The 71,127-nt window shown below is 36.7% G+C and overlaps 3 protein-coding genes across 4 annotated transcripts; 2 read left to right on the top strand and 1 right to left on the bottom strand.

Annotated features, from left to right (window-relative positions):
* Positions 1–11,296: 11,296 nt before the first annotated feature.
* Positions 11,297–15,985, top strand: ple (tyrosine hydroxylase ple). Its single transcript, XM_068287210.1, has 7 exons — positions 11,297–11,829; positions 13,053–13,164; positions 13,346–13,471; positions 13,593–13,670; positions 14,040–14,859; positions 15,128–15,254; positions 15,374–15,985. The coding sequence occupies exons 1-7, from the start codon at positions 11,761–11,763 to the stop codon at positions 15,770–15,772; spliced, it is 1,731 nt and encodes a 576-aa protein (XP_068143311.1). The 5' UTR covers positions 11,297–11,760; the 3' UTR covers positions 15,773–15,985.
* A 10,920-nt stretch (positions 15,986–26,905) lies between these two features.
* On the bottom strand, positions 26,906–31,053 carry LOC137574879 (ras-related and estrogen-regulated growth inhibitor). 2 transcript variants are annotated; one of them, XM_068287340.1, is made up of 4 exons: positions 31,005–31,053; positions 30,276–30,564; positions 27,468–27,598; positions 26,906–27,412 (listed from the first exon to the last, which is right to left on the bottom strand). In XM_068287340.1, exons 2-4 carry the CDS (start codon positions 30,361–30,363, stop codon positions 27,008–27,010), a joined length of 624 nt encoding a protein of 207 aa, XP_068143441.1. In that variant the 5' UTR covers positions 30,364–30,564; positions 31,005–31,053; the 3' UTR covers positions 26,906–27,007. The 2 variants fall into 2 exon arrangements, with proteins under 2 accessions (XP_068143441.1, XP_068143437.1); XM_068287336.1 differs by lacking the exon at positions 31,005–31,053 and having other exon boundaries at positions 30,276–30,659.
* Positions 31,054–36,722: 5,669 nt separating this feature from the next.
* Positions 36,723–54,657, top strand: SP1173. The gene is made up of 6 exons (XM_068287022.1): positions 36,723–37,022; positions 51,225–51,417; positions 51,482–52,459; positions 52,522–52,667; positions 52,818–53,601; positions 53,667–54,657. Exons 2-6 carry the CDS (start codon positions 51,336–51,338, stop codon positions 54,035–54,037), a joined length of 2,361 nt encoding a protein of 786 aa, XP_068143123.1. The 5' UTR covers positions 36,723–37,022; positions 51,225–51,335; the 3' UTR covers positions 54,038–54,657.
* Positions 54,658–71,127: the final 16,470 nt, after the last annotated feature.

Here is a 71,127-nt window from a genome sequence, read left to right as displayed (position 1 = left end):
CTCCATGTTATTGACACGCAAAAGTTAATGAAAATTGAATAATTCGATTAGGTTAAGAACAGAAAATGTAAAACAGTGAGGATAGCTCAAAAAAACAGCTGGGAGGCTCAAAAAACAGCTGTTCGTAGTTTGTTGGGGGCGTGACACACGGACAATTTTCACGTGGCAGCATTCTAAAATAGCCTCCGGCTAAGATTTATGTATGGCGATATTGCATTATTTACGAGTTCGACTAAAAGCAAAAACTATTAACCAACAAAAACAACAATCACGTAATAAAAAGTTAAAACTGCAACAACTACAACAACAATATTGTGCGTCGTCGTTACCAACGATTGACCAAAAAGGTCATACGATTTATGAAGTTGGTACTTGTTGTTGTTGCTGCTGTTGCCGTGCCATATACTATAAGGTGTTTGATTCTCTCGCTTTCAATATCAGTTCTGATCATAGAAATAAAAAATAATATAAGCTAAGTTTTTTTTTTTTTTGAAAAATTAACTAAAATTTCGAAAAATACTAAATTTTGTTTTTGAAAACCATCCAAAATTTATCCTTTCATCTTTTGTAAGAATTATAAAATCAAAAACGCATAAATATTTTGTTTTTCTATATGAAATATTATTTTAATGATTACTTAATTTCTGGTTAATCAATTGCAGTTTAATATCAAATACAAATATGTATTTCAAATCAGTTTTTAAAGAACTTTCCCTTAGATAGGAATACGGATTAAAGATTGACCATCGATTTAGAAAATTATGATTCGATATACAGTGGTAATTTTTGTTGGATTTTTATAAAACATATATCATTTGACGGGAAATTCAATTTACTTTCTTAGTTAGATCAAAAAAAAAAGTACTTTAGTTTAAATTGGTAACGTAAAACGGCGTCAAACCAAAAGACTTCAAGAATTACATACAAAAACCCAAAATTTCGATTGGCGCCAAAACAAATGCTGGGGCTAAAATGAACATTTTCGGTATGCAGTTTATCTTAATTTACCTAGATCTATAATTTCCTCAAAGAAGACACGTGTCTAACTATAATATTGAAGGAGGGAAAGCTGGCATGCCAATAATTACGTTACGATAACCAAAAAAGGGGCTAACCCGCTGTGATTTTTAGAAAATTAGTGATTGTATTCGAAAAATACTAAAGAAATATTTGAAGTTTGTTGATCGAGCAAATGATTTTAAAACGTTTTTAATATGAGTTCTCTAAATTTTCTAACTTGAATAGAAAACCATTTGGATATAAGCCAAGCTCTGCCAGTCTCTAAGCCTATTTATTTTGTATTCTTCTTTGAAACCGGAAAGGAATGTAAAATTTGAATTTTGTATATTCGATGGACAATGGAATAAGTATGTAGATCTATAATTTAAGGTTTATTAAATAATTTATGAGGTCTTAACTGAAAAATCCATAATGTTGTTAATTTTTTAATTCTTTTGGTGGTGTTTTTTCTCTTTTCAACAATAAAATGCTGCAATTAAGCAAATCTCTCACGACTAGATGATAGAACAACCGCCTTGTCATTAGAATTTGTACAAACACTACTTATAGTATATCCTTTTACATAGTTAAAAGTTAGTTAGTTAGAGCATTTCAGTAATCACCATAAATGGGGTTTTGTATAATTATCATTGTACTCGGTATTGTAATATTGACTTTTATTGATATTCGTGTTGTAAATCAAGGAAAATGTGCACATAACATGCAATAATCGTATCCATACATACCAACGTACATATAGACGGACGGTCGGACGGACGGACAGACACACTGTTTGGTGGTGGTGAATTGCGATTAGTCAGAGAGTCGATCAAACAAAATATGAATCTGAAATCCAAGTTCGAGTACACGAGTTCGAGTCTGAAATGAATGCGTGCTTTTACTTTCTAAATTTAAATTACACAAGAATTTTCCTGTATTTGTGTGTGTGTGTGTGAATGTGTGTGTGTGTGGTTAGACTTCCGTTTTGAGCAAAAACAAAATAAGTAATAATAATAATGTGATTCATGTTTTTTGTTGCCTTAAAGAAAGATATTGATATCGGTAACAAAAATAAAATTTGGCCGTTCATTGAACTTTTTGTTTTAACTGTGCGTATTTCTCATTTTTTTTTTTCTTTTTTTTTTTTTTTTGTTGTATTTTCAAATTTGTGGTGATTTTTGCGGCCTTAGTTGTCAATAATTTGTTGTTGTTGTTGCTTTTTTGTGGTTAAATAAGTTTTTATAACGGGTGCGGCGGTGGTTTGAACTTGGCCTTTGTTTATAATGGGTTTTCAATTTGTTTGATAGTTTGTTTAATCTTAATGTTTGTTTTTGTTTCTATTGTTGTATTTTGTGTCATAATGTTACATACATACATACCTGATGCCAAAATGCGCCTTGTCATCTCTACATACATCACCACCAAACCCCCCGCCAACTGCCTTAAACGCAGTAGCTCGCTCGCTCTATCTAACGCTCCATATTCTTAGATAATAATCAACAGCATCAATTGAACTAAACTAAACTATGCGCTGGCTTTTGATTAATGAGAAGAAGGCATTAGAAGAGGTATTTGATCATTAGATCTTTAGCCATTTCGTCACGTAGCCCACTCTGACTGACTGATTTACATTTACATAAATATTATAACATAATTCATTTTCATAATTCAGCTTTATCGTTCATAAAGATACCTAGGAATGTATACCCTTTAGTGAATTGTATCCAAATAGTTAGAAACATAGAGAACCATAGATAACTACTTTTTTTGGTTTGGAAATTGTCGTTTATGAAAAGTAATTTTAAGGTATTTGAAACTCATTGGATCAGCAGTAAGTTATGGACAAAAGAATTCCAAATCAGGAATACTCTCATTGGCAAGAGTATAAGTATATATATTAATATACTCTTTTTGATACATAATCAAAAGACTTAAGCAACAAACTTTATTGACTTCCTGCATTTTAAGCCCCCCCCACTCACACTCTCACACACACACACACACACAAGTTGAACGGAATTTTCAATGTGTACACGTGCCGAGATTGAAATGTTAAATTTAGAACTTTTGCAACAAAATGCAATTGTTGTTTTAATTATTACACAATTGCTTAATACTTCATAATGAGTAAGAGGCTTGTGAAAGGGGGGGGGGGGAAAACGATGAAAGGGGTTCAAATACAAAGAGTTTATATTCTGAATATAGAAAGTATTGTCTACTCGCTTGACCTTCGTTTGACACACATATTGACACAGAATTTCCATAAAATAACAAAAGTGAATCACAGTAGCCCCCGTTCCATAATGCTTATTATTATTATTATTATTATTATTCTTGTCATTATGATTATGCTAAAATTGGGAAATCAACAGGTGAGCTGAAACCAGTTCTTGTCGCTCTTCTTTTATTTTTGTGGTGATCCAAAATTATGTAGAACATTTCCTGGTACCTGAACAAATGCAAACCAGTATACATAGTCGCTACCATTGTTCTGCCTCCACGAGAAGGTGTGGTATTTCCGATAGAAAAGAGAAGCCCAAAAAACCAAGAAATTTACACTCGAAACAGATGCCGAATGTCGTTCAGAATGCAAAAAACAAAAACAAATCGAAAAAAAAAACCCCATGTAAGTGGGAAAATTTTCGTTTTATTTTTTGAAAGTATCAGAACTTGCTGCTGCGGCAACAGCAGCAAAAACAAACGGCCCTGACTCAGTTAGTCATACACACAGGTTGCAAATCTCGTCGTAGGCCAACCTCTTGACGCATTAGTGCGTCGGGGAAGACCAGAGAGACCAGCCATCAATTGCACACACACACACACACATACACACACACACAAAACACAAACATCTACATTTACAAATGGACTGCAAGAAGCGTTTATCTGGGGAATATCCAGACACATACACACACACAAATGAAGCTCATACTGATTTTGAATATGCGTTTTGTGATTTACTTACCCATACACACACACACACACACACAGAAATCACGCTCTTTTGATAACCATCAAAAACAGAAACAAATACTTCAAAAATGAAAAGCCTGTAACAGGTATCTCGGGTGTAGCTTTGATTTTTCTACAAGGGGAAAACCGATGACAATTGCTTACTAAATCAAAATGATTTGATTCATTAACAAAGGCTAAGACTAATGTTGCCAAAATCTCAGAAGAAAGCTTTTTCAAACACTGAAAGTTAGAATACTTTCTATATTTATGCCATGGCCACTAATGGGGATGGATTTCATTTTTAACTGGAATTATTAAACCCAACCATTTGCTTCCATTTGCTAGTGGAAAGTTTAAAGACATGAATCCAAATGGACGAATGTTGAGTTAAAAATTGATATACCTTTCCATTGAACCCCTTGAAAAACGTTGACCAGTCTGCTATTGAGTTTAAAATTGTCAGCTGTGTGTTTTTGTTTTCCCAATCTGTCATTTGCAGTCTGGGCTATTGATTTTTGAACAAGCCACAGACACACACACACAAACACATGAACACAGACAAAGACAAACGAACACAACACACCCCCTTATGGATTGGCTAATCGGGTCAATTGGTGGGAGAGAAAAACGGTTATCAAGTGGCCATGATGGGCTTTTGCGGCATCATCATGATAAACTCATCATTAACACCTGAATAGGGCCCAACCTCTTAAATAGGAATAAAATTTCATGAAATGCATTTGTCAACAAATTTATAGGAATTGCAAAAAATTAAAACTTGTAATTTTAATTTTAACTTTCTTTGTGTTAACTGGTTTAGTTTTGAGCCCTTTCCTTTTGCTTTGTGCAGCCGATTTGTGCGATTTTAACGACATTATATTATATAGTATATACATATATATATTTGAGAGCAGATTGTTAACACTTTTGTTGTACAATTTTTTGGGGGCTCGTTCGCATCGTCTGTAAAGGTGATTAAGAGACATTTATTTTTGGTCGACACGCCTCGGAAATGCGTTTCTGCAAAAAGAAAAAAACCTGCAAACCAAAGTACAGAGACGACGAATGAAAAGATGTTTAAGTAAGGCAAAGTCATAAAATAAAAGCTGAGCTAAATATATATAAGGTAATCATTTGCGCAAGAAGTATCCTGAACAGAGCTCAATGGAAGGTGGAAAGGTGGACGGACGACGGTGGACAGGTGTAAAGTCCCCACTTTAATGGAATGGAATGCGAGCAATCCATTATTATGACCGGGGGGAGTGTTTCTTAATGAAGAAGAACACGACGTCGACGACGACGACGACAATCTTTGGTTGAGGTTAAGGGGGTAGAACAGCCTGAATCCAATATATACATACATTGGTGACGTCACCTAACGACGGACGAATTATAGAGTTAGTGGGTCTCCACTGAGTCAACGTCATTAATTGATATGAATGTGCATCCATTTGCTATTATATGATTAACTACATTTTTCGATTTGGTGCTATAAAATTCCCCCCTTAATTACACACTTTTGTACGAATTTACAAGTATCTAATATTTCTACTTAAATCATGCCCCATTACTTGCCTCATGCTTATGCAAGTGGACCGCATGACTGCTAACGATCAATCGAGAAACGTTTGTTTTTTAGCCATTTAAAGCAAAGTCCACCATCAAAGAATGGATTAATCAGATGAATTAACACACAAGTGAAATATACTATCTGTATGTCCTGTTAAGGATACGTTGATATGAGTTTTTGCTCAATAATTAAACACATTTTACACCTAGTGTCACTTTAGCTGTCATCCCGGGCGTATACGTTATTATTTGTTTTATGAGGGAGCGGCAGATAGTCCACGTTCTGTAAGTCCGCCAGGGGGTAAAATGGCAACAAATCAGATGCAACAGGCAGAAGAGAACTTTTTTGGCCACAACACATATAAAATTATTATCCATTTGTATCCATTATAACCATAAAACTATAGCCACTCATGTATCTCATGTGATAAGTAAGCGAATCATGTTTGTTTTTTTCCCCTTTAATGACTAAAACTGATTTTCTCACTCAATATATAAAGTATGGTAATCAAATATGTATTTGTTATTAAATTTTATTGTGTGAAACGATATTTAAGATGGCCCTGAAACAAAAAATGGTCATAAATCGGCAGATCATTTCACTTTGTGTTTCAACGTTTGAATATTTGTTATAATTACAATTTTAGTCAAGTACTCTTAGTTTAATATGCATTCGATGAAGATCGGGTCAAAACAAATGACAGCCAGAAAAAGAGGTAACCAAACTAGATAGGTCACATAAGGATATGTAACTTTGATGAGAATCGAATGACTATGACAGAGATATGACTTTATAAGATAATCGTTTGTATTGGCCATTAAGAGCCCCGTCCTGTTTGTATATAAACTAAATATATTTCATCTATTTACATCATTAGAAATGCCAAAAGGGTAACAAATTTTACTATATTCTGATCGATACTATCATACATGGGACCATTGCATACAAAGCTCCTATCAATTTGTTTAATTGATTGTTATAGCTGATTCAAACAGATTCAAAAGCTGTAAGCTTGTCATCATTTTGTACGCACTGAAAGATATATATATTTCCATTGAAAAGAAATTTCCATAGACTTTAAGTATGTGGACCACATTGTAATTCCCCATAACTCAGATTAACGAATCGTTTATTCCCATTTCAGTCTTTGAAACCTCATGAGCGTGGCCTGATTCATCAGAAAATCAACGTCATTATAAAGGATCATCATCAGCATCATCCATAGTAAATCCCCCTGCAAATAATTTTGTTATGTTTCCACTGCAATGACGTTAAAAGATTTGTTTAACTGTTTCTCTTTTTTTTTGGGAGTTTTTATTCATTTGTTTTTTGTTTGAGCTCGTGTTTGTCTCACGTGACGCAGACGCAGACGCAGAAGAAGAAGGCAAAAAACAAAAAAAAAAAACACCAAAACCAAAATCAAAACAAAAACAAAATACAAACGAGACGACCGACCGGCTATTTTGCATATTCAAATGAACAATTTTTACGAGATATATGTATGAATACGAATATAAAAACAAAGCAAGACAAATTATCACCATCATCAGCATTATGATCAACACTAAGCCAAGATCCAAGTGCCAACAGCCAACAGCTAAGAGCCAAGTGAATCAGATGGCAAACTGAAAACGAGTTCAAACGAGCGGCGCGAGGCCCAAAGCGTCTTAGTTAGAAAGGAGGGTACGTAGGGGGAGTGGCACGTGATTGATACATCACCATGTAGTGTAAATCCCCCCCCTCACCGTCCTCACACACACACACACTATATTTGCACAGACAACTCATCGACAACGATTTGGGAAAGCAAAACCTCAATAATTAGCTTCGACACAAAATGATTGCCATTTTTGTAATTAATGCACATAATTGTTTCGATTATCCATAGTACATAGAATGGGAAAAATTGTATAAAACGAAAAATGTTTAAAATGAATTTGTAATTGTGTTTTATTAATTGCACTTAATTGAATTATGAATAATATTTTTCGATCGCCTGCCATTGCAATTCATAGGAAGTCCAGCAAATTGGCTACTAGAAATGTGTCAGAGCTGCAGATTTCCTTCTCCCATTGTCCATTGCAGGAAGTTCCCCAACTTCACCATGAACTAGGTTGACTTTGAGTACATCTATTCAGGGATTTGCCAGCATTGATTCCAACAGGAACTGAGCAATTTCTATAAGCGAATTTGTGTGCCCATTCTAAATATGATTAATTACCAAAATCACACAAAAAAAAACAAAAGATAAATAATAATAATAGAAGTAAAATAATTGGCAATTCGAAAGTTTGGATGCCCTTTCAAGTATCTATTTAATAGACTTCAAAACTGGCGAAATCAATGAGTATTTTCCATTCTCATTAAAATGAATATACCCTTTCGCAAGGGTATACAAAATATACATACATACGTAAAACTGTGTTACCTCCTCTCTTTTTGGACTACGTGACTGCCAATAAAAAAAGAATTCTCTTTAACTGTGTAAAGTTTTAATTATAGAATCTAATTTACTTATCTGAATGATTGATCATTAGGTCTAAAAATAAAAAAAAAACTAAATAATAGGAATTCCAAAATTCTTAAACGAAGAAATAAACGAAAAAAGTAATAGATAGACCAATTCCGTCTTATGTAACATAAGTAAAAAATTGCAAAAGCTTACCAAAAACCAATGACCTTCGGCCCCTGAAATAAGCCAAAATCAATTCTCAAAGGAACAATTAAACAAGATTAAAGGTTTGATCATGAAACTTCAATAAAACAAACAAACAAAACAAAACAAAATAAAATGAAACAAATGGACAAAACAAACAAGCAAACATACAAATACAATTGATTGACCAAGTTAGAAAGATCAGCAGCAGCAGCAGCAGCTGATGATGGATGGATGGATGGATGGATGGATAGCGGTGAGGAGAGTGGAAGTGGGAGAAGTTTTAGAGCTAGTATTGAAGTTAGCCAGCCGTTAAAGGTTCACGGCCAAGGACAAGGAAATCCCAATGAATGTGGTTACGTGCCAAATGGATGCCATGCCATGAATCACGATTTCAACTCCAATTCCAATCTGAATCTGAATCTGACTTGGGCACTGATTCCAATTCCACCGATTCCCATTCCCAAGTCTACAACTTTGTATTTAAAAAAAAAAATATAAAAACCTTGGGCGTGTGTATAATTGAATAACTTTAGAATTGCCATGCACAATTAAAAAATTTTAATATTTAATAAAAAATATATATAAGTATGTATGTATATATACAAAAAACATAACAATTATGCAGCCACAAAGAACAATGAATAGAAAACTCATGTCGGAAATTTGCCGAAAACAACAACAACAACAAACAAATGAAATAAAAAACAAAAACAATAACAACAAAAATTAAATAAAATAAAAACAAAATCGGAAGTAAAAGGTTTTTAGCTGCAAAGTTAGTCTTGGCCATTATATAGGCAAATGAGGTTATTATTCCGGCATTTAGAAAGTGCCAAATTGACTCAGGATGAAAACAAAAAGGATGACGATAACAGATTCCAACTCAATATGCATATATGGGAACTATGATCTCAACCTGAATATACTGTACAATTACTTATTGGGTTTTTTCCTTATTAGTAATTGATATGTGTGTTCCATCTGTCATTAAGTTTTTAATAACTTAATAATATTGCTTAGAATCTGATCTAAACAGTAAATGGATATTATGGCTCATTAAATGGTCGTTAGTGTAACAAATTTGAACATTCATTTTCGATTTCGATGTGTGTGTCTAAATGCTCTACAAGGATGACCAGACCAGATTTTTTGCAAGTACAAGTGCAACACATTATGTAGATCAATGGCAAATTGCGAAGCTTTCTGAATTTGGTTAGAAAAAACTCGCATCAAATTGTAACGAGACAACAACAAAATGTCACACTAACTTAGTGTGTGTGTGTGTGTGTGACAGCGAAGACCAATTTGAGTATTAAGCAGCAATGGTTAGCCTTGGCAATAGGCAACAGGCTAATGTCAACTAAAACTTAAACCAAGTCCAAGTGTGTAATATGTTTGTTACATTTTTTTTTTGTTTTTTTCGTGTTTTGTTTTGAATTTCTACAGGAATTAGTTGAGAGAGCCCCAACAGCTGGCACCTGGCAGCTGCCATATGCAAATCTGCCTATCTCTAGGTGTATGTACATATGGATATATAGACGATAGTGTCTGATAGATAGGTATGCGCATGCAATTTGCCAGATGTGTTTTGACGGCTTTTAATTATGCCATATTCATATGGTTATATGTAAGTATGTATACTTAGGTAGTTAGTTCATATCTAGTACCTGGCAACGAGACGCTAAGTTAAAATAAATATAAAAACTAATGTGCTACATTTACGCATGCAAATTAGTTTACACTAAATGTGCTTTTAAAAACTTAATTGATATGACCTGTCGCTATGGTCGATTGGACGCCTATTTAATAATTATAAATATTATCTATTAATAAGACCAAGACACACACACAGACACATACACATACACAAACTTCCTGTTGTTCTTGCTTACATTTACTTATATAAATATTATCTACTTATAGCCAATTGACTTTCACTTTGTTCTTCGTTCTTACCAACAAAGACCCTAAAGTGACACACTCAAACTCTGTTGACATCCGCATCGATATCCGCAAATATAGCATGACTTATGTAGATCTGATATATGTATCCCAAGTAGCTAAAACTAAGCATTTCCTATTTGCCATTCATAGAAAGGTTGGAAAAATCTAGTTAAAAATCAAATAATCCAATTGAATAAGTGAAAAAAAGATTTAATGAAACTAAATTCTTCAAAAATTTAATGTTTTTTTTATTTATCAAGACGAAATCTATGATCTTTATATCTTATATTTTGAGTTTAAATAACCAAAAACTGGTTTATAAATCATTTTCCATTCATAAACTATTCAAATAACCCAACATTGTTAAATATATTTCTCAGAAATCCAAAAAAAAACCAATAAAGAAATTTATTCGGATGGTCGATAGAAGTGTTTTGACAAAACTGTACTAAATGTTGCCAAAAAGATGAAAAATGTTACCAAGTTATATAAAATTAATGCCCAAACTTTCCTATTGATTCGACTCTGTTCGATATTAATAATATTTGAATTGAAACCTTTGACAAGTTAAAAAATGTCTTGAATTAGTAGATTTAGTGTAAATGGCATGCAATTCTGTTAGCCCATTTCAAAATGGGTTAGAAGGGAATGAAGTAATATGGGAAGATTCTGCCTTTATTATGGGTTTTACTCATTCTTCTTGGCTTTCTTTTCCAATGTTATTTATTTATATTTTATTTTATTTATCTTTATTTTTTTTTTTTTTGCAGCTGATTGACGCGCACGCGTTTATGGCTAACCCCGCTCCAAACAGCCATTGAGCCATGTTCTAGGAGTAACAGCAACAGCAGCAGCAACAACAACAGCAGCAGCAGCAGCAGGTTGCCGCACTTGAACTTGGTCGACTCGACCCACTGCCAAAGCAGCTTACTAAATGTGGTGAGAGGAAACCCCACAGTAAAAACCCAGCAACAACTTGGGGCTCTCTGATTAACTACGTCACAGCGCCGAGTCATGCGAAAACCTGTCGTCGACGTCGTCGTCGTCGTTTGGGGCGTTTCGGGCTCGTTTCGGGTCGCTGTCGTTGCTGGCGGGTCTCTACACGGCAGCTGCTGCTGGGGGTATTTAAGCGCGGGCTCCACAACCTGAAGCATGCATTGATTCGCTATCATTCGCTCCAAAAAGACTTGTGGTGTTTTAATATATCTCAAGTAGTTTGCTGACTCTGTTTTGTTGTAATACAAATTAGCTGATTGAAGAAGATTACTCATATCATCGCCAATACCGAGATCAGGATCTTAACGTTCGAAATCGAAAAGTTTTCAAGTCAGAAAGTTTCGAAATCGCGAAAGTGTGATACGAGAAAGAAAGTTCTTCAGCTAAATTCTAGACGCAAGCAAGTCAGTTCCAAAGGAGCAGCCAGTCAGTTCTCAGTTCCAATAAGCAGTGAAAGTGTTTACTTTGAAAAAAACCTTTTCGAGTGCTTATTGCAAATCAAACAAAATCGAAAAAAAAAACAAAATAACAAAAACACACAAATAAACAAATAGTATTCACAAGTGTTTGGCAACACTTTGCATAAATTTTTGTTAATACAACCAACTAATTAAAAACACAAAGAAAATCAAACAAAATGATGGCCGTTGCAGCTGCCCAAAAGAATCGCGAAATGTTCGCCATTAAGAAATCCTACAGTATTGAGGTGAGTATCATATGATCGATCCGATGATCATAAAAATATTGAAATATTGAGAGATGGGGAAATTATGTGAATATGTTTTCTTTTTTTTTTTTTTTTTTTGTTTTGTTTTTGTTTACATTGGTCTACGTGACCAAAAAAGGTGGTCAAGATACATTTATAAAAAAGATTCATTTAGTCAGTTTTCAAATGATGCCTTTCAAATGTTTTCAACATTTCTCGGTTGTTATTGTCATTCGGTTTGTTTTTTTGCAAGAACCGCCGCTTTCGGAATTTCCTCCACCCACCTCCAAAAAAAAAAACTGAAAATCGAACCGAAATGTTCGATGCCAACCCAACGACAACATAAATATATCGCGTATGAGAGCAAACTTGTCAACTTTAAGTTATTATTTAACAAACAAGTGAAAGTGGTTATGGGGGGCCCTTGCACTTATCCATCCGCCAGCATCAACGGCGGCAGACAGACACTCTTCATTGTTGACGGACGGTGGCGAGCCTCTCTCCGTCGCCGCCCTGTCCCTGCCTGTCCCTGGCACAGTCGCCACTGCTTCGCGCAATGAAAAATATGAAATCAATAAAGAAATGATTCAATATCTTTGACCATCTTTCATCAGCCAAAAAAACACACACAGACACACACACACACACACCGAAGAGCCGCAAAAGGGCCAGTGAAAACTGCAATCCGTTAAAATGCCGTGTTGCATTTCTTTCTCTAGTTCCAAGTCATGTTAATGCTTTTGTTTTTCTTCTTCTTCTATCAGAATTTCATTGATACCAAATTGTTTGTTATTTATTATTGTTAAAAAATTAACATTTAAATACATAAATAAATTGATTGACAAATGGACTGAGAGATGATGTTGAACGAAAGAAGAAAATGAAAAGATTTCATAGAGTTCATAGAGATTTCTCTATTTCTTTTCTTCTTTGTGTGTGTGTGTGTGTGTGTGTGTGTGTGTTGTATAAGCTCTAAAGTATTACGCAAGTGGGCGTGGCATATGTTAAAGAAAATTAAACATATTAAATCAGAAAGCCAGACAAAGAGTTTAATAATTGATATCAAAGAAAGAGTGTCAGACAAAAGCTAAATATGTTGAATGGTAAGAAAGAGAGCGACAGAGAGCAAGCTAGAGAGATAGATAGAGAGAGATAGAGAATGAGAAAGGTCAAGGCTATAAAACTAATTTCCGTTTGCATATCCTGTATTTTGTCATTTGCAGAATGGTTATCCATCCCGTCGTCGCAGCTTGGTCGATGATGCTCGCTTTGAGACTCTGGTGACCAAACAGACCAAACAAAGTGTCCTGGAGGAGGCACGCAACAAGGCAAATGGTAAGCATCTTTGCCACACATCAAGAATTCAAAAAACACATGTGAAAGATGGGAAAATCTTGAAAAGAAGTCCTGCATTTCTCTTTTTTTTTGTTTTTGAGTTTATGTTTCTTTATTTTTGATTTATTTTTTCTAACCCTTTTGTTTTTGTTGTTATTGTTGTCCTGGAAACTATATATAGATGCTTCCCTTGAGGAATGCATTCTACAGGCTAAGGGCGAGCACGTTCCCAACTGTGAGCAAAATGTCGAATTTAAGGACGAACAAGCCAATTTGGAGTTGCCAATGGAGAATGAATATGTTCAAGGTGCTTATAACTCCCACACGACTTTTTAGCCTTATGATTTCTGATTTGATTTTTATTTATATTATTATTATTTCCTTCTTTTTATATTCATTTCATTTCATTTCGTTCCGTTGATGCTCAGAATCTGAGCCAGAAACACAATCAGAGACAGAGCAAACGCAGGAAATGCAGGGCGAGGGCGGTTATGTGGCCATGAATGGTAAGTAGGCGTGGCAAGCCCACTTAAGTAGTACTTAACTTCTAAGAAAGAACGGGAGCAACAGAGAGAGCGAAAAGGCGACGAAGAGCTTTCGCCATGCGACATTTGATTTAAGTGCTTAATATGATAAAGTGCCAGAGCACTCAACGACAATAGATGGGTGGGAGAGGAGGAGGAGGAAGAACAAGACGGAAAGGGATGTGCCATGCCGCAAGGAAATGTGGCATTTCCCTTTTTCATTTTTCACGCTTGGCAACCCAAGTTGCCCCCTCAACCCCGTTCTCTGACTGCTGCTTATCGTTTACGTGACCCTAAGCCGATTGCTGATTGCTTCTACAATATTTCTTCTGCTCTTTATTCTTGTTGCAGATTATGGCCTAACTGAGGATGAGATCCTATTGGCCAATGCTGCCTCTGAATCCGCCGAGGCCGAGGCGGCCATGCAGAGTGCCGCTTTGGTGGTCCGCCTTAAGGAGGGCATCTCGTCGCTGGGACGCATTCTTAAGGCTATTGAGACCTTCCATGGCTCCGTTCAGCATGTTGAGTCGCGTCAATCTCGTGTCGAGGGTGTTGATCACGATGTCCTCATTAAGCTAGACATGACCCGTGGCAATCTATTGCAATTGATTCGCTCGCTGCGCCAATCGGGCTCATTCAGCAGCATGAATCTGCTTGCCGAGAACAACATTAGTGTCAAGGCACCATGGTTCCCCAAGCATGCCTCCGAGCTGGATAACTGCAACCATTTGATGACCAAATATGAGCCCGATTTGGACATGAACCATCCCGGATTCGCCGACAAGGTCTATCGCCAGCGTCGCAAGGAAATTGCTGAAATTGCTTTCGCCTACAAGTACGGTGATCCAATTCCATACATCAGCTACACCGATGTTGAGGTCAAGACCTGGCGCTCTGTCTTCAAGACCGTCCAAGATCTGGCCCCCAAGCATGCCTGCGCCGAGTATCGTGCCGCATTCCAGAAGCTCCAGGACGAGCAAATCTTTGTGGATCATCGTCTGCCCCAATTGCAGGAAATGTCTGACTTTTTGCGCAAAAACACTGGCTTCTCGCTGCGTCCTGCCGCCGGTCTGCTAACAGCTCGCGACTTCCTGGCCTCGCTCGCATTCCGCATCTTCCAGAGCACACAGTATGTGCGTCATGTCAACTCGCCTTATCACACTCCCGAACCGTAAGTGTTGAAACAAAAAACAAAAAACAAAAATTCAAAAGCAGAAAAGCTTTTTGTGCCCCATGAACCTAGCTTCACTCGCTTCCCTAATTGCATTTGAAGCTGCAAAAAGGAAAGAGATGCGGATGCTGGTCGGGCCTTGATGTAGTTACAATGGGGGGAGAACAAAGTTCAAGCAGGAAAATTGCTTTGAGCTCATTTGCCACGTTAATTGCTTTATATGCTAACAATGGACCGATTTTTTGCCTTCTTTTCCTCTATTTTGCAGCGATTCCATTCATGAACTGCTGGGACACATGCCTTTGCTGGCCGACCCCAGCTTTGCCCAGTTCTCCCAGGAAATTGGCCTGGCCTCGTTGGGTGCTTCGGATGAAGAAATTGAGAAATTGTCTACGGTAAGTTAATTAATAGTTAAATTACTATTCACCCACCACTTCCTCTATCCACTACTCCCCTACTCTGGAGTGTCTAACTTTTGCCTTTTTCACATTTTCTCTTCATTATCGAATTCCAGGTCTACTGGTTCACCGTTGAGTTCGGTCTCTGCAAGGAGCATGGCCAGATCAAGGCCTACGGTGCTGGTCTCTTGAGCTCATATGGCGAACTCTTGCATGCCATTAGCGACAAGTGTGAGCATCGCGCCTTCGAGCCAGCCTCCACTGCCGTGCAACCCTATCAGGATCAGGAATACCAACCAATCTACTACGTGGCCGAGAGCTTCGAGGATGCCAAGGACAAGTTCCGTCGCTGGGTCAGCACCATGTCCCGTCCATTTGAGGTCCGCTTCAATCCCCATACCGAGCGAGTTGAGGTTCTCGACTCTGTGGACAAATTGGAGACTTTGGTCCATCAAATGAATACAGAGATTTTGCATCTTACCAATGCTATACAAAAGCTTCGACGCCCCTTCTAAAGTGATGGAGCAACCAACCAACCAACCAACCAACGAGAAGGTATATTGAATCAGAGATAGAGAGAGAGAGAGAGAGAGAGGAAAGAGGAATAAGGTGCAACGGTCTCATTTCGATAGAAATTTATCATATTAAATTGACATACCGCCCCACATACATACATTACATAAAATTCATAATCCTAAACAAAATCCGCACACATTAAGTCCTCGAAATATCCCTATTATTGTATTATTACATGTATTATTATTTTTTATATATATATCATTTCTTTTATTTTTTTTTTTTTTCTGTTATTCAACCTTTTTCAACCCCTCCCCCGCCCCCCACATTCTCTTACCTACCCACCACCCCCCTCCATTAACTATTATTGGACCAAATTTAGTTAGAATTTTAAGTGATGATGATGATAAAGCAAACAGTCGAAGTAAAAAAAATGTAAAGCAAAAGTTAAGTGCTGGCAAAAATAATGTGAAAAAAACCGCTTATATACTCTGCCACAGATTGTTTTTTTTTTTTTTTTTTTTTTTTTTTGATAAATATTATTATTGTATTTGTATTCTTGAATTTTTTTTTCTAAATATTTACATTCGCACACATTTACATGTACACCAAACACTCACATAAACACACACATACTCAACAAAAAAAAAAAAAACAAAAAGGAAACGCACGGCACATCACATAAAGCTCTCAAGATTTTCTTCTACCATTGTCCAATAACTGTAAACGACAATTGAACTATTATTATTATTATTATTATTATTATTATTATTACCTATTGTCTATTATTATCTATTATTAGTATTGTATTGTATAGGTATGTAGAGTTTAAATTTTGATTATTTGTGTTTAAGTTTTGTGTATTAAATAAAATTATGAAATGCAATTGAACAAAAATCAAAAAAAAAAAAAAAAAAAAAAAAATTCTTACATTTTATTTGATTTTTTTAGGTTTTTTTTCCATTTTCATTTTCTTTTTTTTTTTATGAAACTTCTCTACACTACAAGTCTGATTGCGTTTAGGGAAAATAATTTCAGCTTAAAAACAAAATTATCTATATCTAGATTTACACACTAAATACATATATATATATTTTCGAAAACTTTTAAAGAAATCAAAATTTTACACACTTTTTTTTTTTAAATCAATGGATTAAACAACTTAAACTTAAAGCCAAGTCGATCTAGATCTGAGAGAGAGATTATACGAGCTTCAAAAATTTAGATCAAATGCATATGCGCTTGTAAGAGTGAGCAAGATGGAATGCTATAAACTAACAAGAATCGTTCATACAAACATTTGGACCTATAAAAGTATAATATGTATTTGTTTGTTTAACAGAAGTCGCAAGAAGACGACTTACTTAATATATATACTATACTGATAAATGAATATCCTGATTGAAACCGCTTGGACCATATAAACAACAATGAGAAAATCGAATAGTTTTTGTCTTATCAATAATTGTTGGCTTAAAGAAATTGAATTATCAAAATTATCTATTTATACAAAGCCAACACAATCAAATAAATACAAATATATAAATAAACATATGGACTATCTATGAAATATTGTGTAAAATTCAATTATATTCTTGTTGTTGTTCCATATTAAACAAATGTTAAACACTTTGATCTTACATATACTTGTGAACAGCATAATGATTCATACTTATATCTCTATAAATATACATATACTAAACGATCTATGTATTCATGTATGTATGTGTGTGTGTATATCTTATTGTTAATCATTAAGGCAATGCAGTTGGTTCCCCCTTTTGATCCGAGGTTATATCATTATTTTACTTTTCGTGTTCGTTGGAGTTCATGTTAAATGTTGCCTGCAAGAGAAACAACAACAACAACAGCAGCAACAACAACAATAATTATTATAACCATAACATTAACATTAACAATAACAATCACAACAATGTCGTTAACGACGATTTAAGAACTTGCAAATAATCACAGATGCATAAAATGTGAATGAATATTTAGAACAGCATAAAAAAAATGTTTGTGTCTAAATCTTATATATATATAGTATATAGTATATGACTTTTTTTCTGCAATAAATATATATTCAATATCGTTACAACACTCAACAAATTGGACATTGGACATTATTGGGTGTGTGAAACGATGTGGGAGATCCTTTGGCCCTGATTAAATACACGAGAAACGACTGGGAATTTGAAAGTTTTTATATTTTATCTAAATTTTTGTTGTTGCTTTTGTATTTTATGTCTATTCTATGGCAATTAGTATTTTGCTTTTTTTTAATTAGTAAGCTGGTTTAATTAGATTTAATTATATGGTAGCTGCCACAGTAATTAGATTCATAGAATCTGAAATAGAATTTGAAATTTCGGTTTAACTACCAGCAGAGATTTTAGTTTCAATATTAAGATGATTTTGATTAATAATATTTCGTTTGTGGATTTGATTGAATATTAAATGCGACAACTGATATACCTGACCTACCTCATTCAGCATATTCAATAATAATGATACCCTGCATCCAAAGTATCAAAACGTCCATTAAAGTCGCCCAAGTGTATGTAACCGAGTCGAGTCTATATAGCCATGTCTGTTCGTGTGAATATCTAGATCACGGAGACGGATTCTCTGTAGACTTGTGACTATGGACAGGTATTAGCTCTTGGCAATAAGTGTTAAATGAGATATTTCCAATCAGACCAAAGAAAACATTGAACTTGATTGTTTCTTAAGGCGATTATTTCCAAAAGTTTTAGTATACTTGCAGGTGGTCGGTCAAGGATAGCAAACTATAAACTATATTGAGGACTAGAGCGCTTTTGAAGAGAGATGGCAGGAAGAGCGAATCGGAATCGGAAGGAGCTTCTGTCAAGCGAGGTTTAGTTCTCTTATTTGGTGCATGGTATAGTGAAGTCGGCGAGACGACTTGGTTCATTCTATATTTACATATATGTAGACATTGTACACCTGAACGGATTTATCATATGCCAATCTAATACAAGTTCGAGAGCTAAGTAACTATGTTGTGATATAATAATTGTCTGACCGTGCACAGTGGGCAATTTTGCAAAATTCATATTCATTTTTGATATATTTTTGTCATTAGTTTTAACTATGGTTGGAAAAAAAGCAAATCTTTTTAACAATTTTATAAAGTTTATAATCCGAATAAGTCAGAGAAGTGCGTCCCACAAGCAAGCCATATTAACATATGATACGATTAATATAAAATTATCTTCTGTGGTGATAAAAGAGCAACTTTTCTGACCCTTGAAAGCTATATACATACTTAAGGATATTCTATGACTAAGCTAAGATCAATGATTCTATGAAATGATGGAACTCAAAAGGAAGAATTGACCACTGTGCGGCGACGATTGTGTGAAAATCGAGAATGTGTTAATTGTTCTCCAGCTCCAGCTCCAGCTGATCGGATGTAGGCGATATCAAAAGTTGGATCCGACTCGTGGGAACGCCTACTTATATTGCAGCTCAATTAAAATGAAATTAATATCAAAAACGCTCGGCAATATCAAATGCATATGCATTCAAATTTGCATCTAAATGCGAATCGTGAATTCCCTTTTCATCACAAGTCTTTTTAAATAAACAGTTAATTGATTTACTTCTATTGCCCAATTAATAATTATTATTTTGATTCGATTCCCATGTGGAATTTTGATGATAATTCTTTATTCTTTTTCATGAATTTTTAAATGATTTAGTTTGTTATTAACTTTTAAAGTTCTTCTTAGTCAAATGTCTTGCTTTAGTAAGTAGACCCATAGAATTGACAAGTATGTATGTATGTATGTATGTATTACATAAGTCAGTCTATCCTCAGTATAGAAACAATGTGTTCTTAACGAAGTTCAATAACAGCTGAGCTGAGGGGCTGGGCCAGAACATTTATCACATTTGCCGACACCGGCTTCAGCTCCGGTTTATATTTTGTCTTTTGGTCAATTGTTTGAATGATTTGGGTCAGGTCATTACTTGCCGCAGGCAACTTACTTTAGATGTATTTAGAGCCGGAACTGGAGCTGGAGCCAGAGTCAGAGTTGGAGCCATCAAGCAAAAATTCTTTTGATGGCTCACTAGTTTGTCAAGGCCATTGAGCATATGGGTTAGGGTTGCAGGAAATGCTCTGGGTTAAGCAGTGGTTCCAAGTCAAGTTTGTTGAACTGCTAGCAACTAATTGCCGGAAGCCCGAACCAATGCACTTTGCAATTAAACACTTTTCATTAATTGTTTTCTCGGCTCTTGTTTTTTTTCCCTTTTTGCACCATGTACACTATCCATATACACACACACACACGCACAGTAAACGAAAAAAAAAAAAAATATACAGCCGAGACATAAGCGAAACACGTTTCATTTTACAGCCGCCGCAGCATTTGAAATTTGGCTAATTAAAATAGAAATATAAAATAAAAGCCAAGGTTAGGCTTGAAGTTTTTGTTTTGGCGTTGGCTTTGACAGTAGCCAAAGAGAATTAACTAGAACATGTCTACTACATACTAGTATAAGGCCATTTGGTATTTGGCTTTGGTCTAATCGAATAGTCAAAGTCAATGACTTACAGCTGGTTGGCTTGCATGGCCAATTGGTTGCCGCTGCCGTTGCCGTTGCCATTTTTGTGCCAATTAATTGCAATTTAAACTTGTGTCTTGAACTTTTCATATTGAATAGAAATAGCAATTTGCTTAGCCACTCGGGCTAGGTGAGAATATAAGTACATACATATATACACAAATGTTTTATATATATATATAATATCTATACCGTTAGCCAGTTCAGTCCAATCTATACTAGATATTGAATGAAATTGCAGTCCGTCTACTTGACTTTAGAGTCTTTGGATCTTGGGGGCTGGAGCTGCGCACCTGTTACAAAATTCTAATTTTAATGATTGCGAATGCGATTATAATATGCAATCACTTAAACACTAATTAGAGCACAAACTGGTTAAGCTTTAATGGGATTGGTGGCTAGCGTTTGGTTAACAAGGGTGCTAGGGGTTGACAGAAGCCATTTACATCAACAGCTGATCTCATGAATATGCAAGAAATCTCCACAGATACTGTAACTACCAGTCGGAAATCAGAAGTTCAGAAAGTACATTATATATTTCAATTAGATTTTTGTCTATTTCTATTCTTCTATTTAAGATGGAATCTGCAGTGGCAAGCTTTGCTTTGTTCTCTTTTTGGAATTCCCAACTACTTTTAGCCTTGAAGATATGATATGGCCATTACAACTCCGGATTCTTTAGTGAAGTCTGCTGATCATAAAACTTGGTGGTTCTTGAAATAATTATGATTTCAAATCTTATAAATTAGTAAGATTTATTAACCTCAAGCCGGCTAAAGCCCAGTTTTTATTATTACCATCAATTTTGTGGTAAAAATCTGAAAAAGTTAACGTATAATATCAAGACTATAAACAATTCAATATATATGCGTTTGTTTTATTCATATTTTATTCATTGTTAATCAAAATTTCATTTTTTTAGAGCATAACTAGTGATTTGATTACAAAATCAGCTGTGTCTAAACTGAAATTATAGTATAAGTATTTGCTTTCAATTATATACAATTTGAATGCTAAGTTTATTGATACTTAAATATAATTCTTGAAATTTGAAAATGTCAAAGAATATCTAATAATATTCTTTTTAAGTTTTAATTATATTTTGTTATAGAAATAGATTTACTTTTGTTTGTATGCATATTCATTATTTTATAATTAGTAATGAAAAAGTAATTTAAATAGTTTAAAATTTGAAATTATTAAAGATTGTCGAATTGTTAATGCCAAATATGAATAAATTTGTTTTGTTTAACCTTTTCACCCATTTAATGCAGAATGGAATTGTCTCGTATATTTAACCTTGAATGAAAATGAACTAAATGCTGGACATGCGAGAATTTTTTGTTCTTTCTAGAAAGCTATTTAATGTTGATCGGTCCATAATTAAAAGTTATTACAGCACCAATTGGCCAAGAGCAATTACGACACATGCCGAGAGACTGTTGGCCAGCTGCCAGCCAACTAACTAACCAACTAAATAGCTTCTGATCAAACACCTGGCCCAGATTGGTAGCTAAGGGCTACAGAGATAACTACACCAGCGACAACCACTTTCAATCATAAATTAAAATTAGAATTTTAAATGTGCAACTAATTAAAATTATAAATAAATAGAAAACTTGTGAGATTTCATGCCCCAAGCTGTTACTGTTGGTGTTTGCTTGTTGCTGTGCAGTTAAACAATTGCAAGATTATTATGTACCTCTACATACACATAGATTTATTGTATATGCATATGTTATATGTATGTATGTGTGTATTTATAAAATTCCCATTGATATATGCCAAGTCCAAGTCTGGCTGCTCGCAGTCAGCTGGCCAAAGGGGCGTATGAGCAATCACATTGCACAATGGCCACAAAAAAAGCCCGACACGCGATCAAGCCACATCTTGTTTTCTTCGATCTGATTTTGCGCATCATTCATTCAATGATAGTGACTGAATGGCGGTGTCAATATTTTGATTTTAGTTAAACAAACAAAGAGTGGTGGACAGAAAGAGATGGGATGGGCAGGGGTGCCGGCAACCGTAACACAGGGCTCAGCGAAACGCGAGCTGATGCAATGTCAACAGTAAAAAAAGGCAACAAACAGCGTCTTCGACTTACGTCGAAACAAAGTCTGGTCTGATTCCATCGTAGTTAGCCTTTGTTTTGAATGTATTGCCAGAAAGTTAAACAGAAAGATATACATAGATACAGATTCATATACGAGAGTAGTTCCAGAAATTCCCCTCACACTTTATAGAACAGCTAAAAGAGTCTCCGTCAGAGCAGACCTTGCATCTAACAGTCCGGATTCCAGAAGGAGTTTAGAAAAGCTTTCTTCTTTCTGCAGAATATATTTCGACGACGGAGGCGGAGGAAAGTGCCTTGTCATTGGTAGATGAGATATTTGTGAAACTGCCCTCGCACGTTATATTTGGGGCGGAGAGAGAACACACAGACCAAAAGCGTTTCACTTCACTGCTGGCAGTACTATTGACATAAGCTAATTATTAAGTCGTGTGGGGGAAGTTTGTTTTGCCAGATTTGTATAGTGACAGAGAACCCAAAGGTTATAGCATCTTTTTATGAATGATCCAAATTTAAAGCGCAAATCCCCTATGTGAAATAGCTGATATTCTGGCATTAACTATACAAATTTTGGAAGCACAAAGAAAAATAGTCGATTTCCTAGCTGAAACTATTGAAGAATGGCAGCTGCAAATATTTAAATGTTTTGCATGTCCTTAAACATATTATTTTAATCAATCGAATCTCCTGTAGAAATGCATATTTTCAAGTATAATTAAAAACTGTTCTCGATACTACTGAATTCGTTCCAAAGACCATATAAGACAGCGTATACAAGAGCTGTCCACCTCCCACTCTACCGGCCGAGGGGTGCAACCGTATAAGGCACGCCACGAACCGCGCGGACAAATACACATAGGGAAAAACAGACAAACAGATCAGCTATCTATGAACTAAAGAAGATAGAAAAGATGCTTTAATTAGAGTAACATAAGACTTTAAGCGATTAACAGGTAATAGGCAGTCAATCAGATCAGAGGAGACATAATTAGTTGATAGAACATCGTCGTAAACCTCAAAGGATGTAAACTTTGTTTACGTCATTTAAGAGCTTGTGCATAAAATTAACACCAAGCGTAGCTCTACGGTTAAATAAGAAAATGAAGGTTTATCAAAAGAAGTCTCCTAGTTGACATGGCGATCACAGCTTAAACTACAAAGAGCATATAGCAAGAACTGCTTTTAAACGGATTCATGCCCAGTTAAGGTACCTAAGTCCAAAATACATACTCTATAGAGAACTTCAGTTGTGTATGGATCATCAAGGATTTGATCATCTTTTAATGAAACCGAGAACAACCATGGAAATACTTATGTCTGCTAAAAGTTAATTTATGATCCATGAGTAGAATGATAACATGGCGCAAGTGGCCATTGCTCTAAAATTGCTTTACTTAATTTTGATTTAAATGATATTTTAATTTATTTTTGATAATGGAACATAATAATATTAACAATAACAGTCGTGTCAATATTGCCAAGTCCGTCTGTATGAACACGTAGATTTCGGTGAATATAAAAGCTAGAGCTCCCAAATTTGGTACGTAGACTCTTGTAGTACACACGGAGATTAGGTTTATTTTCAATTTTTGCAACGTCTCCCTCCGGTCCCATTAAGAAAAAAATGATTTTCTTCTCAATCGATGGCTTACCATAAAGCAAATTATTATTATTATTATTATTATAAGTATAGGATATAGTTTTAAACTATCAACCTAACTATATTTTACAAGCACTGGCAACTAAGGCCTTCGGCTTAGACGAAAACTACATCCATACACTAGCCTGGGATTCGAACCCGGATCCTCGTTGTTCAGTTGCTCAAATGACTGGGTCACTTAGACAACTCGTCTACCGAGGACTGCAATAATGCAAATTATGGTACGCAGTATTTCATTTCAAATGTAGTTACTTTAAAAAAATACAACTACTTTTCTCCGAAAGCCTCACATGATGGACAACAACTAAGTAAACGGTCGCGTTCAGCACATCCAATTAAAATGCCATACTTAAGACCCTTATGCCATAGAGATCTTATTATTTATTTATACTGCCCAAAAGTATGCTAACTGGACATTTTGAGAAGGGTTTTTTAGAAGGCGAATTGCATTTTCTTTTTAGTTTTTTTAATGTGTTGATTGATTGACAAAACTCGCTAAATATATTGCCAGAAAACAATACGCAACGCAATATTTTAATAGAATTATGATCAAGAATAATGATAAGTAGTTGTTCCATAGAAATACAAAATAACGATAATGCGAAATTTTATAAGCATTATTTCGACAATTAATTCATTTTTGTTTTGACATTTACTACAATTTGAGTATACAAGAGTTCTGAAATAAGAAATTAGTGGGACTAAAAGAGAATTTTAATTTTGTAACGTGTACCATGAACTTTCGTTTGCATGTGTTGTGTCTAAATACCAATGGTTCTTGTCTAAATACTAAAATGAACATTAAGTTTAATTAATCGTAGCTTTTATGAAAGCTCTTTATCGAGTTTTATGTTTATTGAATTTCAAAACCAGAGGACCGGACGTTCTTACCTGAATAACGTTAAGTCGAATAACGCTTAAGTCGAATTTCAGGGAAAGAATAGCTAACACAAGCTGAAGTTTATCTATTTATAATCCGAACTTGTTAAAAAATATCTCACTCGACGGGAAATTGAATGCACTATCTCTCGTGATCAACTCGAAAATTTGTGGTAAACAGTTTATCTTAGTTTTAAATAGGCCTAAAACTTTTTATTTTGGTCCAAAGGTGTAAGTACAACAAAGTTTTAAGAATTTCAAAATGTGTTCGCTAATTAACATGAAATTATCAGTAAACTTGGTAATAGACATGGGAAGAAAATAATATATTTATCTAACAAATTCGATTAGAATTGGATAACTATATTATACAGTTGTTAAATACGTAAATGTTGCGGTTTTATTTTACGAGACGTTCCTTGGCAGAATGGTTTTTAGTTAATACTTTAGCTAGGGAAAGGCAAAAATTTGATTTGTAGCTCTCTCCCTGCTGTATACATACATATTATGGGAGTTGTTGTTGTTTTTGTAAAGCTCAAGATCTGCCAACAACAAAGCAACAGTGCTTTGGCTTCTTAATGTAATTTGGAGTTCCTTCAGCCTCCTTCTTTGGGGCTTCCGGCTCCATGTAACTACTACACTGGGTCCACTTCAGCACTTCGAAGTTATGCATTTGTTTTTTCGTAGAGGGTCTCCAATGGTTAGGGCTGTGAGCATGGTGCAGGTAGTGATGGCTCTCCATCTGGTGTTGCTTTATTGATAGCTGTTGCATGCCTTTGTCATACGGTTTGCCCATTCATTTCCGTCATTTGTTACCCAATAATCGCAAAGGCTCTTACTGGATTTTATGTTTGCCTAGAGGCTAGGTGGTTTGCCCGATCTGAGTTCATCGCTACACCCATTTAATTAATCCGTTTTGGATCCGTGTATATATTTGCAGCGAAGTGGTTCAAACTTTGACCAACTCCCCAGGCATTGGTATTTATTAGAATAGCTGAATTCCGGTCGCTTGGTGAGAATCACCATATGCAGAAGTCCCTGCAAATTGCTAGCAGAGGTCGATGACCAGAATGTCAGATAGCTAAGAAAATAGAACAGACCCTTGACGGTTTTTACTTTGCCTTTTCTTTCCTGCCGTGCAGCAGGTTGCAAATCGATGCAAAGAGGGTTTGGTGGGCTCCGGTTTTCCTCACATTGAGTTCGAATTGTAATAAGTTTGTTGGGCATTAGCTTTCAAAATCTGGCCGTTTCTGAAGTTTTCCCTAGGTTCGAGCAGAACGGAGTTTCCAGGAGTTTTTTTTCGATATATATATAATTACTATTTCAATTCTATCGCCCGCTTGTTGTTTCCGCTTTAACATTTGTTACTTAACTTTCAGACGCATTTCAGAGGAGTTTTTGGGAAACACTGACAGAAGTTGCTTCAGGGTTCCTAATCTGTGGTCTGCGAAGAATAATTTCCTAAGGAACCCTCCATTCTGCTTTATTAGAAAGTACTGCCGAAAAAAGAAAGTAATGCTTATTAAAAGAAAATGAGATGGAAATTATTAAATTAAGCAGCTTGAAAAGCATTTAAACCATTTGACTATTTATTGCTTCGATGTCCTCGATTTATAAAAACTATTAAGTTAAATTCTAAATACATTTTTGTATTTCTTAAAGAATGTCTTGAAGGCGTGTTTAAGAATTAGTAACACAATTTATTTAAGAAAACTTTTTGAAGGAAACAGGGATTGTGAAAAGACTCTTAGTTCTCCTTAGTATGACTTCTTAGTTACCGGATTTTCGATTGGATTTCAATGGACTAATAGATTGAATCATTTAAAAGAAACAACTTTTTAATTTCTTAGTCAAAGGTGTGTGAATAAATTGCATCGATATAGTCAGCAAACCTTTAATTTCATTTTTTATTTAGTATTTTTTTTTTTTTTTTTTTAGAAAAACTGTACAATTTATTTACATTACAAAAAAAAAACCCATCCACCACCTCTACCACTGTGAAATGACACTTGGCATTTGCAACAGTCAGTCTTTTGGCAAATTACTGTCACTCTTTCCTCTGCTGTAGGGACGTGCCCCGCCCAGCATTCGTTCGAGAAGACTCTGCTTGGATTTGCGCTTGGAGGCGAGAACCTCTTTGCAGAGTTCGTTGAAGACTTCGGCCACCTGATCGACGTGATCGGCTGCAGAAACTTCACTGAATTTGCATTCAAAGTCTTTGGCTAGAATTTCACCCTCGTCGCGGGACACTTGCCGCAGATGGACCATATCGACTTTATTGGCACACAATTGAACAGGTGTATCGGACTGGAGATCGGATTTGGCTCGGCGTATATAATTGAAACTTTTACGATCGGTTATCGAGTAGACAAGGAGAAGGCCATCGGCCCATTGCACCAGTTCGGCGGCATTTGGATATTCATCTTCAGCCTAAGAGAAAATAATATGGAAAATGAAATTTGTAAATTATATTCCCTTAACTTACCTTTGGACAGGTGTCTAGAATCTCAAAGAGAACCGGCTCGCCATCCACCATCGCCTCGTGCTTATAGCGATTCTCTGTCTGATGATCATACTCCCCGATATAACGTTTTGTCAAAAAACGCACAATTAAAGCTGCAATCAGAATTGAATAACATAGTTTTAATTTCAGTTTAGTTTCCTTTATCCATCGGTCAGGTGTAAGTGTTGCCAACGCCCCCTCTTAACCGTGAATTTGGGTCAAAAACTTAAGCATGCGTGACGTCCTGGCCAGGTGAATTCGGACTGGAGTGAAATGCAGTCAGCCTCTTCCAAGGGGGTTAATAAACCCGAGCCCTAACGTTGCGTGTTTCGTACAAACGAAGCAACAACAAACAGCAAACAACAAAACAAAAATTGTGTGATGTGTAAAATAAAGTCCTTATATCAAAATGCGATGGTGACAAATATGGCATACCCTTTAAAAATAATCAAATTCTCAAACAGTTTGGGTTTAAGTCAGTTGATAATCTAATGAAAAGTGGTTACATTTCACTATTGTTTATTAGTATAAGTAAGTGAAATCAGCTGAAAGATAGTTTTAAGTTTTCCATCATCGAAAATGCATGAGGAAAGATTGGGGGAGTTGTAAGACAGGACAATTGTCCTTGCCATGAGGTAATATGTAAATTTTTTTTATCTATTTTATTACCAACATGAACAAATAGAAATAATAATTATAATCAATGGCAAAGCAATTCCCTACTCAATGAAACTGAATGAAATAGCAAACAAAATCAACTTCAAGTTGAATATATCCTTTCCTATAACAACAAACAGGGTATTTAAAAAAAAGGCGATAGGACTAGGCCCTACCGAGGACGTTGGTCATTTGGTATGCAAGTGCTTTGAACTCGTCAGGATGCCGTTGTCCTTAAAAAGGATAGGCATAGCCCCGCGGTTGTCCTCCACTTCCTCGGTCAGGCGCGTAAGTGTGTTTGTGTGTGTGTGTGTGGCCCTCGACGTTGCCTTGGCTGCCACGCTTTTTCTTTTGCCTTGTTTTCAACTACATTTCCCTCATCAACATCACCGTCGTACATATGTATATGTACGAATTTTCCTTGCGCTTTTAATTTATGTATTTCGATTTTTGGTTTTCTTATTTCATTTGAGTTTTTCATTTTTTGTTCGCGGGGCGAAAAACGCTTTAAAATTGTTTTCTTGGACAAGCAATGGCAAAAGATTTTTCCCACTTTTTTTCTTTTGGTTTTTGCCGGGCGGTGGGCGCCTTAATTGCCCCACACACACACACACACGCACATTCAGCGATACAAGAGATAGGGAGAGAGACGGGGAGAAAGAGAGTGAGATAAACAAAAAGAGCATTAAATATTTGTGCTTTTTATATGGCAAAAGATATATTGTGGCTGAATGACATTAAAATATGTAGCAACAAATTTATTAAATGTACATACATACATACATACACATATTTATATATGTATATGTATATATGTATATAATTGCAAATAGTTGGAAATTCTCAAGAGCTTTTTACAAGGCTCAAGACTTGTGGATATCAGTATATAGACCCATATCTTAATTACGTTTGAATCCCAATCTTGATTATCCTTCATATAAGATTACAATGAAATGTATTAAAGGATTGTTTTAGCCCTATTTGCTTCAGGCCATTAAATTCCATCAAAATTAGAGGATTAGAGAATTGTATTTAAAACGTTTTTCCATGGAGTTCTAGTGAAAAACTTTTAAAAGTTAACAAAACTGCAAACTAAAGTTTAAGCCTAAAGTCTCTTTTTGTCTCGAAGGCTATTTGAATTTAGTTATTATCCCTGTATTAACTTAAATGGGCAATTTTAGATCCATTCTCTGGGATTCGATCTGCATCAGACTGATTCTGATTTCTCATCGAATTGTCATGGTATTGCCTCTAATGGGTTTCAAAGAGAAAGAAATAATCTGGATCGTTGATCCCACAAATGTAGATCATTGGCACGTTCACCTTAGGGCACATTTCTTGTAGATTACATTTATTTATTAGCCAAACATATATGTTCTTCTGGCCATATTTCAAGACGACGATCTTTCCCTATCTTCCCCCTCGGGATGCTGTTATTCGAAACATATAGCACGCAGGTGTAACCTAAAGTTGACAGTTGACAGAATCTGTAAATTTCCGCTGCCCCCGTTCTCCCACAAAGAGTCAATGGGTTACATACATATAAGAGTCGAGTGTGTCTACCAAGGGGCTGGGCCTGACAGAATGAACATCAATTTATGGCCGCATCGTAGAAATATGCAATGCGTCTCGTCGTTGTTTGCCAATGATCCGTTGGAATATTCGTTTCCTTCACCCTCGCCGCCCCCAAGCATTCCGCCTTCTCCCCATCATCATAAATTAGAGCAAGAGCCATGACTGGCTGGCTGGTTGGCTTGTCAAATCAAGAGGAGGGAGAACGATTAAAAGCGGCAGGGCAATGCCAAAGTGCGAGGAGCCACCACACACATTTGTAGAACCAAACCATACAGATACAGATACAGATACAGACACAGATGTCTGTATATATATGTAGATATAGTATGGTGGATATATGTATGATGCTGCCACTTTGTAAACAAAACAAACAAAGTCTAAATATACATGAACAATCGGCGATTGCTCAACTAATTTGCTGTTGTTGCTGCTGATACTGCTGCTCCTCTAACCCAAAAAAAAAAAAAAAAAACGCACACACAAACACATGGACACAAGAAACAAAGAATGAAATCAAAGTTGTATCCATAAGATACTTCAGTTGTTATCCAATCTTACCACTCTTTCCCACACTGGGCGCCCCAATTACGGCAATCTTTAACTCCGTCAGTGTGGACTTTTTACGCCGTATACCTCGACTGGTCATTCTCCTGGTGGATCTGCTTTACTTATGTGTGTATAAATACTTGATATATATATACTATATATATATATATACTTATACGTGTATCTGTTCAATATGTGCAGTATCTACGTATATCCGTTCTCTGCTCACAGTATATACACACTACATATGTATGAAGGTATGCATGAGTGGTATATATCTTTCACTTTTCATTATCCAATGCTTATTGCATTTCAATGTCAAAACAAACAAAAGAAATGGGTTTAAAATTACACCCAAAATATCACAAAAGAAAAAAAAAATACGGAAAATAAATAATAATATAAATAAAGAAATAGACCAAAACCGAAACCGAAATGGAGGGCAATGAAGATTTTTCGTCTTGGTTGTGGAAATGGAAAATAAATGAGTTTTGTGTTTGTCTTTACGGTTGAAGCATTATAATTATTTTTCTTCCTTTATTCTTTTTTGGTTTTTTTGGCTTTGTTATTGTTGGTAGGTATCTCAGATATAAATCGCGCACTGCACTTTGACCATGTGTTGTGCTTTCCGCCAAATGTTGTGTTGGTGTTCGAGAAGCACGTTGCGGGAATAATATTTGAAAATAGTTGAATTGTTGAATTTTTGAATTTCCAATTTTGTATTTATTTATTTATTTTAACCTTAAACTTTTGCATTGCCTTGTTTCGGTTGTTTTGTCTGGCTTTTGGGTTTTGTCTATTCGGTTCTTTCGGCTCTTGGACGACCGGCCGCATTCGCATCCATGCGATTTCAATGGCCAACGAATTTGTACTAAAAGGCAAAGCCAAGAAGAAAAAAAAAGTGAAGCAAAACACAAACTAATGAAACAAATAGAATGAAAAGAAAATCACTGAGAGTGTGAGAGAGAAAGAGAGAGAGACTATGGGAGAGATGGGAGAGAGATCCACTGACGATCGCGCAATCGTGCTTCGCCTTTTCTTTTTGGCGAGCCAAAAATAGCCCACCGAGCGAAGAGAAATGGTTGGATTGATCCAAATGGATATGGACGAGCCTCTATCAAAGGGTTAAAATTGTGCACAGTTATAGGCTAATCGCATTAATAGAGGGAGGGTGAGAGGGGGGTTAGAAAGTTGGGGCATTAACAAAATTTTCAGTAAGTGGTTGCTCAGCAAATGCTGTCAATAATAATTTTGTTTTACTTTTTGTTTCTTTTTTAATTGGCTTAAAGGCAGGCAGGGCTAAAAGCAGCTGTCCGATCGCTTAAGCAGCAACTGTTTCTCAAACACCCTTTGCTACTTCTAACCACAATCGTTGTTCCCCATCCACCCACCTGGATGACAGCTGTTTTCCTACGTTGAGCTATTAAAGTAGAATCACTCCAACCTGGAAATCATGGGAATTGAATGATTGAGTATGTAACGTAAGAAAGTTTGTTAGTTGTTCTAGCGACTTTGGTATATGAGCCACCTGCCACAGGCCAACTCTGTCCCAAAGGTCTCTCTTTTAGACCCTTAACTGGGCTATTATTACCCAATAGATAGCTTTTAGCAGCTTTCGGTAGTGAGTTGTCTAAGTGGCTCAGTCAATTAAACATATTCACTTGTAATGTGAATATGACTTTGAATTTCTAGTAAGATCGTCATCAGCGTTGTCTTATCGCCTTACAGGGTGGCTCATCGTTACATCGTGGCTACCTTGCCTCTTCTAATATAAAATAGTTCGTTCGAGATGGTCCGGCCATTCGGCGTTGAATCACACAATGTCCCTACTACATTATTATATTTGTGATGTTACATATGAACAAATTCAAAACATTATGAAATACGAAACTGAAATTGCACATTACTTTTCCGACAGCCGGGATATGATACCATCTTCAAATTACATACTCAACTTTGTCTTTTGGCTAAATGAGTCACTGTCCATATATGGTGGACCATTGTGCCACGCCCTGCCACTTCGACGTATTCTCACTCTTTTAGCTCCGCGTTTTATTGGGGCGGTCCAGAAATTTAAATGTCATTTTCCTGGTGTTTTAAGCGAAAGCTTTGAAAAGTCTCACGCATTTACGATTGGGCACTTTAGCCTTCTCGGAAAACTGTTTAAACTCATTTATGGACAAGACATACTAATGATAATAATGTTAACAAAATCTTTTAAAAGGATGAACATCTTTAAATTAAGTAGAGTGAAAAGGGACAGACTCACAAAGTTGTTTTTCCGATTCTCCTTTTCCCTAAACTGCTTGAAGGTAGTCGCTCAATTTCCTATAATGAGTAGAAACATGGGACAAGTGCGGATATTAATAATGCCTTATGCATGGTGTTATTAACTATTTCTCAATTTGCTAAAAGGGAAGTTCCAACAGTTACTACCTGTGAATAACATCATTTTCCTTATTCATCGCCGTTTTTAAAGCGATTGTGTTTTATTTTCCTTAATCTAAAATATCCCGCCCACCTGCAACTGCAATAGGAACTAACTAGCTATAATGGAAGTGTCTTCAATGAACGAAATGTGAAGAGTGGTTGATTTGGCCATTTCGCAGCCTTAAAACATATTCACTTGTAATGTGAATATGACTTTGAATTTCTAGTAAGATCGTCATCAGCGTTGTCTCATCGCCTTACAGGGTGGCTCTTCGTTACATCGTGGCTGCCTTGCCTCTTCTAATATAAAATAGCCACTGGCTAACTGGCTAATTGAGTCACTGTCCATATATGGTGGACATTTTGAAAAATCAGACTGCAGAGATCATTGTGCCACGCCCTGCCACTTCGCCGTATTCTCACTCTTTTAGCTCCGCGTTTTATTGGGGCGGTCCAGAAAGTTAAATGTCATTTTCCTGGTGTTTTAAGCGAAAGCTTTGAAAAGTCTTACCCATTTACGATTGGGCACTTTAGCCTTCTCGGAAAACTGTTTAAACTCATTTATGGACAAGACATACTAATGATAATAATGTTATCAAAATCTTTTAAAAGGATGAACATCTTTAAATTAAGTAGATCGAAAAGGGACAGACTCACAAAGTTGTTTTTCCGATTCTCCTTTTCCCTAAACTGCTTGAAGGTAGTCGCTCAATTTCCTATGATGAGTAGAAACATGGGACAAGTGCGGATACTCATAATGCTTATTGCTGACCCTTTCAACATGCCTTCCGTGAAGTAGTCTTTACTGTGGCTTTGACAAACAAAAGTCTGAGCAGGACAGTTGCCTCGGCCTTTTAGAGCAGTAATTTGTTGCAGGTGCTGAGCTCAGATCTCAGCCACCAAATTTGGTATGTATACTCGTGTAGTATGCACATGTTCAGAGTTAATTGGAATTTCGGCCACGCCCACATCCGCCCCCATAATTTAGAAAAAACCGATTTCCTCCTGTAGTTTTTAAAACACAATCGCTTTAAGAAAGGCGACATTGTAATTATAATTTATGAATAAGGAAGATGATGCTATTCAAATTGAGTTTTTTAAAAATAAGTAAAATGTTATGCGAGAAGTTTTTAAATAAGGAAAAGTTCATTTTAAAAAAGCTGATCAACCTTTTTAAGAATAAGGAAAAACTGATTCAGTTGTTGTCCAAGCAGAAGGAAGTAACTGAATGAGAAAACCTGTGAGTCGTCCCCGTATTTATACAGTTTTCGATAGAAATTTCTCGATGCCTACTTGATGAAAATGAAAACAGTGCTGTGTAATAGGAGTATTCGGTACTGTGCAACACTGACATTTCTATCGATAACTAGTACGTAGAAATCAACGGGAAACGATTTGAATGTTGGAAGTGAATCTATTACTTCTATAGCCATAATAATACGAGTAACTTTTCAATAAATATCAAAAGCCGACCTCTTAATTGATTTTGAAGTAAATATTTACTTAACAGTGTTCAAACGCGGAAAAATGTACTGAAGTTAGATTTCAGTGTTGGCAAACGGTATTTTTTATGAATTATGGTGTTGCCAGTCTGTTGTGTTGTTTAGCGCGTTGTTTGACCGAGGAATATGTATTCTGAACTATATTTCTAATATACCTATAAAATTCTCGTGTCACAGTTTTCGTTGCCATACTCCTCCGAAACGGTTTGACCGATATTGATGAAATTTTTTGTGCTTATGCGGTATCTATGAGAATCGGCCAACATCTATATTCCACCATTCTACGATCAACCCTTTTTCCTCCGATTTGACCCGCAGTACAAGTAAAGCTCAGTACTTGCGAAATAGCAGATCCGAAAGAACAGAAGAACAAATCCAGCAACAAAACACTGATGCACGTGTCAGAATGGAGCAATTGCATCAAGAAGAGTCAGACGATACACGAGCTGAACGCAATGAAGTCCGATTTTTTTTTATTTTTGCAGACGGATCACGGTTTTATTCCGATTTGCTCAAAATTTATTTTTGCATACATTTAGGCTTTATTATTTATTTAAAGATGTGAAAGTCAGTGTAATCATTATATTGACACATTTTAACAACAATCGCACAGTGGGCGAAATCCCCAAATATTTGGCATTAAGTCAAGCCATAAACGAGATTTCCACTGTCCTTAAGTTCATACTTTCTACTTTATTTTCACATAATAAAAATTACTCGGCAATTTTCTTAGACAAAAGAGCTGACTAATCATCACCTGACTTCTGCAGTGATCCATTTAAAAATATTTTAGTTTTTGGTTCCCTTCAACTAAAATTTAAATTTGCTTTTCCAATAAGAAATGGTCCACTGTGCAATTGTAGAGAAGTCTCTTAACTCTCGCAGATTGTTTATTAACAAATATTTTGAAAATATAATTTCAAAAATTTTAAACTTGGCATAGCATACTTTCGGGTGCATACGTCAGATTTTATGAAAAAACTGAGAGATTTACCAAGCAAACTGCCAAAAAATCGCTAGAGGCTTCTGCGACCCCTGACTGGATCGTTTTTTCTCAGTTTTTGATCTATCTGGATGAAACTTCTCATTTAACTTATTTAATTCCAAAGGTACATAAAGTTATAACAACGCTAAAGCAAGTTAAACAATAAATTTAGAACTAGAACTACTAATGAATACATTTTTATACCTTGAAACCAATGTCCAATACCAATACTATTTCGGGTCCGATATCGGAGCTCCTTTGAATGCTGGAAGTGTTATACCTGTGTTGAACCTGTGTCTTGTCTTCTTTGGTCGTTCTCGGTAAAAACTACGCGAGTCCTTTACATGGCTGTAGTTGCTGATCAAGGATAGTTGTTTACCATAGATTTCTTCATTGATTTCTTTCTGATTTGTATTAATTCCAGAAATGACTATCTATCTATCCATCCGAACAGATGGACAGGGTACCTACCAATAAAATATTTGAATACAGACATTTAATAAAAACAAAGGACCCCAAAAAATGCTATTTTGTGAAGAGGAATTGTTGGATTTGGATGGACACTTGGCAAAGTTATTTGTGATGGAAAAATATTGTGAGTTTTTCTTTCAGTTGTCATCAATGCTGATCACCAAACTTTCAGAAGTTAGTAACTTATTTTTAGCCATGACAGAGTAAACAGAATATTAAAGATTTCTTATTATTTATATTGGCTAAATATTTCTAGTTCATTAAGGAAATTGTATATGGCATATCAATCATTAAGCGTAGCATATAACCATTATGTGTGTGTGTGTGTGTGTGTGTGTGGACATAAACATGCATTTAAATATTGTATGTATATTTGTATGTACCTAGCGACGATTCTGGGACAAAAACACCCCAAAGTGTTGCCACTGCACGTGTATATTCCGCGTGTGTGTACATTTTTCTACTACCACGGGGACCATCGAGGGGGTGTGTCTGGCCTAAGGGTTGCAAATGCCAGACAGGCAGGCTGGCAGTTAGGAAAACCCATATAGACCAACACGCACACTTTTCATTATTGGCGGAAAATCTTTGATGTCTCTGTGCTCTGTGGCCAAGTGGATACAACTTGTACGAATTAAAGTCATGCAAAAAACTAAAGTTATTTCAAAACCCATCAACAGTCGTGATGTCCTGTCCACCCATGCCTTTGCTAATTATGGCAAACATATCCAAGAACTTCTTTTCCATAGAAATGGTAAGTGTAATTTCTTCTTGTTAAATGATGGACAGAAAGGAGTTTTCCAATTTGGATTCATTGAAAAGTCCTCTTTTTGCATTGTTTGTACGTCAAATACTCTAGAAGAGTTGTGAGAGATCTCAAATTAGTATTTCTTACTCTATGGTTGGACTTGGAGCATTTGCTCCACGTTGCATGCAATGAATTGTTGTTTCACCCTAAAGGTATGCAACAGAAAATGCCCAAGTCGATTTAAGTCACCCTGCCAGCAAACAGGCAGAACTTGCCGCCGCCGCTTTGACTTTTGTTTCGTTTAGTTTTCTTTCGAACGGCAAAGTGTTCGGACGCGCGCACGGCGTAACTGAGGGACCAAAAACACAATCCTAAAGCCGAAATATAAACCGAATCTGAATCCGAATCCGAATACGAATTGAGGTAGTCGCCCACGCCGAAGCGAATTTGTTGGCCGTCACTTCTTTGCCACTGTTTCTTCTTCATCGGCGGGTTGCCAGCAGCTGCCGCCAAAAATAAAAACAAAAAGCAAAAAAAAAAAAAAAACCGAAAAAAAACAGTCAACAACAAAATTGAAATCAAATAGAAAACAAAAAGTTTTTCAAGCAGACGCGATCTTTTCGGTGCGTAACTATTTCCTACCTCTATTTTTTTTTTTTTTTTTAATATATCTTGTTTTAAACAATTATTTATGTAGTTTTTTTTTTTTAGTTTAGTTTTATTTTTCTTTTCTTGGTGACAAGTGCGTGTTTGTGTCTGTGTGTGTGTGTGTGAAAGAATAGAAATAGATTTTTTTCCCTTTTTTTTTCTTGTTGTTAGTGGTAAATAAAGAATTAATGATTCGAAAGCTTCACTTTGTTTAAAACAAAAAAAAACAAAAAAAACTATTCATGGAAATTATAGAAGGCAGAAAGATGTGATTAATTGGAAACACGTTTTTGAAGTTCCTAAATATCATTCAAAGTGCGAACTGGAATTGGAGTTATTAATATCTGAAAGCCAGAATCTACATTCATATAAATCATATTTATATATATGTATGTGTATATATATGTCTGGTTCGCGTTTTGTCCCTGTTTCGTTTCCTGTCGGCGCCATTTTTTTTTTATTCTTTGGGTTATTCATCATCAATATTTTTTATTTCCACTCTGAAAACGTTGTGATGTCATCGCTGGTTGAGTTTGGCCTCAAAACAAGGGAGGGAGGTGGAAAATTGTCCCTTAACATATATTGACATTTTTATTTCCTTTTCTTTCGATGACGCCTATCTGCAGTAACATTGTTTGCTCTGCAATTGCATCTAGAATTTGCATTTTGGGGCGAGCCTCTCTTCTCTTCTTCGCCTAAATGGGTTTCTGGGTCTTCGGTGATGTGTGACAGTTCTTTAATAAGGCCAAATGAGTTGATGAAGCCTGAAATATTCGAATAATAGTTAAACTTTTTAACCATCTGAATAAATTAATTGAATTAAATGAAGGCTATGAACTCTGAGATCGGCAAATAGAGAAACATCGAAAAGAATTCTATGAAATATCACAAAAAATTAACCTTCAATCAACCCTCGGAAAATCTCTTGAAATTTAGAATTCATTTTATTTCTAAATTCATGTTCTTAAACAGAAATTCTCATTTATGGTGGGCATTTCTTTGTCATAGATTATAAAATACATATAAATACATATTTTGGAGTAATTTAATGTAGCTTAAAATTTGAATTCTTGAATTCAAAAGCTTATCATTAAAAGTCCATATCGCTTGGTGTTCTTTCCGTATGTATGTATAAAGAAGTCTTTTTTTTTTTCCTTATACATATAACAATTGGCAGACGAATTTTTATTAGCTTCCATTGTAGTGTCCATTATCCATTAAAGAGCGATACAAAACACTGAAAATGAGCATCATTTTGGGGATGGGCATGGCGAGAGCCGAGGATGACAGAGTTATTATAATGGTACATGATTCGGTGGCTTCCTTTAAAATTCTCTTTCGCTTCCGTTATTTATTTACATTACACAGAGATTTTGGGACTTGGTTGGCTCTGTTTATTTGCCCACATGCCAACAAGTCGTTGAAATAAAAACACACAGTATAAAAAAAGAAAGAAGATTGAGGCTATTCGCGGCCATAGCAAAGTTTGTATACCCTTACAGGTTTTTTGGTTACAAAAAGTGTTCCAGAGCAAAGCTATCTTTCGGTTGATAGTTCTTATGAGAGCTATATGATATAGCCATCCGATCTTTAGCATTATTTTTGATATATCTTCGAAATATACAAACTCCTATCTCAGATTATATATCTTTATCTGGTCGGAGATGCTTCTTTTGGTGTGTTGAACATCTCTGATTAAAATTAATATACTCTTTTTGCAAGGGTATTCAGATGAAGGGGATGAAAAGTATATAAAGAAACAGAAAAAACACATTTACTTATAAAAAAAGAATCCATAGCAGATGTGCGAACAAATGAGTTCAAAATTTCGACTAGTCAGAATATACATACATACATAGATATCTATAACTAAATATGTTCATGTGTACATACATATGTATACATACAAAAATACACATGTACATATGTACACAAGTTTCATAAAATCCAATGTTAATTGTTGGAAAATCAAATTTATATATATTTACATATGTACCTACAAATTGGGCGTTGTGGAGCATATAAAGGAAACGTCAACTCGCAGATCATGACGATAACGGTGAACATAACTCGACTCGTTGATCATGACGATGACGATCATCACCGTCATGAGCATGATGATTGTCTGGTTCCATGAGGTTATCATCAACATGGTTGCTTTGAGATGACTTCATACTGTGAGAGACCAGACACACTCCACTGCTTTGTGTGTGTGTCTAAATCTTGTTTCAAATTTCATTTTATGTATTTCAGTTTTTATATATATATTGTCCATTCCGCCGATTCTCTATCTGCTCTGCACACTGGGTCCAATCCTCGATAATTTGGCATAAACTCGCTTTTGATGTTACAGATATAAAGTAAAAAATCTATATGGGAATCAATTAACAACATCGATATTAAGTCTTACTATCGAATTTTGAAATCAATCAGCGGGTGTGTGTTGATTATTGCGTATACGCAATGTGCTCTTATATGGCAAGTAGGTGAACTTAGACTTGAGGCAAAAAATCGGCGTTTGGGCCCAATGTGCTCAGGCTTGATCGATCTTCAGCTCCATTGTTTGGCAGTTTTTAAGCTTTAAAGTTGTTTGTCTGGTTTCTTGTTTTTTTTTTCTCTGTAGGTTCTTTTGGCTCTGCTTCTCACTTTTTGCAAAATTCAAGTTCATGCTGCAGACATTGCGGGTGTTTTTTTACCCGAAATATAAAGAATGAACAACACAAAGAGGACGATAAAGAATTTCTAACCCAAATGTCTTCAGGTTTTCTATGTATATATATATACTTATGCTTTCATTCGTTTTGGGGTGGTTGTCTAATGCTTCTTCTAAGGGTGGTTTCTTTCCACCTTCAGTCCCACTTTTAGTGAGGGTTGATTGCTTCTCTAGGTTTCTTCTAGTAGTCTCATTTCTTAACCGTCTTTCTGCGGATGGTTCTATTATAGTTCTTCTTCTTATGTTTGGAGGAGGGTGGGGTGGGTTGATTTGATTGATGGCAACGCCTGGCGTGTTTTAATTTCAATTTCCTCTTTTTATTACCCTTAGAGGTACAAAAGGACAAAGGGGTTGGTATTGTATTATACAGAAGTGTAGCGGCATTTGATGTTGCCACCCTAGTTCGCAGTATAATTTCCGAAGTAAATCTGGAATAGAAATAGCTTAGCATAAGTCGGTTTGGCCTACTCATTTCGGCTTCTAATAAATTGCCTAATTTGCTTCACATCGCCTTTTAGAAGATGGGAAATATGTTAATCGACAAATATTATAAGGGATTTCAACATTTCTGAGGGTAATAAATGAAAATAAACTATTTTCCATCTACTTGTTATTAGCTCATAAGTTGTTAAATCTTTTTCTCTGGGCTATAACCTTACAGTTTATTTTTAACTGTAATTTTTCTTTATCTATTGATAAACTTATTACTTATATTAAGTTTAGTTGCTTTGATCTAATACAAGAAACTGATTTTCACAAGGGTTTAACTTCTATAAAAAGTTAGAACTTAAAAACCTATATAAAAAACGTAAAATTTCAGCTCTTGAGTAAAACTTTAACTTTTTAAGTGGTAAATTTTCGATATCCACGACTAGATTTTAGTCTCAAAACCTAAATGGCCATTTCAAATGTAGTAATTCACAAGTTCTCGTGGGATGCTTTCTCAACTGAATATGTTGTAATATGTAATAAATATGTACATTTATTTTTTGCCCACATTCCTTTGCTTTCGACGAATATATTTTCATTCACAATGTGTGTCAAAGATGTTCTCAGTTTATTTTTTTATTTTTTTTTTTTTTTGTTTTCGTTGCTATTTATTCATTTCGATGAGTCAGAGTCGCGACGCCATTTACAGGCTGTTTCAGAGTCTGCAGAACGAGAGGAATATCTATATGCTTTTAGGCTATTTTTGGTAACTGTCATGGACCCCTTTTGAACCAGCTGTTTGTATGTGCACATAAGTAACCCCGAAATGAAACTGGGGCAAAGTTTTCTGGGTTTTGTTTTGATTTTGTTCAGTAATTGCTGTTGTTGTTGTTGTTGTTGCAGGGGGCAGTTAAAGTTTTGGCTAGGCCTAACAAATTCAATGTCAGCCATGGCCCACGCCAAGATTTTCATGGGATTTTCATGAGATTTTCTTGGATCTAAGACACAACAAAATGCGGGCAAACAATATGAACAACGTTGACATGAACAACATGAACTTGTAGATACAAATGTATCTCTGTATCTCTGTCTATCTGATGCTGCATTTTTTTTGCTTCCCAAGCCTTTTGTGAAGTTTTTAGCGTCGCATAGTTCTTGACTCGCTCTTGGGGGCCGGTTTAAGATAGATGCATTTGTCGTTGTTGATTTTTTTTCTTCTTTTTGTTTGGAATTGAAAATCAAGTTTTGAGGAAATGAATGCAATGCGTGACTTGCCTTTCAGTAAGACAAACTAAGTATCAATATGGCAAAGTCATTGCAAAAGTGTTGTCTTTCTGCTTTGCCCCCGTCCAGTGTGTGTGTGTGTGTGTGCCTTGACTTTGTGATATCGAAAAACAATGAAACGATGAAGGAATTTCTACAATGTCTCAATTGTCGGTCTTTTCGACTCTCATACTATTTTTGGATCCAATGGCCAATTAACGATTTTGGCTAATTAAATGCCTGCCAATTGAATAATTAACATTACATTTCAATTAAACACGAAAAGAATGTTGCAATTGAAATTGAAACTGAAACGGAATTGCTTTCGTCTATTGTGCGACAATGTAAAAACACATCAAGGTTGGACACGAAATCGTACTCGCATATGTAAATTGTGTTTAAGAGACAGAAATGATATCATAATTTATATATATGTACATATATGGATTTGATGTCGTCGGACTGAACACACTACCCAAAGTAACAGAGTACTGGAAGTTTATTTCATATTGAATCATTGCAGCTCTAATTCTATTCAATGCTCACCTTTTGCCCCCCTCCCACCACCAATGGAAGTGGTTTTGCTTCTGTCGAACAAAACTGGCCCTGTCCCCCGACAGATGTCTTGCTAAAAAGCTTTCGGGTTTCTTTTTGTTGGCTTTTAAATATAGACAAAATATATATCGTCAAAAATACCCAAAACATATAAACACACACACACACACGCACACACTGAAATGATGTCATCGACGCAATGCTCTACATTTATTCTATAGATACAAGATACATACGTCTTGGTTGTGTGGGGTCACGACACTAACAAATTGAAGCTGAAATAAATTTTCGGATAGTTTAATGGCATCATGTGGTTGAGCAAGGGGATGCAAGGGGATGGTGCAGGGTGAAACGAAGAAACAAAATTGTTGTTGTTTAATTTTTCTCCTATTACACGCCTTGAAAAAGAGTATATTCATTTTGGTCAGAAGCATCTTCGACCAGGTACATCCCTACTTGATCAGGGCGACCAGTTAAGGCCAAGATCTCCTACTTACTTTAGAGGTTGTATATCTCGCACTGTATCATTTGATCCATGTGAACTATAGGAACGTAATGGAGAAACTCGCCAGGGTATACACACTTCGGCATGGCCAAAGTTAGCCCTGCCCTCTGATAATATGTACATATATTTTCTTACACTTCTCCAATGCAACAAGTTGCAGCCTATTTTCGTGTGGCAAGTGCCTTATGGGGATTATTCTCCCCACAAGATCTAAACAAAATTTGGTATCAAAGTAGCTTAGTGAAGAGAACTTAAGTAAACAATTGTTAATAAACAATTTATGGAGTTTTGTTTGTATTCAAAGAACTTTTGGAAAATACAGTTGATAAATCGACTTTTCATTGCCTAAATTATATTGTTTTTTTTTTTCTTTAGTGTTTTGTTTTCTTAGATCTTTTTTATAGTCTACTCAATAGAATGCTCTCGCATAAGGGTATATAGCTTTTCCTTCTCAAAATCTTTTATTGAACTCTTTTTCCCTTACACTTATTGAAAATAGTCTTTGGCCATAATATCTTGTTAGAGCATACAAGTTTCGGTGTACAGAAAGCGGTATTAGGTATGAATGTATGCATAGACATACATATTTTAATTTCAAATTATGAAAGTCGAAAATGGTGTCTCCTATATATAGTTTTGGCATAAACTATTTCAAATTTGTCTACACTGGATTTGTAGATGTTTGAATAAATTCTTGTCGCCCTCCTTTTCCATTTTGATGACTCTGGCTAACCCCCACCCACCCCCTTTAAAACGTTGGAAGGGAGGATTTCTTACTAAGTTGCGTGTTCTTTCTCTATAAATTGCTCAATCATGAGCTACACTTTTACATTTGCACATAAATTGTTGTTGTTGTGCTTTTCTTCTCTTCTTGTTTGGGTATAGAAATTTTGTTGAACTCTCCAACGGTGGGCAACGAGAACTTTTCCCATGCACTTGCCAATGGTTGTAAGTTGTTTTTATTGTTGTTGCTGTGACCCAATTCTGTGGCAGCGTCTAATTAATTAACCGGCACGAGCTAAAAACAAATTTCTTGCTTTTCTCTTCTCCCTTGATCAAAAATTACGATTATATGTATGTATGTGTGGCTAGGATTGCGTGTGATATGTGAGTTCCGTGTCGATTGGTTCCCAAAGGGGGTGTGCCCTCTCCACAGGGTGTCGGCCTTATAATGCACATTTGAGTGCACTTATGTACAGTGAAACAATGAATTAAGTGCAGAGGGAAGCGTCAAACTAAATGCTGCCAAGTTGTTTTCAAATTGACGCAAAAGTCACTTTCTCAGTGGGTTTAGTTAATAGATGAATATTCCGAATTGAATTGCCCATTGGAATAAGTATTAATATCGGGAATCAATGATAATCCTTCCATAATCTAAATGATATCTTAAGACTAACTCTATGCTCTGCAAAAACAATAGAGCTTTCCGGTAAGTTATGAACTTCAACCTGGTATGGCCACATTCCTGACAAGTTGTCAACAACACGAATGGCATGATTCAATGAGAATATATTTTATTCTCATTTGTTTCAAGGTATTTGCATATAAAAATCAATTTAGTGAGTCGTCTTGCCGACTTTGGTATACCCTGCACCATGTGATATAACTGTTTATACTACTTAATTTCGATTAAGCTTAAGAGACATGGGCCCACCTAGTGAAAAACGTTCATGTACCCATTTCAGCCAGTTTTATGGGGATTTCATGGAAATTGCAAAGAATTTACTCACTGTGCATACCACACAAGTCTATATAGTAATTTGAGTGGGTCTAGCTTCTATAGTCTTGGAGATCAACTCGACCATTGATGCTGATCAAAATGGGTTCTTCTGCCTGTTATATGTTTGACCGTTTGACGACTCCAATATACCATTCCACCTTATGGCTGCACGGTATAATTAACCGATGTACGTGTATATATAAACCTGATGCAAAACCATTTAGCATACACCATAAATGATTACACAATATTCATAACGGAAATGGGCCTCTTCTCATTGTTACCCAGCCCTGAGTAATAATGTGTCGCCTCACCTCAAAATATGTACATACATAGGAAAACCCGCCGACACAATGATCAATAACTAGAGTCACTCTCCGGATTCATGGTAGCCAGCCTACGGTATATCAGCTCGTAATTTCTGTGTGGGCTGACGCTTGACTGCAACTGTAGTGAAAATAAACCAAAATCAGTCTACGTGCTGACAGTATAAACAATCCAGCAACAATTGGCCACCATGTACATACATTTGTATTGTGTGGATAAGGGAAGCCCAATTAAACGTACAAATTTATGAGGCGTATGAAGAATGAATTGTTTATCGATTGCCGGTCAGTTCGAAGAGGACACGTTCGGGAATTTTTCGAGAAAAATGAAAAATGAATAATAAATATTATACTTTGAGCAATATTTATTCGTCATTTCATTTATCTAAAGTTTAGATTCTAAACAAATGAGATGAGCCCAAATGAAATGCGGTGATGCAAGTCTTTATTGTAGTGTTCGCCATGTCAAAGGATGAAGTCAACATTTTGAAAAGGAAAATCTTGTTAAAGTGTTGCATTAAGTCTGAAGGTTGTCAAATAGATAACAATCGAGCAATCCAGAAGTAAAACCGCAGAATACAAACTTGAATATTGGCCACAAAGGTAATCGAGGTTTGATCAGAAATCATTGATTGCCTTGTGAGCTATATATGAACCGATCTGACAAGAGACTCATAGCCTAAGCAGAAACAGAATAATTGCTTTTTATTCGATAAAGAAAGCAAAATTGAAAGTGGATGTTAATAAGAAGCAGATTTGTTTGTTTAAATGCAAGAAATGGTGTTCATTTGGCTGGCCAAGCCATCGAATCTCTGTCTTGGACTCCAAACACTTGTTGCGGCCATCAACCCACGTAGCCATGTTGTCTTTTGTCCGCTTTCGGCTTTAACCAAAGTCAAATTGCTGACACATTTCGAACGGCTGCACAATTTATGCATTTTAAATGTTGATTAAGAGAAAGAAAGAGAGAGAGAGACAGAGATAGTCAAGCTCACAGTGGGCAAATGCATTCCATTCATAAATTTAACTAAACTTTGTTCATTCTTTGTTGTTGTTGATGTTGCTAACGTTGCGGTTGTTGTTATTGTTGTTGCCGTGTTACGCATAATTAAGCGTCGTTCAGTCTGGCTCTCCTCCAAACAAAACCAATTGACCTACTGTGTGTTTTCCACAGAGGCGGCCATGAGCGTAGCCCGAATGTTGTTTAGAGGGGTGAATATCGTGTTCATCTGAAGCGGCATCAGCAAATCAGGTGCACTAAAGCAAACATAATACAAGAATAAGATCTTCTATGAACAATTGTTACCTCCTAGAGCCTAAGATTCCCTATATAAACTCCGTACTTTTGTAAATGAAATGAGTAGGTATATATTTTGAATGAAGATTGGGTTATTTTCCTTCTCCCTTGAATCCCTATTCATCTTGTGCAGGGTCACCAAATATCACAGGCCTTTAGATGAAGAGTTTTCCAAACCCATTTTCCGACTGTGTGTGATAACACTCTCTACGCCTATGAAGGCGAACACTAGGGAGAGACTGTCACACTCGAAAAAAACCAATCGACTGTTTTCATTCTACCAAGAACTTATTGAAAGTATATATTTTCCGACTTTCCTATTAAACATTGATTGAGATAAGCTAAGGAATGGCTAAGGAATTGAAAAGATGTATTTGCTATAAAGTTATTCTCCATATTTTCCCTATACACATGCACTTATAGGATAAAGTCACTGGAATCTGCGGATATATCAATGGAGGCCTTATATATGTATATATTTTCATGCTTATTCTCAAACATGTGAGAATTGAAATCTTTCGCAATTGATTTTGTTCAAGTGTACGCTTAGGTGTTGAAAGATATTTGACAACCAAGGCCTGCCAGGGCAAACAGAAATCCAAATAAGTTAAACACATTGAATTTGCATAAGACATTCGCCAATAAACAAATACAGAAACAGATATGGGTACACACACATACACACACACATATGTAGGTACATGTGTATGTACAAATAATTACATTTTGGCTATAGGCCTTATCAACTAATTGACTTTTACAAAATGATTTACAATGAAACAAAACCTTACCTCACTTTTCGGTTGCTCATGACAATTGTCGTTGTCGTTGTCGCTGTCGTTGCTGGTGTGTATCTAGACTTACATTTGTGTATACCTAATTAAATTTCTATTTTCGGCCCTTTCCCCTTTTATGACCCACGTCCCCTTTTTCCTGCCTTCTTGTAATTACTGCCCCAGCACTATTGCATGCCGTGGAGTTCTCACACAGTGCCTCCAATTCCAACCGAACGAGACACACAACATCAACAGCAACTGCAACATTAACTCAGACAGGCAGTGGGGCAGCGAAGCGGAAAAGTTGCAAGCGACCGTTTGGCGAAAATGAAAACAGAGAAAAGAAAAAACAAATTAAAGAGAAAGAAAAATCAAAACAATAAAAATGAATTGCCGTCGCGACGACTTTTGTATACCCTGGATCGGACCAGTAAATGCTTTCCCAAAGTCACCGGTTTGTTCTCTAATTTATATCCGATTTTTCGTTGATTTGCCTGAGAAAATGATTTTAATACTTGATTTATAGAAACCAATTCGAATTGGTGGCTAACGAGGGCGGAGGGTGGTGTGTTAGGGGAATTCATACGATTGGATGTGGCAAAGCTGAAAACCTGTACCCTGTCCAGTTCTGAGAAAGTTTTACAAGGAAGATCTTTGAAAAATAAACAGAATATCGTGAAAAGCCAAAACCGAAAGATATATATTTAAATTTTTCGAAAACTTTCGCAAAAATTTTGTACGATAAAGTGAAATTACAATCTAATTGATGGAGACGCAAATGCTTTCTTCTGGGTAATATTAATAAAACATTTCGATTTTGGGTGCATGTTATACAAATGATAGAAAATTGAGGAACATATGTACTATTAGGTGCATTGCAGGCAGTAAAAATTCAAAAATGTTCTCCCATTCATTGAATTAATATTCGTTTTCATCAACGGAAGTGTAAAATTGGTTTCAAATTGAAGTTAGTATACCCTTTCAGGTTTTTTTTTTACCTTCTACTTTCATAGTTCTATCTGAAGAGTCGGATTTACGAAAAGCTCAATTGACAGCTACATGATATACATAGTTGTCCAAGTTATAGAATACTATATGGTTAAGTTAATTGGCTAGTTTCCGATTGTTCCGATTGTATAAGGGCTTTATAGTGATCCGATTTTCATGAAATTTGATATATTCTTTAACAGCTATAATAAACCGACAAATATTAACTTTTATGTCAATCGCGCAAAAAGTGAAGAAGTTATCACTGTTCACGACCGATAGTTCCCATGGGAGACACATATAAGGAAGTTATTGAGAAAAACAACTATTAGTTACTTTCGATCTGCCTGAATCTAGAGTAAATAGAAGAATATCTGATCTTATATGGTATCTATGATTCGCACACTTCTGACCATAGTTAATATACCCTTTTTGCAGGGTAAAAAAAAATGAATTCATTTGCCGATTAATAATGAAGCTTTAATACAATTTTTATCAAATTATATTGGAAATTGGTGTAGCCATCTTGGCACTGGGCACTGGGAGTGATCGAAGATTCCATTCCCGAGTAACTAGGGAATGGAAAGAAGAAAAAGAATTGGTTCGATTTTTAATTAAAAGAGTACAAAATGGTATATACAAATGTATATGGGCCTTTGAGTTATATTATCGGAATATGCGAAGTAATGTGTGTGATTTTTTTTGCTGATTCATAGTCAACATTGTTGGCTCATTAACCCTTTCCATTAAATTTAATTTCAATGCGTTTCCGTTTCTTGTGTGGCAACTTTTGTCGCCTGCACCGATCATCTAATTATCAAGTTCCGTTGGACGTTCGCTTAGTCTTTGCCATTTCTTTGGCATTTTCTATTTCTTTGTGTTTTTTTTTTTTTTTTTTTTTGCTTTTTCTAATTTTCCATAGTCGAGCTGCCTGCCGCACGCAATAGAAAATGTCAGCCATTTTGTTGATACCGTTTCTAGCGCCGGCAAAAGTTTACCTTAGGTCATAAATAAGCTCACCGGGCGTATACATACAAAAGTGTGTGTGTGTGTGTGTGTGTGTCATAGACATTGCCCATGTGGGGCAACCATTGGCATGGGGTATATGGGGTATAGGGTGTGCTGGCTCCATCGGCTCCAGCTTGGCTTGGATTTTTTTGGGCAATGGGTGTGCGTGCTAGGCATTTTGTCATTAGGCTTGAACTAAATCTACTCTGGCCGTGCATGGGTATGTGTGTTGCTCTTTTTTAAGTTTGGTTTTTTGTTTTGTGGGTTGGCAACTAATTTGAATTTTGGACTCGCAACACAGCCCAGCTAAAATTGATAGCTGGCTCTGCTCTTCTGTTGCTATTGTTTCTGTTGGTTGTCAGCTTACGTCATGTTTGGTCTTTTTTGACCTTTTTTTTTGTGTTTTTATTTTTATTTTCGTTTTCGTTTTTGTTTGTGTATGTTTAATTTCAATGCTGATGCTGATGATGAGATAAGCTTTTAGTCATAAACTAACTTGTAGTGTTGTAGTAATTTTTTCGCAGTCGACTAATGATAACCCCATCCCCATGCCCACCCCCCATCAATTGGCGTTGATATTGTATATGGCCTTGTCATCTCTTAGCCTTTAGGAGGCGTATTTCTCAGATTCTCAATTCTTTGGTTTTTGAAAATGATTCATTCGGTTGCGTGGTTCGCCCTCTCTTTTTGATTATGTTTCTATAATTGTTTGACCTTTGAAAAAGCCATTTGGGATTTCTTCTTTTTATTGATTTGTTGTAGTTAGCCACTCAAGTTTATGTAAATGAGACCTTGAAAATGTTAATTTTCCGCTAGATGACGACTTGGCTTCTTACAATTAGTATGTAACTTAGTTCAGAAATATTGCAGATGTTTTTTTTTTGCCCATCACGGAGCTATCTTTTGGTGGAAGTAGTGGACCGTGTGGAGGATGGGAGAACCTTCATTTACTCGTTTTAATTGCCTTGTTTTTATGTTTATTTACTTGATACACTTACAAAAGTGTATATCCACTATTTACGCATATAGACATAGGGGAAGGTGGGCCAATGCGGCGCAGTTGAGTTTTCATTCGATATAACAGCACGATCATATTCTTAGTCTGATCTTTGCTCCACCCTTCATAAGATATTTACTTTAGTAGTTCACGATATTAAAGTACTTTTGGAATATAATGGCAACTCCTTGCCTTTTCAGTTGGCCAGTATAAATTGGTAGGCCGTAATATGGTTAAACGAAATGTTATTCAAATTACAATCTGTTTGTCCAATCAAAGAGTATAGAGACATCAGCCAGTCCAATATCAACTCGGCACGCTGGGTTTGTTTTCTGCCGCCGTTTGCGGTGATGTAATTTGTTTAGCTGACAACTCAAACAACCGGTTTGTGAGCAGCGGCAGCAGCGGCAAAGCCAAATATCTTAAATCTTGTTTTCTTGTTACTATTCTGCTCTGGCTAGGAAAAGTCTCACCGCATCATCATTATCATCAACACCACAGCAACCACACTGTACTATGCCCCACCACGCCACAAGCGCTCCAACACAGAATCAGTATTTGAGTCGTCTCACTTTCGTTTTCAGCGGCTTCTGTGGGTTTTCATTGTCAAAGTTGCATCTGCCACTTGAAGTGATATTCATCTGTGCAAATTGAGAGTGGGTGCAGTCCATCAAGTTAATGCCTCAAGTGGGTTTAATGCCCTAAATAGTATGCAGATACAATGTAACAATGAAAATACTTTAATCTGCAACTAAACTTCATCCATCCATTCACCCGCCCCCTCAGCAGCCGTCCCTCCCTTGCTAAGTATGTACGTGTCAGTGATTAAAAACATATTCGTTGACATTTCATTTAAATTTATGTCTAGGGCAATTGCAATATATATTTCATTATAATTGTTTGTTATTTGCTGTTGTCATTGTTGCGTTCAATTATTGTCCGAGCTTAACTTGAGTATGTGTGTGCCTCTGTGTGTGTGTGTGTGTGAGTGTGAAGAATAAATTTCTGTAAAACTTATTGTCTATTGACACTTGTTTACTATATTGACACCATATTTTAAATTGTTTTAACTAGTTTTCAAACATCTAACGATATGTGTACATAGACATATGTATGTACGTACATCCATATGTACATACATATGTACATACATATGAATAGCCATATCTCGTTTCGTACAGTCTCTATTTTGGAGACTGTCTGCAGGTGAAGTTAAGAAAGGAAGGAACTCAAAATTTTCATCTACTTTTAATCAGTCAACATGTTTCCATCAAACTTGCTGCCTTCGACCGTAACCTTTGAACTCTCTTCCAATTTTTTCATGGTAATGGGAAGAATGTGAATGATATTCAGACATATGGCCGACTCAGCATGAGATCAGGAATATATTAATACATTTTTACTCTATGGGTTCGGAAACGTAGCCAATTTCGTCACCTTCTACTAGGGTCACATATCCCAATATTTGTAGTCATTTGCCAAACGATTTCCTTGCCCAGAAGTAGTAAGTGCCACCTGGGGCGATATGGCTATGAATGGATGCGTTCTTACTTAAGTAATCATCATTGGGCTGATTAACATCAATTATTTACTTCATTTAGTTGCAGAAACAAACACAAAGTTAACATGAGCAACTGAGTGCCCGTCGAAGTAACGACAGAAGAATTGAATCAAGTATTAGCAAAGTAAAGTGAACGATATTAAAGAGCAAAATGGGTTTTTTGGTCGATAAGAAACCGCGAATCAATCGAACACTGATATCACTTAAATTTGTGGTGTTTTTTGTAATCAGCGGTATGTTAAATTTAACCATTTTTATATTGTTTTCGGTGTACTTAATATTGATTTCATTCTGTAGGTCTAACTGCTCTGCATGTTTTGCATGCCACCAAACCTCTGCTGTTGGGTCTAAACTTTTCGGAGTATCGCACAATTAGCATTTTGGCTCCGTTCATATCGATCCTTGGACCTTTGATAGCAGGCCCTTGGGCTGATCGTTTGGCTGCTAAGAATCCAAATACATTTGGCCGAACATTGCGGCTGCTAACGGCTGTTTTCCTGCTGATCACGGCTGTTATCTATGCCTGTCTCTTTGCCATACCCGATGTCGATCGCCGATCCGTGCACGAGTCCAAAGTGAGCTTCGGTTGCGATGGGAACGGAGCCATTCTATTCCAGGAGCGTTGCTACAATAGCCCAAATGGCACTTGCAAGAGCTGGGATCAGAAGATGGGCAAGATAAATTTGACTGGCTGTACATACAGTTGCCAGAATCCCAATACCCATGAGAATATGTATCAAGCTTGGGTCGAGGAAGTGCCCACACCAGGCCCGTCTACCGAACAAAGCTCCGAATTTGAATACGATGATGAACCGGCTAGCGCGGTAACCGAAAGTATGAGAACCAAGAGAGACATAGAGTTCGATCCTCTAGATCCCATGGCCGATTATGTAACAGATATTGCTGGGGAAGAGACGGCCAGCACCGAGGATCATCTGGCCCGATCGACCCGACAGATTAAGAATGCGGCAGCTGTGGCCAAGGTCTATGTGGAACCACCACATCTGTGCATTACCGAGCGCAATGACGAGGGCCAGAATGTAGTTAAACAATGCCATGTTTACACTGAGGATACCGAAAACATTTTGGTGCAGGCAACCTTGGGCTCACCCCTACCAACAAAAGTGAAGTCCGTTGAGATTGTTCAAATCCGAAACCCGATAGGAGACAACACAACACTTGCTCCAGAAAGTGAAGAACAGAAAAATATCAATTCCACGCCAGCAGAACATTACAATCTCACTAGAATCGTTGAGTTCTGTCAATATCCTTTGGGTAAGTGTCATCGCTGTCATCTGTTTCCCAGTGATTTAACCGATTCTATTCCAACTTTTCAGAGGGTTTCCAGTGTCATATACCCGATGACCAGGTGCTCTACATGCAGGGTAAGAAGAATAGCAGCAATTGCAAGCCAATGATCAAATGCCAGGTTATCAATCCATACCATGACGACAGTGTGCTTGCCGACAGTGAATGCATGAACGTGAGTATGATTCAAACACATCCCTGATCCTTAGTTCTCGTAACCTGACTTAAATCTTTTTTCGCCTTTGCCCTTCCCCTTCGCTAGATCTTTAATATCTTTAACACCCGAAAGATGATATGCTAATGACATTCTTATCTTTTTTTATAGTCCACGGGCACTGTGAAGGAGACTCTCGTGAGTTATACTGTCATCCGGCTGCTGGGCGACATTTTTCCCATGGCCGCACTGACCCTGCTGAATACCGCGATTGTGATTGCCGTCCGTGAGACTTCTGAGGGACGCGGAGAGGTTTGCCGTCAGTACGTATGGGGTGCCATTGGTTATGTGGTGCTCTTTTCGCCTCTGGATCTGTTCTTCATCCAAAATGCACCCAACCAGGATGCCGCCCTGGCTGCCCTAATAATATTGATTGTGTGCTTTGTCATCGGTGCTCTAATCCTTATCTTTGCCTCACAAATGCCCCTGAGTCCACCGGAGTGGTGGTGGCACACCAAGACTGGTATGCTGGTGGTCCCCATGTCGGCCATTCGCCGCTACAGCCCGGAGATCCTCGTGCTGACTCTTGTCTCCATACTCTTCGGCACCTTCTGGAGCAGTATTCATAGTTTCCTGAATTGGACATTCACCGATGTAAATGCCATCTGTTATTCGGGATTGATTTTGGTCCTACTCCTGTTCTTCAATGTGGACAAGTTCATCGAGTATTGCGGCCATTCGAACATATTCATTGCTGGGTTTGCCATATTCGTCATCCGATTCACTGCCCTAAGTGACGTGGACTGCCAGTGGCTGACTGTTGTGATGGAGTCCATTGAGCCTGCCGTAATTGGTTTGATTTGGATCACAATAATTCTATATATGCGTCATGCAATGCCCAGAAAACTGACGGCCACCGGACAGGCCATTGCCGTACTGGCCTTCTTTGGATTGGGTGAGTTTGGATTGTGAAAACAGCTGAACAGCTATATCTAACTCTTGCCCCTCTTATCCCTGCAGGCAAAGGTTTTGGCGCCTTGATTGGCTTGGCACGCGAGGAGAAGAACCCCAAACTGGAGGTCTGGCACTGCACCTACCAATGGCTGGCCATTATAGCATGCATTGTGGCCCTTGTTTATTTCATAATTTACAATTTGATTCTGGCTCCACGCTGCACTGCCAAGGCGCAGCATTCGGAGGAGCTTATCTCGGGCTCGGCCTCCCAGAACTTTGGACAATCAGCCGCCGGTGGGGGAGGAGTTGGCGCCAGCAATGGCAATGGAGCCGGCAACGGCGCTGGAGCCTCACTCAATGGCAATGGCAATGGCAGCTACTCACCTCTGCGCGTTTATCACAATGAGAGGGGAAAGAAGGGACAATTCAGATACTAAGATGTGACATCATCCAGTTTGCGATTGTACTATTGTCTTAGGTTTTAAATACATACATATATACATACTTGTGTGTATGCATGTACACGCCACGCCCTCCCCGCCGCCCCGTTGACGGGCAAACACTGCTAATAGTTTTTAATGCATATTTTTGCTAAGTGTATACAAAAAACATAAAAATCTAAAAAAAAAAAAAACAAAAAACCACAAAAAGATGAAAATACAAAAAAACAGAAAATTTAAATGAATGAAACGGATTTTTTTTTACTCGCAGAATAGAATTTATTTTAATTTGTTATTTAATGCATAATTTTAATTACAAAATACAACAGCATAACAAAAAGATGGGCACGTCACATAGCGTCGACTGGCTCTCGTCAAATGGAGGCATCAATTTTTAATGAAACATTTGCGTGATTTTTACTAAGCACTATGAATATACATACATACATATAATACATTATATTACCGTGCAACAATGTAACACGGGTTTGAACGGGAGTAAAAAGATAAACACTCAAAGCCCACAATAAAACATATTAAATGTAACAATAAAACCAGAAAATGTAATTATACGTCCAACAAATATAATTAATGGTAATTAAATGTTTTCAAATTAAGCGTAATATTCGTCAGAGAGTCAGTTATTGCCTTGTTCCACTAAAGGCACCACTTAATGCCAAATGGTAAATGTAATTACTAACTAACTGAACCGAATTCTGATGTACCTTCCAATTGGCAACTTTCACCCACCATCAAAGGTTTATTTTCTTATGTCCTTTAATGGTCAATCACAGTTAATCAGTATTTAGTGTTTTTCCTTTGTTTTCATCTTAATTTCACTTTTAATTCCCATTCCAAAGTTCTCGCATTGAAGTTACTTATCTTTCTCAAGGGAAGTACCCATGGTAATAGCCGGCGATTTAGATAAGCGACATGCCAATGTTCTCAAAATGATATAGTGGTCCGATCAGGCTCAATCGTAGATATATGTATGTATAAGCATACTTATATGTATAAGCCTACAACTCTGTGGCTCTTACGGTCTAGGCGAACAGACGTCTTGTCGTTCTGAAAGCATATATTCATAATATATTCACTTTATATAGTCAGAGATGCTTCCTTCTTTTTGGTAAGGGTAAAATAAAGCGAGACAACAAATCTGTTTTGAGTTCTCGCTTAAATAGAATAGTGGAATCCAAGAGAAAGACTGCCTTTTGTGATCTTGAACTAGTTTCTGAACAGATGAGAGTTCTAATTTCGGTGTAGCCAAGAATCGCCCTGTGAGTCGATCATTTTAAATTATCTTATTATCAATTTCAACATGGCTCTGTGCGACTCTGCAGAACAGAATCTCCCTGAAAGAGCCGAACCCACTCGCTAATTTCTAAGACTCTTAGCAAATTTGTGACACACACTGCTAAAAGGCTCTGAGCAACTATTTTTAGATCTACAGTGATGACTGAATTGAAAATTGATGGACGGGCGCCATCGGTGTCTCCAGCAGCTAATTCATGGGACGTACTCTGCAGAAGGTTTTTCTTACTCTCTCCGAGTGGTTTAGATGTACTTAAAAAGGTTCCAAAATGTGAAATAGAATTCAAACCGAAATCAAATATTTTATACTACCAATGTCATCGAAGGTTTTTGAATCCTGTTTTCATATTAGCTTTTAGAATGCCATCTATGCAGAACTTTTAAAAGCTACGCTAGGACTCGTGATGAGATGAGCTTTTGCGCCATTCTACTGTTTACTTCTACCGTTACTTTATTGCTGGAAAAGCTTTTATTTAAGAGAATTCAGTGCCATTGTTGCTTGTGTTGTCCTTCTTGACTTAATTATTTGCAGTTTTCGTATCATTGAGTTGATTTTTTTATGGATTTGCTCATTTTGTTGTTTTGCCTTTCCTTTATTTCCAACGTTTTGCAATTTATGAGCGCAATGAATTGCGTTTACTCAGCCAATGACGTTGCGTAAATATTATGTCAGCACTTGGCTGGCCAATATATGAGCACTTGAGTGATGGAGACGACAACAAGGACCAAAACAGAGACAAAAACTGAGACAGGGATGGAAACGGAGACGGAGACGGAGGAAAGCCATCCAGTAAACCGCACTAGGACTAGGACCAGGAGCTGGAGTAGGAGCAGGAGCAGGAGCAGGAGCGGGAGCACCATCACCGCTGGTGAATACTTGACGCCAAAGGATGTTGCACTAATAGCCAAAAACTCAAGAGCGAGCAAAGCAAGCGTTAACTAAAAGTAAATAAACAGAAAATCCTCCATGTGTGTACACACACATACACACATACACACACACACACACGTACACAAGTATTAAGTTGCATAAAAGGAGTAATAAGTGCAGATTCTATGGTGCGATGCCTTGGCGTGCGTCTGGCCTTTGACATCACGCATATACCGACACACAGACACTTTTATGTCTATGTATGTATGTACATACACACATACATACAGATAGATATATACACAGTACTTTGTTTGGATGTCTCTGTGCGGGTCTGTCTGAGTGTGTGAATGTGTGTTAAAGTGACAAAAAGCCACTTAAGGCAACGCGCACTTCATTAGTTTTCTTTATTGATATTTTCACAGCAACCCAAACAGTTATGAGTAGTTGTCCTGCATAAGTCCTGGGCGTCCTGGTATATCCTGGGGGTGTGACTCGCATGTGTGCTTGCTCCTTTAAAGACTTGCCATTGTGTCTGTCTTTGATGATTTCATAAAAATGATGCTTGATTTTCCCCATCAAGTGAATTGCCATCTCGGTTGAAATCCATTTATACAAAAGAGCTGCATGAATGCATTGAGAACCCAAGAAAAATCGAAATCTATTTGCCATTTTAAGGTACGATTATAGAAAGAACCAACAGTGGGGACTTTAGATCTGGGAATTCATTGCTAGTAGGTAATAGATCTGAGATAATATGTACTTCAAAATATTGAATGGTATATGCAAATTTGTATAATGTTTGGAGTGTTTCCAATGAAATTCTAGTTTGAAATACGTTTGTTAATCTGACCGTAATTTATGCCAGCTAAATATTTTCACAACCTTAGAATCTTAAGTATTCCATTTCTACTGATAACTGCCTAAAATCGATTTTCTACTTTCAATTTGGGGCCTTTAACAAAGATCAAAACTGTTAAGAAAGTACTTAACTTGTTAGCTTTCCATATACATAAACCTTAGATAACGAGATATCTAACTAGACTAAAAGTTTTAGTATTATTTTCACCTCTTACCCTGGAAATTTATATTATTATTCGACACTAAGCTTTCTTTCGAATTCTGTTGACTGTCGCTCCATCGAACCTACGCCCAACAAACAGTAGAAGAAATATGAGGATTGAAAGTTAAATTCTAGACCGAAGGTACATCTATGTATGTATGTCCATCCGTTCACAAGATACCCTATAGTACGGCGAACTAGTTTATAGTAGCTAAAATTGCTGCTTACTAGGGAACAAACTCTGCCTACCCATTGCAATGCATTCCTTTATCCCCTTTTTCTTATGAAATGTCCACAAATAGGATCAAAGGTGAAATAATTACCCATAAAATAAATAAAGAAACAAAAAATGATTTTAGATTTTAACATTAGTTTCTTAATTTATTTTCTATACAACAAATATTAACCAAAATTATTGAAATACAGATTTGTATACCGATCTTCTGGATAAAGAACATATTTTATTTACAGACTACTATCCTAATGGTGACTGAGGACCATACGATGCCGTTTTTCAATTCGAATGGCAATAATTAAGGACATCTAAGGGGAACCTTATTACAAAGGTGTATGAGGGTGAAAGGCCTAACTGCCTTAAAGAGCTGGAAAACTTTCAAAATTTCCATTGCCTCCTCAAATGCAATCGATTGACACTCATTAAAGCTTATTTAATTAGTTGATTGTGTAACATTTTTCATTATTTGTGCAACTAACTAACTAAAAGAAGCTATATTAGTAATTTTAACGACTTAACGTTAAGTCTTATTTAAAGCAGCAAATTTCGTTCATTTGATTTTTGTAGAAATTTTTTGTGATATATTTGCATTTGCAATTCAACGTTTAGTAGTGAAAGATATAAATTACAACAATTTGCGATTATACACTTAATTTAAATGCCCTTGCTCCTAACCACAGGGCGTATGTGTAATAAAAACTAAAGCAGCTGCATTTTGAATTTGGGGTTTGGATCTGCGTCTGCGTCTGCGTTTGGGTTTAGGTTTGGTTTTTCCCTCAAAGTCTTGGCAATTAGAGAGTGTAGTGTAGAACAAAGACAGCAAAATGGAAGAGAGGCAAAATTATTGTCACTTGGCACCTCGGAAAAGGCACAAGCAGACAATGTGTGGTGACTGCGGATAGGGTAGGATGTGGGATGTGAGGGATGATGTGGGTGGAATTTTTGCAAGCGCTTTTGCCCTATGAAAAATTGCTGTCATTTGCACAGCATAAAAATGGGAATATTCAGTGGGGTGGGTGGTGGTTATAGGAAGGAGAGAAGGAGATTGGAGAAGAGTCCACAACATGCACACAGACTGCGACTGCTAACCATAAGTTAAAGGAAATCCACACAACCACATGGCCACATGCAGGAGCGACAGAAGCCGAAGTGGCAGAGGGAGAATGACTCCCAAGCACTTGTGAAAAATAACTTTGCACATCGTTGGATTTGGTTGGTGTGCGCAATTTTCCTCTTCCGCAACCCTCTGCTTTCCGCACCGCGACCCCGATCCCGAACCCCACTCCTTTTACTTTTAATTTTGTTTGTAAAGAAAACTCATTTCTATCATTTTGAAGTTGCGACTGCGAAAAGATGACAAAAACAAAAACAGAAAGAGGAGAAAACAAAAAAGCAGAAAAGAAATTGCCGCTTCATGTAATTATTTTGATCATTTGCATGGAGCAAGGAGATGCCAAAGACCTTAAAGGCTTTAAATGTAACCGCACACTAAACATCTCCGACCCCGACTGCATCACCATCATCATCATCAACATCATCATCATTATTATTATCATCCTGGCTGGTATAAATTTATGAGCTTCTCTGCACTTTTGTGCAATGTTGCACGTGTGAAAATTGTTTTGCCAACACACAACTTGGACTGTTCTCCCTCTCCCGATAGCATCTCTCTGTCTATGCTTCTATGTCTCTCTGCCGCCCTCACATTTATTATTACTGTCAACATCATTTCCAGCGTGCAAATCTGCACGAATGCACAATTTAATTTTTATGAATTTGTTTGCGTTTTTCTCTTGCCATTTTTCCTTTTTTTCTGATTTGTGATTTGTTGTTGTCGGCTGTTTGGTTGGTTGATGGGCCTCCGGCTTAAGCCGATGAGGAGCAATTTTACCGCAAAAAAAATGTATTTTGAAAACTGCACAAAAATTTCCACATCACTATCCAATCCATTTCAATGCTAATTTGTTATGTAGGCAGAAATAAATAGATTCGGTTGCTCCCATGGAAAGGATCTGTCGAAAACAGTGACTTTTAGGAATAACTTGGTTATCTTAGCTATTATCATTTAAGTCAATATTTGGCAATATAGAACTATATTATATAGCTATCTTAATCCTGTTTAGCAAATTGTTCGTTGTGAAAAGTTGTGACTCCGAAGCGGAGTTCTGCAAATTTCCTGCAGTAGGTAAGATGAGTCCTTTGGTCTCAATTCAATTGATTTTTATCAATTATCCATTCATCTCTATAAGAGGATACGTATCTGGGAATCTATGTAAAATAACTTGAGCCCCCTTTCCTTTTAATTTGAGCCACTAGCGTACCTTAAGACTAAGCGATCAAGAGAGGTCTTTATATTCATCATTCATGATTAAAGACTGATTTAAGTTGTTGCTTCGCTTGGTGCATGGTATACCAAAGTCGGCGCCACGACTAATACCGTTTGGGTAGACCTTTTTAATTGTAAATCGCTGGTAGAATTGGTACTTACAAAGGCCAATAGAAGCGGAAGAAGGAAGTTGCGTTTGTTTGTTTGTTAATAATACATACATATATATATGTATGTAGACAAGCTTAGGTATATTGGCCGCCACCGACATCGCCTCTATTATACACATAGTGAAAAACGGTTTATTCTATACCTCGGCTATTTCCCTAGTTTCAGTCCGACCTACACAAGTCTACATACCCATTTTGTGACACGTGATTGACGCTAATTAAGAATATATATATAAGTATACTTTTGAGGTCGACAAAGCATCTGTTCTGCACATTTAAATGTTATAAAAAGATCTGAAAGTTCTGTTTTTGCCATTTCATTATGGCTTAGACTCTCTTAGACAAAGATAAACTATATAGATTTACAATATATCCTTGAATGCCTTTGATAAATTGCATTTGTTTAGAAGAACTCTGAGAGCTTAAAACCACTTGGACTTAGTTTTAGCCTTTGGCGAATAAATAAAGACTTTAGTTAATATTTAACTTCTTATTTAAGAAAAATTTGTCTCCTCTTTGATCCACTGAACATTTCATATTTCTAATTAAACTCCCAAATTTCTTTTGTTTTATTATGTTTATCAATGTTTGCTTGGCGCATTTTTTGGCAGCTCATTTACAATGTGCAAACTGTCCCCGTTAATTTTCTAATCCTATTCTGGTCTCTTAGATACTTTTCCTGCCTGTCTGCTTCTTACCCTCTGCTTAAGGAAAATTTTACTTTATGGCAAATTGGGTTAGACTTTGGTATATGAAATGTGTGTGGGTTAGGCGGGGGGGGCTGGCTGCTTTTCACTAAATTTTTCGGGTATCATTTACTTAGGTCGAGGCAAACAGGCAGCCTCTTTGCCAAAAAAAGGCGGAAGTTCTTTGTTTTTAGGCGTAAAACTTTGCTAATTACTCTGAAAATTTTCCCAACGTGCTAAAATAACTTTTTTTGTTTCAATTTTTCCTTTTTTTTTCTCTGTGTGTGTCTGTTTAAAGGGAGTCCTGGGCATACATACATACATATGTGTTTGTGTGTGTGAGTTCAATTTAAGGTGTTGACTTTTTAATTGTATATTAGGCAAAAGTTTTTGGGACTGTCTTTAATTTACCGCCTGTTTTGGGCAATTAATTAGCAAGGAGTAGTCCGCTTAACGATTTTATTGGTTACTTTCTTGTCAACTCGCATAAAAATTTTCAATTTATATAAATCAGATTTGAGTGAACTCTTCAAAAGCAAATTAGTTTAGGTACTTATTAGTTATTTGAATGATATTGAAATTGATTTTATTATCAGTATGGCTATCTCGTTCACTCTTGAACACAATCCCTTTAGCGCCGTAACCAACCTTTTTTGATTTGAAATGTAATACGATTCTTACAGAGTTGCATAAGCCGTTTGAGAAATATTAGTGTTTCAGATTAAGTTCCTTAGTAATACATACACTATTTTTGCCAAATAACAAATTTATCCCTGAGAAAATCCGCTTTTTTTCTAAATTGTAGGGGCAAAAGGGGCCGGACAGCAGTTCGAATCCACCTTGATTTGCGTTAATATCTGAGTTTAGCTTCTTTATTCTAATTGTAGAACTATGCGATGTTCTCGGCCCTAACCTGGTAGGATAAACCTTTGGCTAGGTGGGAATGAAGTAACACAAAAACCTGCAAGAGTATGGGAACTTGGTTTTCCTTATGGCTGAAATGTCTAAGTTAGAAAGAGGATAACTTTTATTAACAATTAAAGGATGGGCAACATCGTATTACCACAGCTAATCAAAATGCAATCATTGGCAAGAGCGGCCAATCCCCCTTCCGGGGGGAAATCATACTGGACATGTTGCCAAAATCTTTGAATATGATTACTTAATGAGAAATTCCTTAAATCAGATTCCTTTAAATTTTCCCCTTCTCTTTTCTTCACTTTGTGCTTGGTCAGCAGTCTTCTATCCCAGTGCATTTATTAGCTGTCTCTTTTCTTCTGCGGAAAAGGAAAAACTTTTCATTCCGCTTTGCCATGCAGTTCCACATCGTCAAAGGATAAGCGACTCCCCAAAGGCACTGCGGAGGGGTATGCCGCTGGGAATGGGAATGTGGAAAGAGGACAGGGGACATGTGGGTAAAAATGGTAAGGGTAATGGGAGGGCGTGTGGCTGCTGTTACGTCTCTTGCATTCAAAAAGCGCACAAATCGCATTTTCTTGAGAGAAAATGTTGCTTCATTTGTGCAGAAAGCGCGCTCGGTGGTTTGTATAGAAAAATGTTTGAAAGGATTTCTTGGCGAGAATGGGGTTGCAACTGGCTATGGCTCCCTATGCTTATGGGTTGCGGGTGTTGGGTGGTGGGTGGTGGAAAATTAAATAAAAGCGCAAAGCCATAAATGCAATTTAGCTGCAACTGTAACTGCATTGATAAAATAGACATCAATTGATTTTCCAGCTATTATTTAGATTGAGGCAAAGAAAAAAAGCTGAGAGCAGCAGATTGATTGATCAAAGATTTAAAAGATTTCCCACTTATTCGCCTCCAATTTAAGTTTTTGCTTAATTTAAGAGTAAGCTGGGAAAGAGCGGGCGCGAGAGAAAGAGATGTAGGCAAAGGATTAAGTGGGCAAAACAATTAAATGTTAGAGAAAAGTGCGGAGGGTAGAGGTAGGAAGTATTAAAAATCCATTAGGCACAAATTATACGAAATAAAAGTTAAGTAAGTTATTTTTCCTCTCCTTTGTCGTCCTCGAGTTTAATTTCTGTGCAGTTTGGGCCATAAAAAGATAGAAACTTATTTTATGGCGCCTATTTATTTTGCCTGATTACAGTTTTTACGAGGCGTTGGCGACAAATCCAGCAAAAAAAGTGGGAGCTAACGAAAATAAAAATGTACTGCATACCTTTTGGCGCAGTAACCGAAAAACCTAACTCAATATTCAAAAGGAAAAGAGAAAGACTGTTCGGGTGTGGTAGACAAAGACATAGTGTGAGAAAGAAAGTGGGAGAGAGATAAAGAAAGTTAAAGCAATAAAAATGCATTTTTATGAGCAAAACTACCAACAAGCATAAATCTCTATCGAAAGCTGCTTTGCATTGCTGCCAGCGCAGGACTAACTGTTACCTGAGAGTGTGTGGGAGCACGGTGTGCGGTGTGTTATGTGTGTTCGAGTACATAGAAAGATATAAGATAATACGGCGACTTCACTAAGACTCCGACCACTGCGACACACACAGTCAGAAACCAAAAAAGGAACAACAATAACAAATGCATGGAGAAAACAAATTACAATTCGTATTCGCAGGCGAGCAGGAGCCTGGGCAAAATAATCCCATTTGTAAAAATTGATTGCAGTTTATCGATAAAAAACGTTGCTGTTGTAAGCAAAGCCACATACCAAAAGAGAGCACATCAGGCCAAGAGAGTAAGGAGACAAAGAGAAAGAAAGGAAGGAGACCCACACAGGGAGCAGTATATTCTGGCTAGCGATATGAAGTGAAATGCATCAGACATTGCCCAGTCGATGGAACTCAGGATGACTTAGGGTCCGAGGGTAATCATTGATTTAAAAGTGAGGATGTGAGGGAGTGAACTAGTAACTAGGCCCTACATGAGCTACATGTGTAAAGCACAGGTCATTAGGGCAAATCTCCTGACAGATTTGTGTGTTCGTTTGCCTAACTGCAAGTGTGATTAATGATCAACTTTTAAAATTTTTAGATCCTATGACTGTTTAAGGTTTAGTTGGACAAATTAAAGAGTATATGCTAGCTTAGCTGGACTGATCACGTGCTGTGGTGGTCATATAGGTTACAGCCCCTCGATCTAACCAACAGCCGGCCTGATACATAAACAGTCTAGCATACGGTCGTGAGGCTGAATCAGATGTCTATTCTATCAGAATGATATTACAGATTCGATAGATGAACGTTAGTTACTGGGGCAATGAATGATTATTTGAATAAATTATAATTATTTGTTGATATTTTATGAATATAAAAAAAAGGCATTTCGAAGTTACAATACAAGACATTCACTGAATCGGGCTGGTATGTCCGTGGTCAATTCATTTGACGATAATCTGACTTTGGAATAGACAAGAGACATCCATTTGTTCGCCCAGTTGGTATAGTCAATGGGTCCCCTTTGAGGGCATGGGCTTTGTTCACTCCCCAGGATCAATATTGTACGGATCGGATCACTAAATCATAAGGAGCTCTAGCTGAGCTAATTTTCAAAAGCTACAACCAAACGGTGAGCTGATCAGGTGACGCGACACATATACATACGTACTTGCATATCCTTATACATATGCATGGACTCAGGATTTTCGGCTATTTTTTATGGCGACATTGTGAATTGGTCACCGGTTTCGCTTGGATTGCGGTTTATCCACACACATTTAAAAGTTTTTGCTTACCTTTTGCAAGAATACAGAGAAATTACTCTTCTGAATGTGGAGGCTAGTCCCCTCAATGAAATTGTGGTAAAAGTTTAGCCTTTTCTATTCGTTTCTGTTTTTTATTTGGTTTATTTTCATCTTTTACCATTTTTTTGCATTGCACTTGCGGCCGGAAATCTAAATTTACAGCATTACAACTTCCGGTAAGCTGCTTTTTGGCATAGAAACTGCACTAGCTGGACAGACAGTCAGCCAGGCAGGTAGTCAGGCACCAAGTTTGCGTCCGAGTAAGAGTCGGAGTCCAAGTCCAAACTGCAAATAAAATCCGACAATAAAATGATTTATAAATACGTTGTATGGCGAATTCAAAAGTCGATGGGCAATATGTGGGCGAGAGGCGGCAGAGTAAGCAGAAATGAATGCCAACAATTTTGTGAATTCCAATTCAGGCGATTATCGGTTGATTTTTCAGTTACCAGTTATTTTTGTTCTTGTTGTTTATGCTCTTGTCCTTTTTTTTCTCCTGTTACTATGCTTGGTATTTTGGGTTTGCCAAAAGTTGCATTATTAGCATTTATGTGCAATTACACGTGAGTGGCGAACATTTTGCGGTCAAGTTTCAAGAGCCTGTGAGAAAATTAGCAACAAGGAATGAAAGAGCCAACTATAATCTGAGTGTGTGTGTGTGTGTGTGTGTGTGCCAGTGAAAGAAAGGGAGGGAGATAAATGGGGTGGAGGCAAGTCAAGTGGATGGTTAATGCCGGAGGTCAAATGGTACTTAAAAGCTTACTTATTTACAAGTACTTGCAGCCTAAAGCTTCAACAGTTCCATTTGCAGCAGTTGAACAATTATAATTACAACGAAACTGCGGCCAAAAGATTAGTCGACAATAATAGGAGAATAATTAATAGCAATTATGATAAAATTTAATTGAAAATACCACCTTTATAGTTTGCGATGCAGTAAATGAAACTTTTGATGTTTAATCTGAGAGTTTCCTTCGCAACTCTTAACGCGGTTTTTAATTTTCGTATTTCGTATTAATTCTGAAGTTTAACAAAATTCATATGTGTCACTTGAATAAAACTATAAGAAGATTGTGTTTCACATCAAACATTTTCCTTGTTATACTTATAAATGTATGAAATTTGCAGACTGTCGGAGTAGACTGGTCACTTGTGATTAAAACTCTTCCTGTTTAGATGCTCGTCCAGATGCTGTGGGTTTTGTTACGATTCTAGATACCTTTGAGTCGTGCAATGGTGGGTTGTCTGTACTAACAACTCAATTGTGAACTGAATATCCTTATGATACGTTTAGGTCTTCTGAATCTGGTTCTCCTTCACGATTTCAAATGTTTACTAAGCATCCTTGTATGCTTTTTGGTGATTTGTCCTTAACTTCCATCACGAATGGAAATTGAATATCCTTATGATACGAGTATAGTGTTTTCAATGTCCTCTCAAATTGGTCCTCATTAACCGTTGCTTAAGTCTTCTACATAATTACTAAGCGTCATTGTATTGTCGACAACATGTCCTTCATAACTCCCATTGGTAGTCCTTTGATTATATACATACGTCCATCCACAAGGCACGTAAAGTTTTTACATCGTCCTCTTTCGATTGGAAGCTGAGATACAATATCAAACGACACAAGACGTTCACTAATCATCACAAATGTATGGACTTGACAATAAATACAGATTCCTTGGTCAAGTTGTTTAATGTCAATTAATGATAATCAAGCAATTTCATAGGTGGTATGACGAACCAATCGATTTGAGTGACATATATATTTAGTGTCTATGGTTTCAAGTGTTAATACTTAAGTAAATAATAGTTTTTGGCAACATATACTTTTGAGTTTAGTTCTTTTATCTATATCCACATCTAAAAACATCCAATCGAAGGAGAAAACTTTCCTGTTCTTACGTTACGAACGGCTCGTTTCAGGGGTTTAGTTCTTAAATAATTCCGAAGCACCTGTTAATTGATTCTATAAAAGGACATTTACAGTATGTAAATTGGCCAAATGTCAATAAACATTGGCCAGTTGTCTTGCTTATAAAAGTTGACTGCGAATCAAAAAGAAAACTTTCGTCTCTGCACTTCTTGTACATTAGTTAATTTAGTAACCAACTAGCTGACTATTTCTAATTTTTGTTGGCTCCTGTCGATGAATTTCTCTCAAGCAGTTGAAACCACCAAACTTTCCACGAAAAACACTTTACGCAAAAATGTTGCTCAAAGTAATGTCCCTTCTACTGAAACGAATGAACGAAGAACAAAATTAGAAAATTCAAACAATGTCGAAGGAAACTTACTACAAAGGGCAACTTGTCACAAATTGCGCATACGCCGTGTTGCTGCTTCAAATCTTGAAAACTCCAAAACCATAAACCGATGTCAAGTTTTCATGCTCGAATTGTGTGGTAAATTTGTGTCATTGTTTCACTTTCGGCGTATTTGATGAGGCAAAGTCAGGTTGGGTCAGTAGGATCATGCTCTATATAATACAAATTGTTTTTGCCCCACCACCCTTCTCTCTGCTCTCTTGTTGCTAACAAAAACAAAAAAAAAAAATACAACATTCTGAAAGTTAAATTGAACATAATTTAATTTGACTGTGAACCGCAAAAGTTTTGCGTTTTTAATTAAACAAACAACAACAATAAGACGAACAAGTGAGAGGAATCAAAGAGCAAACTGTGGGGCAGACCTTTTAATCCCATCTACCCTCTGCCTCGGCCTCCGCCCAACCTCTCCTTCACTCACACACTGTCCGCTCTCTATCTCTATCTCTATCGCACTTATTCGGTTAGAGCCATTAAACTGCTGGCAAGCCTTGCAAAACATAAATCATACTCGGGCGTTGAAATTTTTGAAAAATATTTTTGCAGCGATAACTTTGCATTGTTGCTATCTCAATTGTTGTTGTTGTAGCCGATGTTGTTGCTGTTGCTGTTGTCATTGCTGTAATTAATCAACATGGCGGCCGAGTCCTGGGCTATGGCATTATCAATTACAAAATATTTATGATAAATTGTGTATGGCAAGAGTTCGGTTTTTACATGCTCGCTTTCTGTTTTCTATTTTCTTTTTTGCACGCGCGAACCGAGCCTTTCTTTAATGAAATATATGATGCAATTGTGAAGAATCAGATACAACATTATATTGAGCATCGAATACCCTATATCCTTGCAAGCCCTTGTCTTAATCTTTCCGAATTCCCTCCTAACAGTTGCCCACAAACCAAAAGTGCTGCGGTCCCTTGAAGTCAGTTAACTTGTTTCGTAATAACCGCTCAATAAACAGTTTATTGGTAAATATTTTTATAAAAATCTTTAAGAAAATATCCAAGTTACAAATAGATTACTCCACTTATGACCGATTATTTCTAAGATCTAACAAGTGTGACAATCTACTTTTGACCAAAATATATGTACCCTGTTTGGCAAAAGTAACAGAAATTATATGCATATATAAAGAGCGAATAAATCAAAAAAGGATACAGAGTATTAAAATGTCATTAATTTGGAAAGAAAACATATTAAAATTTATAACAAAAGAAAATTAATATGAATTTACGAAGCATTACAAAAGACAGAGAGGAGCTTTGTTTGTGGACAAGATAAAAATAATACATGTAAATCACTAACCACTTTGCGGTACTGGGAACTCGTCGATAAGGTAGGATACAGCATGCATTTTTATGCCCATGCAAACAGAATACATTCAGTTTGGTAAGAAAGAAAGGTTTTTCAACCAGGTCCATGCATGATGTGTGCAGACACAACCTCCTTGGGTATTTGATACAGTACTACGATCCTAGAAGGAACATCCATTATTAGCGACGAATATCACCAAAGTAGATAGAAAGTTCTGCAAAGGATTTCATCTCTACAAGAAACATAATTAAGAGTCAATGTCAAGAGTCGTTAAAATAATTGGAAATACATTGAATATTTCTGTAATCCTTTTTGTATTAGTATGACTAGACTTGCAATTTATCCAAAGGATTCATAGGTTTTTAATATTTTGAGTGAAAACATTTCGTGTGTTGGTTATAGTCAGAAATGTTTATTTACATAAAAACTTGATGTGGCTCTTATTGAGCCTGGAAAAAGCATTATGTCCCTTGGAACATTTTAGGGCACGAGGCATTGTTTGTTCTTATTCTGTTCCATAGGGTTACTTGATAACTCTTTTTTTTCAAATCTTTTGTTATTTTAGTCACGTAATGACTATATTTATGTCTTGCATTGCCCTTGACAAGAGGAAAGGGGAATAAAAGCGGTGGGGAGGGGAAACTACATACATATATACATATACATATTATTGCGAAAAACACAAAAAGGAAAGGCATCCTATAATCTCGTTCCATATGTCAACAGAGTCTTTAATCAGTTATTATTACATATACATTGCAATTATTTTATTACTCTTGTTTTTGGTCTAAACAGACATCCAAGTTTCTGTTGCCTTTGCTCGCTTGCCATTGTAATGCTGTAAAATTGTTTTCTCATAAAAACAACAGCTGAGAAATGAGTTTAGAGATAGAACCTTCCCTTGCTGAGACGTACTAGAGAGTCAAGGACCAGGATGAGGGGAGAAGATGTGAACTTGGTTGATATCAAACAACATGCCTTTTGTTTTGCACTCGAACTTAATTGCAGTATGACGGTGGGAAAACGAAGACCAGAAGCAGCACAGTCAGACCCAATGCAGGACACAACATGACCATGGACCTAGACGAGTTCGAGGCTCAGCAGAAAATATAAATTGCATGTGTGCAAGGGCAGCCATAGCCATTACCTGATGCATATACACACACACACACAGATGCAAAAAGCAAAAGGATATACAAGCTAACATGTCCTTTTCCATGTGTCTGTCTCCGTTTATGGATGTGTGTGTGTGTGTCTGTATGTGTGTGTGTGTTGTCTTTTGTGTGTAATTAAACAGTGCTGTTGGCATGAAATAAAATATAAGCACAATCACCACGACGAACAACAATAACGATGGTCACGAACGGAGTGCCGAGGCTAAAGCCGCCCAAAGATGGGACGAAGGGTGTGGCGGAGAGGGGAAATGCACAAACTCACAAAGCATGGCATGAAATTTTCTTGTCTTGGCATCGTGTCGCCGGATATGTTGCCTCAATATGGCCGCCGGATGAATGATCCGTTCGCTTACATTTACAAAGATACGAAATACAAAGTAACAGAGATAACCGAGCATCTGAACTTAACCCCCTCGCAAACACACAATAGATATTTTATTGAATTGTGTGCGCATTTTATAGAGGATTTCATTATTGCTTGAATGAAATTTTAGAGCTATAAAGTATTTCTTATCCCATTAGTTTGACACTTGAAAATTTACTACGGGCCACATTCGGACGCCTTATTTGTGTTGCTCTCTTCTGTCCTGTCCTGTCCTGTCCTGCCCTATCCTGAATTGCGTTCTCTTTTCTGTTTTTCCGTCGAGATTCTATACTTATTCAGTGGCTGGATTGATTATTGTAATATGTAGAGGGTCTTCGATTCAACATAATATAGAATATATATCCATAATTCCCACTTTTGTACCTAATGTTTGTGATGCATTCGTCAACAGGTTCTTGGCTTAATTAAACTGCTCAAGTTCTCTGTAAACAAAACTTCAGTGGAATTAAGCCCAGATTTATTATGGGTTACCTTTTGTACTGCATTGGGATCCCCTTTTCAAGTGTTTTACACGCCACTGAGCTACAGGCCGATGCCTTACAATTGTTTGAGTGCAGTTTATTTCCTTTGAATGGGGCGGGGTATTGAGCAAATGTATTGGAAATAAGAATTGACAAAATAAAAGGAATTGTCCATTACTTTGACCATTCAGAGTTGGCCCAAAATCCAAACAAAAGCATTTGCCATGGTTAAAAAACTCGATTATAAATTAAGTTTTTTGTCCTCTTAATGGCAGAATTTTGATACCACTGCATTTGAACTCTGTCCACTTACATATGGGATTGAACGCATTGCTTTATACCATTAAAATCCTGCTAAAAGTAAACCAGCACTACCCAACCTTAGAAAATACAAAACATGCTCATTAACTGCCGGCAATTTAACAGCACTTAAACTGAACCGAAACTAAACGAAATTTGAGAGCGCAGAGAAGATTTCCATGCCCATGCTCCTGCATCTGCGACAGAACCTATTCCTGTTCTTGATCCTCGTTCTGTGCCTGTTCCAGGTACTCCACCTCCTGCATGTTACATGGCATTTAATTACCTGCGGTTAAGCCATAACTTATGCCGTCCACCAAATGTGTTGTAATATTTTCCACCTTTTGTTTGGCTTAACGTTGGTGTTTGTAAACTGCTTTTCGTTGGATGGAGTCGAAGTGGATGGTCTGGGGCCGGGGTATGGGGGATGGGTAAGCGGCTGCTGTAGAAAATTGCATGCAATTTCAGCAGCGTGCTGCGAAAATTGATAATAATAATATTAAAGTTTTCATAAGAGAAAATCTCTTTACAACTCTGCCAAGGTTCAGGTTGGTAAAATCATTCAGTGAGCTGTGAGGAAATTGCAACTCGAATACCCTTTAAAATTGTTCATAAAACTCAAGTACTTTGAAATTAACAAAGCAAAGCCAAATGTTTAAGTTGATAAATAACTATTTTAAGACCGAGTAGTTTAACCATGAACATACTTTAATTAGTTCCTGAAATCGTTTCACTCGTCCGAAAGTCC

Source organism: Drosophila tropicalis, unplaced genomic scaffold (genome assembly GCF_018151085.1).
Source record: "Drosophila tropicalis isolate 14030-0801.00 unplaced genomic scaffold, ASM1815108v1 contig_115, whole genome shotgun sequence".
Lineage (NCBI taxonomy): Eukaryota > Metazoa > Arthropoda > Insecta > Diptera > Drosophilidae > Drosophila > Drosophila tropicalis.
This window is presented reverse-complemented; position numbering and strand designations above follow the sequence as displayed.

Coding starts and splice junctions, on each gene's coding strand:
- ple (XM_068287210.1), top strand. CDS start 11,761: ATGATGGCCGTTGCAGCTGCCCAAAAGAATCGCGAAATGTTCGCCATT. Junction 13,165..13,345: donor GGCACGCAACAAGGCAAATG/GTAAGCATCTTT, acceptor AACTATATATAG/ATGCTTCCCTTGAGGAATGC. Junction 13,472..13,592: donor GGAGAATGAATATGTTCAAG/GTGCTTATAACT, acceptor GTTGATGCTCAG/AATCTGAGCCAGAAACACAA.
- LOC137574879 (XM_068287340.1), bottom strand. CDS start 30,363: ATGACCAGTCGAGGTATACGGCGTAAAAAGTCCACACTGACGGAGTTA. Junction 27,599..30,275: donor GCCCAGTGTGGGAAAGAGTG/GTAAGATTGGAT, acceptor TTCTGATTGCAG/CTTTAATTGTGCGTTTTTTG. Junction 27,413..27,467: donor TTCTAGACACCTGTCCAAAG/GTAAGTTAAGGG, acceptor ATTTTCTCTTAG/GCTGAAGATGAATATCCAAA.
- SP1173 (XM_068287022.1), top strand. CDS start 51,336: ATGGGTTTTTTGGTCGATAAGAAACCGCGAATCAATCGAACACTGATA. Junction 52,668..52,817: donor CCGACAGTGAATGCATGAAC/GTGAGTATGATT, acceptor CTTTTTTTATAG/TCCACGGGCACTGTGAAGGA. Junction 53,602..53,666: donor ACTGGCCTTCTTTGGATTGG/GTGAGTTTGGAT, acceptor TTATCCCTGCAG/GCAAAGGTTTTGGCGCCTTG.